General features: G+C 37.1%; 2 protein-coding genes across 2 annotated transcripts; both read left to right on the top strand.

The window, feature by feature from the left end:
• Positions 1-30439: 30439 nt before the first annotated feature.
• Positions 30440-36823, top strand: LOC116854170 (mucin-2-like). The gene is made up of 2 exons (XM_032839765.1): positions 30440-31247; positions 31395-36823. The coding sequence occupies exons 1-2, from the start codon at positions 30440-30442 to the stop codon at positions 36821-36823; spliced, it is 6237 nt and encodes a 2078-aa protein (XP_032695656.1).
• Positions 36824-52696: 15873 nt separating this feature from the next.
• On the top strand, positions 52697-60197 carry MUC7 (mucin 7, secreted). The gene is made up of 3 exons (XM_032863269.1): positions 52697-52802; positions 54172-54240; positions 58938-60197. The coding sequence occupies exons 2-3, from the start codon at positions 54187-54189 to the stop codon at positions 59658-59660; spliced, it is 777 nt and encodes a 258-aa protein (XP_032719160.1). The 5' UTR covers positions 52697-52802; positions 54172-54186; the 3' UTR covers positions 59661-60197.
• Positions 60198-72089: the final 11892 nt, after the last annotated feature.

Below are 72089 nucleotides of genomic sequence, written 5' to 3'. Positions count from 1 at the left end.
GTGAATCTACAAACCTAATTTACCATCTCTTGATTTCTCTCCATAACCTTCTCCTGGCAAACAGTTATAACATTAGGAACAATTATTATCTAACTACACATTACTTCTAATAGAATTCATTGTACATGGAGTTGGTTGTTACCTTCCAGAATATAATGGCTATATCTAGGTTATCTACAGTTGGCTAGAAGAACTCCAAATGGGGAGCAAAAAAGAACAGTAAAATCCTTGATCTCCATGGGGCAGAAAAAATTTGCCCCACACAACATCTTACAAATGGTAAAACCAAGAACATCAGAGAAAAACATTTTTATAACAGACTTTCTTCTTTGGATTGTGAAAACTTCTGAGCAAAAAACTTATTTTCCTGATTTACATTGATATTTAAATTAAACCATGAAATTTAGAGCTGGATAGTCCTGGATTCAAATACTAACTCATTCACTTCATAGACTTATGGCTTTGGGTAAGGCAGTTGAAGCTTTTCCTCTTTGCACTGTGAAGATCCTAACACCAGCCACATTTATAACTCATCATGATTAAGTGAAGTTATCTGCAGACAGAAGAGACTCACTGGGGAATAAGAGTCTGATAAATGGTGGCTTTTTTATAAAACAATTAGAGCAACTACAGGTGCTATTATGCTGGATAGAGAGGTAAGATCTTGCCTCCTAAATCCTTTCCAATTACAGCAATGTATATTTCTAAAGTTCTTTATTCAATGGCAAATCCTTTAATCATCCTAACTTTTTAAAATAATCTAAAGAGATATTTAGACCAGCCAACCTTCAGAAAATTCACACAAACCATTTACATTTCATTCTTAACCAAGTTTATAAGATTACTGTTAAATATAATGTGATTTAGCTATATATTCATTTTCCATTAATATAGCATTTTTATAAAATACAAAGTGTCAAATTTATAAAACAAAATTTTAAACTATAGCCAGTTTACCAAAAATTCAGTATTACTTCCACTAAAAAAACAGACACACTGTCATAATCTTATTTCCTGGCCCTTAAAAGGATTCAAATATTCTTTTGTATTTCATATACTTCAATGAGAAGTACATACTTCTACAATTCTAATAACCATGTCTCATAGGAATTACTTTTTAAATTACTCTTTTATAACAAAATTATTCTGGGACAAACAGGATCTTTTATGACATCTAAAATAGATGTTTAGGGGCATCTGTGTGGCTCAGTCAGTTAAGCATCTGCCTTTGGCTCAAATCACGATCTTGGTGTCCTGGGATTGAGCCCCATGTTGGGCCTCCTGCTCAGCAGGAAGTGTGCTTCTTCCTCTCCTTCTGCCCCTCTCTCTGCTCATATTCTCTCTCAAATAAATAAATAAAATCTTTGAAAAAATAAAAATAAAATAAAATAGATATTCCTTGTGCTTGCTTTCAAACAACTGGAAGCAATGAGAACCCCCTGCCTGATCTTGAGCCTACTGGCTCTTATGACCTGCTTCTCAGTAAATACTCACACGACTTTGCTTTTATACTTAATATGTAAATATAAATATACTTAATATATATATATTTATATATTTATAAATATTTACATATTTATAAATATACTTAACATGTAAATATAAAATAATGATTTCGGATATATATACACACATTAAATATGTACAGATGTTATGGATGTACATATAAGTATATATAAATATTCATATAAATATTGAGTATATTTGCCCATATCATATACATATTCATATGGTTGTACATGTACCATTTTGCGACTGAACAAGAGGCAAAAAAGCATGATATCTCTGAATTCAGCTTTCATATTCTTAGACTTAATATTAGCTGTCAAATAGGGTCAGGTGGAAGGAGAGGAGGGGAGGACCTAGTGACTATTTACATGACTAGATGATTAAAAACGAAAGATGGATGAGGATCTCAGCAAACACTTACATAAACAACTCAGAGGGTCAGAAGTCTTCCCCAGTCTTCATCAGAAAAGAGGCACAACGTCTGAGAAAAGTACAAGAGAAAAAGTTTTATTTGTGTTAAGTTTGTGCCACCACTCCTGTGGAACTGAATTATTTCAATAATATTATAAACTGAGTATTTGCATCCCGCCGCAAAATCCATTTGTTGAAATCCTAGCCCCAAAATGATGGTATTAGGAAGTAAGGCCTTTGGAGAGGTGATCAGGCCATGGGATTCATGAAAGAGACTCCTAAGAGTTCCTTCACCCATCCCACCTTGTGAGGACACAGCGAGAAAACAGCCATCTATGAACCAGGAAGTAGGCCCTTGCCAGTAACCAAATTGCCAGTGCCTTGATCTTGGACTCCCCAACCTCCAGAATTGTAAGAAATAAACTTCTTTTGTTTGTAAGTCACTCTGGCTATGGATTTTGTTAGAGTAACCCAAACAGACTAAGAGAAACAATAATAACTTATGTTGCTTGTAAACTAGGAATATAAAATGAAATTTATGCTCAATGCACAAATGAAACCTCTAAAATTTAATACCTAGGTCCTTCCTGAAAAAAATTACTTGAAGATTTTCTCCATCCAAAAGAAAAATAAATAGAAAGATACAGGATACCAGAAACATGAGTGAACAAGAGAAAGAGTTAAATACAACTTAATTCTAAATGATTAATAATTATTGATGTATAAGAATAACTCATAACAATCTAGGAATAAAACCTCAATTTCCATCAAAACAGAATTTTCCATTAAAAGAAAGATCAAGTGAGAATCCAAAAAGGAAATCTTGTGTATCCATATGGAAAATATACTTGGTGATAAACTCTAGTATTTAACAGAAAATGTAAGCTTAAACATGTTTATTAAAAATGTAAGGTTAGTCAGCTAAAACTATATATATATATACATATATATACGTATATATGTATATATATGTATATATGTATATATATATATATATATATATAAAACTTGTAATTTTAAAAGTTCATGGAGGAAAAAGAATAAACCAAGAGACTATAACCAATACAACCAAATTAATGAGTTTTTAAAAGTTAAGGTAAATATAAAACATAAAAAAGGTTAAGTGTAAGTCAGGTATAACTAATCACAACAAATATAAATGTATTCCATTTCCCTACTTAAAATAGATAATTTCAGATTTTTCAAAAATATTAATAAAAAGTTTATCCATGTATGTGTTCTTTCCAAGATTCACAATCCTAAACAAAGTAACACTGAAAGGATAAAAATTAGGGAATAGAAAATTCTATGTGAGGCTGTTAGAGTGACTAAAAGAATTCTGAGAACAGAGAAAGACAAATACTATATATCACTTATTGTGGAATAGAAGAAAACTGAAGAGGGATGCCTGGGTGGCTCAGCTGGTTAAGCAACTGCCTTTGCCTCGGGTCATGATCCCAGGGCCCTGGGATTGAGTCCTGCATTGGGCTCCTTGCTCGGTGGGGAGCCTGCTACTCTCTGACAAATAAATAAACAAAATCTTAAAAGAAAAAAAAGAAAAAAAGCTGAACACAGGAACAACAGAATAGTGATTACCACAAGCTGAGGGAAATGTGGATATGTTGGTCAGAGTACAAACTTCCAGTTAAAAGATAAATAACTTCTGGGGATCTAATGCACAGCGCTGTAATTATAGTTAACAATAATGTATTACATACTAAAAATTGCTAGAAGAGTAGATCTTAAATGTTCTCACCACGAAAAAGTAACTGTGTGACGTGATGGAGGTGATAGCTAACACTACACTAGTACACATACTGATACATCAATGTATCAAATCAACACATGGCACACCTTAACTATATACCATGGTTATATTATATCTCAATAAAGCTGGAAAAAAATAAAGTGTGTTTCCTTCACATAAAAAGAAATTTTTTTGAGAAAAGAGAACTCAAAGTTAAATTCATTCAATAGAACATAAAGGGTTATTTTATAATGACAAAACTCACAATCTATCTAAAGATATATTAGCATGAACTTCTAAACACCTAACATAAATATAAAAAATTATACAAATAAAGAAATTAACCAATCCAGAGTTATGGAGAGTATTTAAGACAACTTAGAAATTATCAGATCAAGTAGACAAAAAGAGGAAAGGAAACAGGTTGAATACACTTGCAAAAAGTTTTAAATTATGGAATTGTACTTTGCAGACTACACTGAAAAAGACTGAAAATCCCACTGAGCTATTTATTGCAAGATACAAATTATTTTTCTAACCCCCTGAGATCAACATTCTCACAGATACTGCAACTCTGACAATAACATTATGTACAATTAACTGTCTAAAAGTCCTGTTTAGAAAGATGAGTGCCCCAGTTACCCCACACAAAACATCTCACCAACTTCATAAGCCAATTATAGTACATGCTCTCTCATTTACTTCATTTGTGTTTTGGTTATCTAAGAAATATAACATATCTGAAACACTGAAAATACATACTCTTTTGCTAACTATATATACTGCTACAAGCAGGGGTTGCAGGTACCAGAATATAATGCCTTCAAAACATGGAGACTATTATGCCTAGGTTTCTGAACCCAGCAGGGCCCCCTTAAAAAAATATATCATACACAGACCCTGTGCCTAAGTTTAAAAATCTATAGAAAGAGAAAAAACACAGCAGGGAAACAAAAGAGCGGGAGAGAATATGACACCATGCAATCTTTAAGAGGTATATAAATAAGAAAGACCAATAAAAGGATATAATGGCCATGACTGTCCTCAGGGGGATATGTGATTCAAGAGGCTTGATCTCAGAGGATGAAGTCACATATCAGGAAGACTGACACTAAAGAGTAAATTATCTATAACAGTAAAACTATAAACGTAATTCAATTAGCATTTTATTCCAGTTTAGCTTTAGATTTTGAAATTAAAATTAGCTATGATGAAAGAATGTAATTATTTTCTAAGCCTGAAATTATACATGTCTAAACTGCAACTCTTGATCTCCTTCTCCATCATATACACTCTCTCCCCTCCCAATCTCTCTCTCCCTCTTCTTCTCCCTTCCTCCCTCCCTCTCTCTCTTTCTCTATCTCCTCTAAATTAAAAGTAATTTCATCCTTCTGATATATCAGATCAAAAGTCATGACTCTTCTCTCAAATGCTTTATCCAACCTATCAGCAAATTCTGTTGGATCTACCCTCAAATACCTCTAGAATTTAACCTCTCTCTAACCTCTCTTGTACTCCTGCATCCATCCTGTCCAAGTCAACAGCAGCTCTGCCCTGGTAATGCGTATTACTGGTCTTCCTGCCTCCATCCTTGCCTCTCTCCTGTGGTCCTCTCCTGTATTACAGCCACAGTTATCCTTTTAAAGCTGGAGTCAAATCATATCAATGTTCCACTCAAAATTTTTAATGGCTCCTGTCTCACCCAGTAGAATGTAAAGCTCTACAGGATCTGGGCCTGTCCCCTCTATGTCATCATCTCTTTTAACAGAAAAGATGATGATATAGAGGGAACAGGGCCCAGATCCTGTAGAGCCTTACATTCTACTATAAGTAAAAAGTCTTACTGGCCCTCTTGCTGCTCCTCAACTATGCCAGGCACATTTCCATCTCAGGGCTGCTACATTTGCAGTTCTCTCTGCCAGAAATATTCTTCCAGAAACCACAGAATTCATTAACTCACCTTCACATTTTGGTTAACTGGCATTTTTCTCAATGGGACAGTTAGAAGGTGGAGGAGGGAAGGTAAAGTGTCCTCCAGATTGAGAAGGCATTCTGAGACAGAAAAACAAAGCAAGCTCTCCATACTGCTCACACAAAGGTTTATTTAGGGTAACTTACTGTCAGGAGGGATCAGGTGGGTGACAATATAAGTGCTACACAACTATTCTCTACGAAGTCCAAACCTTAATCGACAGCTTTTGTAGAGTGAGGAGCACTGTAGTGAGGTCAAAAGGTAGTTATCTAAAATGGTCCTATCTGTGCACCAGAGGAAAGATGAGAACACATCTTCCTGAATTCCAGCCAGGGTGTGCAGCAACCTACAAGGGGTGTGGAACATGTAGCCCTGAATGAAGTCACTACATGGACATGAACAAGATGGAGGACCAAAGATGGAGTCCGTATTGCCAGCACTCTTACAGAGGATGGTCATCTACTTAAAATTCCAATGTCCCCTCCACCAGCACTTGTGACCCCCCTCAAAGAAGATGCACTATATGTATATACAATGTAATACTACCCAACTGTTTTTTTTTTCTACACAAGTTATCACCTTTAATATATTATGTATATTTAATGTCTGACACACAGAACCTTAAAAGAAATCTCTGTGACACAAGTTTTTTTTTCTTTTTTGTTAATTAAATTCAATTAGCCAACATATAGTTCATTATTAGTTTAAGATGTAGAGTTCAATAATTCATCAGTTGCATACAACATCCAGTGCTCACCACATGGCCTCCTTAATTTCCATCATCCAAGAACCTCATTCCTCCACCCACCTCCCCTCCAGCAACCCTCTTCTTTCCTATAGTTAAAAATCTCTCATGGTTTGTCTCCCTCTCTGATTTCTTCCCATTCCGTTTTCCCTCCCTTCCCCTATGATCCTCTGTGCTGTATCTTATATTCTACATATGTGTGAAACCATATGATAATTCTCTTTCTCTGGCTGGCTGACTTCACTCAGCATATGTAAATGTAAGTATTCATCCCTTCTAATGCCTGAGTAATATGCCATTGCATACATATACTACATCTTCTTTATCCATTCATCTGTCAATGGCCATCTCGGCTCTTTCCACAGTTTGGCTATTCTGGACATTGCTGCTATAAACCCAGGGGTGCAGGCGGATTGGTCCAAGATGGCAGAGAAGTAGAAGTAGGGGACCTTAATTTCATCTGGTCTCAGGAAATCAGCTAGATATCTATCAAATCATTCTAAACACCTGCTAACTCAACCAGAGATCTAAGAACTCTACAGATAGAAAAGCAACCACTTTCTGCAGGTAGGAGGTGCAGAGAAGTGAATCCAAGGTGATTATGGGAAGATAAACCACAGGGGGAGGGATCCTCTGTAAGCCAGCTACCGGCAAGTGATATAGCAGTGGAGCACAAAATCAGAACTTTTATTAGTCTGCTCCAGAGACAGATATCCTTTAGGTGGCGAAGGAGGGGCCAAAACCTAGCTGGGGCAGTGTGGTCTCAGAATCCTCAGGGTCACAGGAAGATTGTGGGGTGTCTGAGTACCATAGAGCTTGTAAGAATCAGAGCAGGGAAGTGGGCTGCAAAGAGTGAGCCCAGGAGTAGACTCTTCAGCTTGGGTTTGCCATAAACCATGATCAGCAGCCCAGTCGGGCCACTACTCTCCAAGCAGGGGCCCAGTGAGCAGGAGAACCAGTAAGATTCTCCTTCCTCTCCCAGGAGGAGCAGCAAGGGAGCACGCCTCAGGAACCCAAAGAGTTTGGAGACTCAAAACAGGCCGTGTGTCTGATATAGAAATGCTCAGTCACAGGCCAGGTGAGCATAGAGTGCTGATGGAGACAAGGGAGACAGGAGTGATTTATTGCTTTTCCCTGAGGGTGCACTGAGGAGTGGGGGCACAAGCTTTCGGCTCCAAGGCTGGACACTGGGAGACCACCATAGGGGGCTAGATCCCAGGACCCCAAGATCATGACCTAAGCCAAAGGTAGATATTTAACTGACTGAGTCACTCAGGTGCCCCTAAGTTTTTCTTTCTCTAAAATTTTGAGATGTAGTCTCTTCTGACAAACTGACCAAAATACACTCAGGAAATAGTGTACTGCTCTGTTCTGTTCAACTGTTTATATCCCTTCCTTTTTTTTTCTTGTTTTTTTTCTCTTTTGTTTTTTCCTGGCCTTAAATTTCTATTTTTACAGATGCATTGTATCCTTTCATTGTATTTACTTTTATTTCTGTACATATATAAGCTTTTTTTTTTTTTTTTTTTACAATTTTGGGATCTAGTTTTCTAAAAAAAAACAGATGAAAATACACTCAGAATCCAGTGTATTACTCTATTCTGCTCACCTAATTATATTCTTTTTTTTTTTTTTTATTTTTTTTCCAGTTTAAGGTGTCTTCTGATTTCTTTAATGTATATTCCTCTGGGATCATTGCTGCCATTTAGTATTTTGTTCTCTCACTCATCTGTTCTTCTCTGGACAGAATAACAAGATGGAAAAACTCACCTCAAGAAAGAGAACAAGAATCCGTGCTGACTCCCAGGAACCTAATCAGTATGGACAAAAAGAAGATGTCAGAAAGAGTTCAGAATAACAATTATAAAGATACTAGCTGGGCTTGAAGAAACCATAGAAGACACTAGAGAATCCCCTTCTGGAGAAATAAAAGAACTAAAATCTAACGAAGTCAAAATCAAAATGGCTATTAATGAGATGCAATAAAAAATGGTGGCTCTTGGGGAACCTTGTTGGCTCAGATGGTTAAGCATCTGCCTTCGGTTTGGGTCATGATTCCGGACATCCTGGGATTGAGCCCCGCATCTGGTTCCCTGCTCAGTGAGGAGACTATTTCGCCCTCTCCCTCTCCTGTCCCTCCTGCTTGTGCTCTCTCACTCTGTCAAATAAATAAAATCTAAAAAAAAAAAAAAAAAAAAAAGGAGGCTCTAACTGCTAGGATGAACAAGGCAGAAGAGAGAATTAGTGATATAGAGGACCAAATGATGGAGAATAAAGAAGGTGAGAAAAAGAGAGATAAACAACTACTGGATCATGAGGGGAGAATTCGAGAGAGAAGTGATATCATAAGGCAAAACAATATTTGAATAACTGGGATCCCAGAAAAAGACGAAAGAGAGATAGGGACACAAGGTATATTGCAGCAAATTATACTGGAGAACTTCCCTAATCTGGGGAAGGAAACAGGCATCAAAATCCGGGAGGTACAGAGAACACCCTCTCAAAATCAATAAAAATAGGACAACACCCTGAAATATAATACTAAAATTTACAAATCTCAGAGACAAAGAGAAAATCATGAAAGCAGCTCAGGATAAAAGGTCTATAACCTACAAGGACAGAAACATTAGATTGGCAGAAGACTTACCCACAGAGATCTGGTGGGCCAGAAAGGACTGGCATGAAATATTTAGGGTGCTAAATGAGAAAAGTATACAGCCAATGTCATTCAAAATAGAAGGAGTGATTAAAGAAAAAAAAAAAAAAACTTCCAAACAGAAACTAAAAGAATTTGTGATCACTAAACCAGCCCTATAATAAATAAAGGGATCCTCTAAACAAAGACAGAGTCCAAAAGTAACACAGACCAGAAAGGAACAGCGAAAATATACAATAACAGCCACTTTACAGGTAATACAATGTTAGTAATTCCTATCTTTCAACAGTTACTCTGAATGTAAATGGGCTAAACGTCCCAATCAAAAGACAGGGAGTATCAGAATGGATAAAAAATGGGTAGAAAAGAAAGACCCGTTTATATGTTGTCTGCAAGAGACTCATTTTAGACCCAAAGATACCTCCAGATTTAAAGTGAAGGGGTGGAAAACCATTTATCATGCTCATGAAAATCAAAAGAAAGCTGGGGTGGCAATCCTTTATCAGACAAATTAAATTTTAAACCAAAGACTGTAATAAGAGATGAGGAAGGATACTATATCATAATTGAACGGTCTCTCCAACAAGAAGATCTAACAGTTGTAAATATTTATGCCCGTAACATGGGAGCAGCAAATTATATAAGCCAATTAATAACAAAATTAAAGAAATACACTGATAATAGTACAATAATGGTACGGGACTTTAACACCCCTCTCACTGCAATGGACAGATTGTATAAGCAAAAGATCTACAAGGAAATAAGGACTTTGAATGACACTTTGGACCAGAAGGACTTCATATATATATTCTGAATGTTCCATCCTAAAGCAACAGATATACACACATTCTTCTCAAGTGCACATGGAACTTTCTCTAAAATAGATCACATCCTGGGTCACAAATCAGGTCTCAATCAGTACCAAAGGACTGGGATCTTTCCCTGCATATTTTCAGACCACAGTGCTTTGAAATTGGAACTCAAACACAAGAGGAAATCTGGAAAGAACTCAAATACGTGGCGGCTAAAGAGAATCCTACTAAAGAATGAATGGGTCAACCAGGAAATTAAAGAATAATTTAGGAGCATCTGGGTGATTCATTCAGTTAAGTGTCTGCCTTTGGCTCAGGTCACAATCCTGGGGTCCTGGGATTGAGCCTGTATCGGGCTCCCTGCTTAGTGGGGAGTCTGCTTCTCTCTCAGCCTCTCCCCCCACCTTGGCTCATGCTCACTCTCTTGCTCACTCACTCTCTCAAATAAATGAAATCTAAAAATAAAAAATTTTTTAAAAGGAAGAATTTTAAAAATTCATGGAAACAAATGAAAATGAAAACACAACTATTCAAAATCTTTGGGATGCAGCAAAGGTAGTCCTAAAAGAGAAGTATATAGTGATACAAACCTTTCTCAGGAAACAAGAAAGGTCTCAAATATACTTCCTAACCTCACACCTAAAGGAGTTGAAAAAGGAACAGCAAATAAAGCCTAAACCCACCAGAGAAGTGAAATGATAAAGATGAGAGCAGAAATCAATGAAATAGAAACCAAAAAGAACAGTAGAACAGATCCACAAAACTAGGAGTTGATTCTTTAAAAGAATTAATAAGATCAGTACCCCTGGCTGGACTAATCAAAAATAAAAGAGAAAGAACCCAAATAAATAAAATCATGAATGAAAGAGAAGAGATCACAGCCAACACCAAAGAATACAAGCAATTACAAGAACATATTATGAGCAACTATATGCCAATAAATTAGGCAATCTGGAAGAAATGGATACACTCCCACAGACCTATAAACTACCAAAACTGAACCGAGAAGAAATAGAAAACCAGAACAGACCCAAGGAAATTGAAGCACTAATTTAAAATCTCCCAACAAACAAGAGCCAGGCCAGATGGCTTCCGATGGGATGCTACCAAATATTTAAAGAAGAAATAATACCTATTCTTCTGAAGCTGTTCCAAACAACAGAAATGGAAGGAAAACTTCCAAACTCTTTCTGTGAGGCCAGCATTACCTTGATACCAAAACCAGACAAAGACTTCAACAAAGAAGAGAATTCAGACCACCTCATACCAGTCAGAATGGCTAAAATTAGTAAGTAGGGAATGACAGATGTAGGTGAGGATGCAGAGAAAGGGGAACCCTGTTACACTGTTGGTAGAAATGCAGGCTGGTGCAGCCACTCTGGAAAGCAGTATGGAGATTCCTCAAAAGTTGAAAACAGAGCTACCGTATGACCCAGCAATTGCACTACTGGATATTTATCCCAAAGATACAAATGTAGTGATCCAAAGGGGCACCAGCACCCCGGTGTTCATGGAAGCAATGTCCACAATAGCCAAACTATGGAAAAAGCCCAAATGTTGATCAACAGATGAAAAGAAAAAGAAAATGTGGTGTATATATATAATGGAATTCTACAAAGACACCCAAAAGATGAACTCTTGCCATTTGCAATTACATGGCTGGAACTACAGGGTATTATGCAAAGCGAATTAAGTCAATCAGAGAAAGAATTACCATATGATCTCACTGATATGTGGAATTTAAGAAACCAGACAGAGGATCATATGGGAAGAGAGGGAAAAATAAAACAAGATGAAACCAGAGAGGAAGGTAAACCTCAAAAGACTCTTAATCATAAGAAACAAACATGGCTGCTGGAGGGGAGAGAGGTGGAAGGAGGAGGTAATTGGGTGATGGACATTAAGGAAGGCATGTGACATAATGAACACTGGGTATTAAATAAGATTGGTGAATCACAGACCTGTACTTCTGAAACCAAATATACATCATATGTTTAAAACAAACAAACAAACCCACATATTCATTACTATATGTTTTGAAAATAAAAAGTCTTAAAAATTTTTAGAGAAAATAAACACTGGGGTGCACGTGCCCCTTCAGATCACTACATTGTATCTTTGAGGTAAATATTTAGTATTGCAGTTTCTGGGTTGTAGGGTAACTAAATTCTTGAGGAACCTCCATACTGTTTTCCAGAGTGGCTACAGCAGCTTGCATTCTCTCCAACAGTGTAAGAGGGTTCCTCTCTCCATATCCTCGCCAACATCTGTTGTCTTCTGACTTGTTAATTTTAGGCATTCTGACTGGTGTGAAGTGGTATCTCATTATGGTTTTGATTTGTATTTCCTTGATGCCCAGTGATGTTCAGCATTTTTTCATATGTCTGTGGTCAATTATTTTGTGGGATTTTTTTGTAAAGATTTTATTTATTTATTTGACAGAGATCACAAGTAGGCAGAGAGACAGACAGAGAGAGAGGAGGAAGCAGGCTCCCTGCTGAGCAGAAAGCCCGATGTGGGGCTCAATCCCAGAATCCTGGGATCAGGACCTGAGCCAAAGGCAGAGGCCACAAAGCCACCCAGGTGCCCAGGATTTTTTTTTATCTTATTTGACTGATATAAACCAATGCTTAGAGTATTGTCTGAAACACAGTGGACATTTCATAAATACAAGGAAATATTTTTCCATTACTTAAGTCTACACAGTTTTGGTCTCATAAAATAAATTTTAATTCAGCAAATAGAGAAGACATTGATAGCTCTCCATCAAACAATAACTATTTCCTCTTCTCCTTGGGCACACCTAGACATCTCCCATTGTCCCCTGCTATTAGTTGGTCATATGATTGAGTCCCACATCATGGAATGTGAGCAGAAGTGAGGTAGTCATTTCCAGGCAAAGGCTCATAGAGGTCAGTCTACTGTTTCCTCCACAATTCCTCTTTAATCACCTTCATAAAGGTGTTGATGGGTCTTTAGCAGATGATGGGACTACAAAATGAAAGGCGTCAGAGTTCCTGAATCACCACATGAAATAAATCTGCCCACTGACCCAGAACAGCAATATTAAATAAATGATTCTCCCTTGTGAGCCATTATTTATATTGAGTTCTATTTACAAAGTAACACCACTCCAACTAATATGCAGAACTTCTACACTGTACAATAAAGTTCTATCCAAAGTGCTACAGAACTACAGAGGATATAACAATTAGAAAGATACTAAATCCGCTACATAACTAAGTAGTAAACAAATGTAAATTACTAAAACCAAACTGGGAGGAGGAAGCAAGATGGCAGAGGAGTAGGAGACTGAAATATCATTAGGTCCCAGGAGTTCAGCTAGATAGTTATCAAACCAAACCGAACACTTACAAATTCAACAGGAGACAGAAGATAAGAAGAGCAGAAATTCTAGGAACAGAAAATTAACCACCTTCTGGAAGGAAAGACACACAGAAAAGTGAATCTGAAGTGACAGGAAGATAGACCACTGAGGGAGGGGCCAGCTCCCGGCAAGCAGTGAAAGCACAGAGCACAAAAACACAACTTTTAGAAGTCTGCTCCACAAAGGACATTGCTCCAGGGGCTAAGAGGAGGTGGAGCCCTCGTGGGGACAGTGTGATCTCAGGACCCACAGGGTCACAGAAAGACCAGGGATGCCTGAGTGCAGGAGAGTTGCCAGTATCGGAATGGGGAAGCCAGCTACAGACACAGAGCTGAGGAGTGAGCTCTCAGCTTGGGGTTACCTTCAACCGTGATCCAAGGCACAGTCACGCCACTGCTCTTCAAGCAGGGACCCCACAAGTGGCAGATCCAGAGAGATCGCTTCCTTCCTCCTCCAGGAGGAGAGGCACGGGAGCACCTGACAGGAATCTGCTGGGTTTGGAAACTTCAAACAGTGCTGTGTACCAGAGATAAAAACACTCAGTCAGTCACAAGCTGGGTGAGCTCGGAGTGCAGCTGGAGACCAGGGAAAGGGAGGGGATTGACTGCTTTCATCTGAAGGAGTACTGAGGAGTGGGGGCCCAAGCTCTCAGCTCCTACCGGCCAGAGACTGGAAGGCCTCTATTTTCATTCCTTTCCTCTAAAGCTCTACAGAAAGCGTTCAGGCAACAAAAGCTACCAAGAGTAAACGCTAGCAGATTACTTAGCCTGGCCAGTGGCAAGGATGCTGCAATTCTGCCTAGGGCAAAGACATTTGAGAATCACTGTAACAGGTCCCTCCCCCACAAGATTAGCAATAACATCCAACCAAGAACAAGTTCACCGATCAGCAAGAACTACAGAACTCCAGAGCTACAGGAAAGCAGCAACACATAAAATTCATGGCCTTTTTCCATGAACCTTTAGTCTTGCAATGTTAAATTTTTTTAATTTTGTTTTGTTCTTATTCTATATTTTTAACTTTTTCCTCTTTTAACATTTTTTACCTATTTAACTTATCAATACTTTTTTTAAAAAAATCTTTAAAAATTTTCATTGTTTATACCATATTTTATCCCTTTGTTGTATTTAACCCTACTTTTTGTATACATATAGGGTTTTTTTACTTAAAATTTTGGGATACAACTTTTTCTAATAGATCAAAATATACCCTAAATCTAGCACATGGCTTTGTTCTACTCTCCAGCTCAATCACATTCTCTCCTCTTTTTTTTTTCTTTTCCCAGCCAATTTATCTTATCAATTCCTTTTTTAGAATCTTTTTTAATTTTCATCATTATAGTCATATTTCGTGTTTACCCTTATTTTCATATATATGTAAGTTTTACTTTCTTTAAAATTTTGGGAGGTAGTTTCTTTTAAGAGACCAGAATACACCCAAAATCAAGTGGGTGGCTCTGTTCTATTCACCAGTCTAATTATTTTTTTAAACTTTTTTTATTTTTCCCCAATTCTTCTCTCTCCGCTTTTGGGTCTCTTCTGATTTGGTTAGCATATATTTTTCTGGGGTCTCTACCACTCTTTCAGTATTTTATTCTCTCATTCATATATTCTTATCTGGATAAAATGACAAGGCAGAAAAACTCACCACAAAAAAAGAACAAGAGGCAGAACCGATGGCTAGGGACCTATCAACATGGACATGGGTAATATGTCAGAACTAGAATTCAAAATGATGATAATCAAGGTGCTAGCTGGGCTCAAAAAAGGCATGGAAGATATTAGAGAATCCCTTTCTGGAGAAATAAAATCTCTTTCTGGAGAAATAAAAGAACTAAAATCTAACCAAGTTGAAATCAAAAAAGCTATTAATGAGGTGCAATCAAAAATGGAGGCTCTTACTGCTAGGATAAATGAAGCAGAAGAGAGAATTAGTAATATGGAAGACCAAATAGGGAGAATGAAGAAGCTCAGCAAAAGACAGACAAACAAGTATGGGACCACGAGGGGAGAATTTGAGAGATAAGTGATAATATAAGATGAAATAATATTAGAAAAATTGGGATTCCCGGGGGGTGGGGGAGCAAAAAGTATATTGGAGCAAATTATAGCAGAGAATTTCCCTAATATGGCAAAGGGATCACATATCAAAATCCAGAAGACAAAGACAGAAACCCCCCCCCTCAGAATCAATAAAAATAAGTCCACACCCCTTTATCTAACAGTAAAACTTGTAAGTCTTAGTAACAAAGAGAAAATCATGAAAGGAGCTCAGGACAATAGGTCTGTAACAAACAATAGTAGAAATATTAGATTGGTAGCAGACTTATCCACAGAAACCTGGCAGGCCAGAAAGGACTGGCAGGATATATTCAGAACCCTAAATAAGAAAAATATGGAGCCAAGAATACTATATCCAACTAGGCTGTCATTGAAAAAAGGAGGAGAGATAAAAAGCTTCCAGGACAAACAAAAATTAAAAGAATTTACAAACACCAAACCAGTCCTACAGGAAATATTGAAAGGGGTCTCTAGGGGCGCCTGGGTGGTTCAGTCGTTAAGTGTCTGCCTTCAGCTCAGGTCATGATCCCAGAGTCCTGGGATCAAGCCCCGCATCAGGCTCCCTGCTCAGTGGGGAGCCTGCTTCTCCCTCTCCCACTGCTGCTCTCCCCCTGCTTGTGCTCTCTCGCTTTCTCTGTCAAATGAATAAATAAAATCTTAAAAAAAGGGGGGGGTCTCTAAGCAAAGAGAGAGGAGCCTAAAAGTAATAGACCAGAAAGAAACAGACAATATACAGTAACAGTCACTTTATAGGCAATACAATGGCACTAAATTCATATCTTTCAATAGATACCCTGAATGTAAATGGGCTAAATGACCCAATCTAAAGATACAGGCTATCAGAATGGATAAAAAAACAAGACCCATCAATATGCTGTCTAAAAGAAACTCATTTTAGACCCAAAGACCTCTCCAAATTTAAAGTGAGGGGGTGGAAAACAATTTACCACGCTAATGGACATCAAAAGAAAGCTGGGATGGCAATCCTTATATCAGACAAATTAGACTATAAGCCAAAGACCACTATAAGAGATGAGGAAGGACACTGTATCATACTCAAAGGGTCTGTTCAACAAAAAGATCTAACAATTTTAAATATCTATGGCCCTAACATGGGAGCAGCCAACTATATAAACCAATTAATAACAAAATCAAAGAAACATATTGATAATAATACAATAATAGTAGGGACTTTAACACCCCCCCCACTGAAATGGACAGATCATCTAATCAAAAGATCAACAAGGAAATAAAGGCCTTAAATGACACACTGGACCAGATGGACATCACAGATATATTCAGAACATTCTATCCCAAAGCAAAAGAATACACATTCTTCTCTAGTGCACATGGAACTTTCTCCAGAATAAATCACATATTGGGTCACAAATCAGGTCTCAACCAGTACCAAAAGATTGGGATCATTCCCTGCATATTTTTAGACCATGATGCTCTGATACTAGAACTCAATCACAAGAGGAAAGTTGGAAAGAACTCAAATACATGGAGGCTAAAGAGCATCCTACTAAAGAATGAATTGGTCAACCAGGAAATTTAAGAATTGAAAAAATTTTTAGAAACAAATTATAGTGAAAACACAACTGTCCAAACTCTTTCAGACACAGCAAAGGTGGTCCTTTGAGGAAAGTATATAGCAAATAGAGCCTTTCTCAAGAAACAAGAAAGGTCTCAAGTACACTACCTACACTGCACCTAAAGTATCTGGATAAAGAACAGCAAAGAAAGCCTAAACCCAGCAGGAGAAGAGAAGTCATAAAGATCAGAGCAGAAATCAATGAAATAGAAACCAAAAGAACAGTACAACAAATCAACAAAACTAGCAGCTGGTTCTTTGAAAGAATTAGTAAGACTGATAAACCCCTGGCCAGACTTATCAAAAAGAAAAGAGAAAGGACCCAACTTAGTGATATCAGGAGTGAAAGAGATCACAACCAACACCAAAGAAATACAAACAATTATAAGAACATATTATGAGCAACTATACACCAGCAAATCTGACAATCGGGAAGTAATGGATGCATTCTTAGAGATGTATAAACTACCAAAACTGAACCAGGAAGAAACAGAAAACCTGAATATACCCATAACCAGTAAGGAGATTGAAGAAGTCATCAAAAATCTCCCAATAAACAAGAGCCCAGAGCCAGACAGCTTCCCAGGGGAAATGTACCGAACATTCAAAGAAGAATTAATACCTATTGTCCTGAAACTGTTCCAAAAAACAGAAATGGAAGGAAAATTTACAAACTCATTTTATGAGGCCAGCATTACCTTGACCCCAAAACCAGACAAGGACCCCATCAAAAAGGAGAATTACAGACCAATACCCTTGATGGGATATGGATATAAAAATTCTCACCAAAATACTAGCTAGTAGGATCCAACAGTACATTAAAAGGATTATCCATCACAACCAAGTGGGATTTATGCCTGGGTTACAATGTTGGTTCAACATCCGCAAATCAATCAATGTAATACAATACATTAATAATAGAAAGAACAAGAATCATATGATACTCTCAATAGATGCTGAAAACACACCTGACAAAGTACGGCATCCTTTCCTGATCAAAACTCTTCAAAGTGTAGGGATGGAGGATACATACCTCAATATCATCAAAGCCATCTATGAAAAACCCACAGTGAATAGAATTCTCAATGGGAAAAGGCTGAGAGCTTTTCCCCTAAGGTCAGGAACATGGCAGGGATGTCCACTATCAAAACTGCTATTCAACATAGTACTAAAGTCCTAGCTTCAACAATCAGACAACAAAAAGAAATAGAAGGCATCCGAATGATAAAGAAATCCAACTCTCACTCTCTGCAGATGATATGATAATTTATGTGGAAAACCCAAAAGACTCCACTCCAAAACTGCTAGAACTCATACAGGAATTCAGTCAAGTGTTAGGATATAAAATAAATGCACAGAAATCAGTTGCATTTCTATACACCAACAACGAGACATAAGAAAGAGAAATTAAGGAGTCAGTCCCATTTACAACTGCATCCTAAGATACCTAGGAATAAACCTAACCAAAGAGGCAAAGAACAGGTACTCAGAAAACTATAAAGTACTCATGAAAGAAACCGAGGAAGACACAAAGAAATGAAAAAACATTCCACGCTCATGGATTGGAAGAACAAATATTGCTACCTAAAGCAATCTACACATTTAATGCAATCCTTATCAAAATACCATCAATTTTTTCAAAGAAATGGAACAAATAATCCTAATATTTATACGGAACCAGAAAAAAACCCAAATAGCCAGAGGAATATTGGAAAAGAAAGCCAAAGTTGGTGGCATCACAATTTCAGACTTCAAGATCTATTACAAAGCTGTCACCATCAAGACAGTATCGTATTGGCACAAAAACAGACACATAGATCAATGGAACAGAATAGAGAGCCCAGAAATAGACCCTCAACTCTATGATCAACTAATCTTCAACAAAGCAGGAAAGAAGATCCAGTGGAAAAAAGACAGTCTCTTCAACAAATGGTGTTGGGAAAATTGGACAACCACATGCAGAAAAATGAAACTGGATCATTTCCTTACACCACACACAAAAATAGACTCAAAATGGACGAAAGACCTCAATGTAAGACAGGAATCCATCAAAATCCTAGAGGAGAACACAGGCAACAATCTCTTCGATCTCAGCCGCAGCAACTTCTTCCTAGAAACATCGCCAATGGCAAGGAAAGCAAGGGCAAAAATGAACCACTGGGACTTCATCAAGATCGAAAGCTTTTGCACAGCAAAGGAAACAGTCAACAAAACCAAAAGACAACTGACAGAATGGGAGAAGATATTTGTAAACGACACATCAGATAAAGGCTAGTATCCAAAATCTATAAAGAACTTACCAAACTCAGAACCCAAAGAACAAAAAATCCAATCAAGAAATGGGCAGAAGGGCATCTGGGTAGCTCAGTTGTTTAAGCAACTGCCTTCAGCTCTGGTCATGATCCCGGAGTCCCAGGATCAAGTCCCACATCAGGCTTCCAGCTCCACTGGGAGTCTGCTTCTCCCTCTGACCTTCTCCTTGCTCATGCTCGCTCTCACTGTCTCTCTCTCAAATAAATAAATAAAATCTTAAAAAAAAAAAAAAGAAGAAAGAAAAAAATGTGCAGAAGACAGGAACAGACATTTCTGTAAAGAAGACATCCAGATGGCCAACAGACACATGAAAAAGCACTCCACATCACTCGGCATCAGGGAATTACAAATCAAAACCACAATGAGATACCACCTCACACCAGTCAAAATGGCTAAAATTAACAAGTCAGGAAATGACACATGTTGGTGAGGATGCGGAGAAAGGTGAACCCTCCTACACTGTTGGTGGGAAAGCAAGCTGGTGCAGCCACACTGGAAAACAGCACAGAGGTTCCTCAAAAAGTTGAAAATAGAGCTACCCTATGACCCAGCAATCGAACTACTGGGTATTTACCCTGAAGATACAAATGCAGTGATCTGAAGGGGCACATGCACCTGAATGTTTATAGCAGCAATGTCCACAATAGTCAAACTATGGAAAGAAGCTAGATGTCCATCAACAGATAAAGAAGATGTGGTATATATATTTATAATGGAATACTATGCAGCCATCAAAAGAAATGAAATCTTGCAATTCACAATGACGTGGATGAAACCAGAAGGTAGTATGCTTAGCGAAATAAGTTAATCAGAGAAAGACAATTATCATATGATCTCTTTTATGTGAGGAATTTGAGAGGCAGGGTGGAGAGTTCCTGGGGGTAGGGAAGGAAAAAATGAAAAACATGGGATCGGGAGGGAGACACAGCATAGGAGACTCTTAATCTCACAAAACAAACTGAGAGTTGCTTGCGGGGGGTGGTGCATAGGGACAGGGTGGTTGGGTTATGGATACTGGGGAGGGTATGTGGTATGGTGAGTGCTGCAAAATGTGTAAGCCTGATGATTCACAGACCTGTGCCCCTGGGGCAAATAATACACTATATGTTAATAAAAATAATTTAAAAAATAAAGTAAAATAAATAAAAATAAAAAATAAAAGAAAACTGATGAGTGTCATCAGTGGGCAGGCATATTTTTAAACAAAGGACAGAATATTGTAAGAAGACAGATGAAGTTTAATTTTAAAAAGGGATTCTAGGAAAGTACTTAGAAGATTACATACAAATGTCTAAAAGAGATAGTATGCAAGATCCTTTAACTATAAACTTTAAATCACGAGAGAAAACAAACTGAAAGAAATGCTATCAAATAGTATGCTAAGAGAAAATGTGACATATACCAAAGGTTAATGACCTATGAAAATGTCAGTAAGTGCTTACTGCATGAATAAGTTTTGTCACTCCACAAACTGCTGAGGATATAATGAAGCCAGATTTTCTGATGTTAAATAATATCCTGGAGCAACTGGGCAATTCTGTAAGAAACTCTGGTTACAACACCAATGTCTCCATTTGAACAGAAGATAGGTTGAAACACCATCAAATATCTACAAGTATTTGCACAGAAAATAAAAGCCCGATGCAAAACATAACTTGCATACTCCAGCCAACCCAACTCATTTAGTCACAATATAGTTCTTCAGGAAGAAAAGATATACAAGAACAACTGCCAAGTTGCATCAGGAGAAACTATGTGGCCTTTGTCTGAGCAAAATATCTCATTCCAGACATGACCATCTCTCTGATATCCAAAATGAGAAAAGCCATAACAGCCACTAGAGTCTTCTCATGGCCCCTCCCTGTCTCATTTTTCTGTTTTTCCTGGTCTTGCAAATGCCTAAGCACAGGGACTGACAAGACTCTCGGACAGATCTGAGAGGAAAGATTCCACTTGGGTGGGTCCTTCAAAACCACAGAAAGTGGGCTTTGTATATAGATCCAGGTTCAAACCCTTAAACGTATTATTTCCAATGGCTAATAAATACAGCAATGTTGCTGAGGATTTTTTACACATACACGCACATTAGTGAAGAGAAAAGCATCAAAGAATTCATGGTGATATTATCTATTAAGAAATTCTATCTTCATTTGCATTAGTTTCCTAGGGCTGCCCTAAAAAAAGTATTACACTCTCTGTGGCTTCAAATACAAAAATGTATTGCCTCAGAGTTCTGGAGGTTAGAAGTCCAAAATTAAGGTGTCAGCAGAGTCCTGCCTACTGCCTCTGAAACCTGCCTCTTCTAGTTTCTGGTAGATCCAAATATTCTTTGGCTTGTGGCAGCATAATTCAATGTCTGCCTGTCCTTACATGGCATTCTCCCTGTGTCTTCACATGGACATCTTTCTATAAAGACACTAGTCATAATGGATTATAAGGGACTCATCCTATTCCAGTATGATCTCATCTTAACTGATTATATCTGCAATGACCCAATTTCCAAAGAAAATCTCACTCTGAGATACTAAGTGATAGGACTGAGTATATACTATGGGGGGCACAATTCAACATTTAACATCATTAGCAGACATCTCTTGTCATCTCTTCCCAAATATCTAATTCCAAATAACATTTAGTGTGGATTACATATATTTACTACCTGTCCTAATGTAAGAGTTTGCATTTTAACTAATAACTTTAGATTAATACATGTTGACATTAGTAAAACAAGGCAAATCTGTACTCTAACAAATTTCATTAGCGTAACATCAGAGTTCATAGACTTCAGAGCACAAGGATTCCCCAAATCAAAGCTATGGACCCATTTTTGGTAACTAGGAAACTCTCGTGAAAACAGAAGAGAAAATATCTCAAGATATCCTTCACTGACACTTCGACTACAAACCATGGACTACCAGATGCAAGAAAAAAATGTGAGAGAAGAGAGATACATAAGGAACTATGACAGGGGACTAAATTGTGGGGATACTAAACAATAATTAAAGCATGAAAAGATAAGAGCGAGAAGAGGTCTACACTGCTGGTAATCTCATCAAGGATGGCTCATAAAAACAATTTGAGAAGTCTCATTTTGATGGATAAGTAGTCAAATATTATGTGAGAAGCAGGAGAAAAAAGAAAAGTGACAGAGCCCCAAAAGTGAAGTAAACGATAGGCATAAAATCTATGAATAATTTCTATTTTAATTGTACATCTAATATTCCAAGTATTCCTCTACATATTTTTGAAATATAGGACAGCAGAATGTGACCCAATGAATCATGCCTGAAGTTATATTTTCCATTTCTAAAATAAATAGCGTCATCTGTAGGATATAATAAAATCAGATTCAGCAAACAGATATTAAGTGCCTGATTTGCACAATATTCCATGCTAGAAGCTATGGCCGATACAAAGGAGAGCAGGACATCAAGCATGTCCCTACCCAAGCCAGACAGATGTATACATTATTACAATAAAAGCCATACCAAGGTAGTTGCAAAATAAAACAATGTCCTGGGATTTACAGAACAAATAAAATAAGCTCCTATCATTAATATTTTATAACACCACTGTTATGCCTTCAATCCTTTTTATGTTCTTTTCCAGTTTGCATATTGTATCTTGGATAAAATGAGCATAAAAAGGCTTCTTTTTTTTTTTTTAACTAAAACCATGAGGTCTTCTTAAGAATCATGAATACCCGGGTGCTTTGCAACCCCCTCAGGCACATAGATTACCAAACCCTCCCAAAAACCTAATTTGCACACTTGGAAAACCCTGACAGGGTGAACCACAGCACAACTGTTCATTAGGAAGGAAGAAAAAATACAACTGTCAAACAAGTGAATGACAACCATCTATTCTTTTGTTTAAACAGAACCCTTCAATCCAGTTGTGACCTTCTCTTCCAGCAAAATATTTCCTATCATTAAAAAGAATGGGATAGGAAAAACAACAGGTTATAAAAACCACATTGCCTCACTGGTTCTTCTTATTTGATTCCTCAGTCTTCACTTATTCCTGGATCATGAAGATGCTCAGTCACTGACAAGAATCCATTACAAGTATTTTGACCACATCAGAAATTAAGGATATTGCAAGAGTAAGTACTAGTAATTCTGAATAGAGGCTTCCGAAAGACTCAGACTCAGTTCTTTTAACTTTGGATTTTTCAAGTTAAGAAAAAATTTTCAGACACTCTGATAGGATGAATTTCTGATATGCTTTTAATGAAAGTAATTAGTAATTAGTCAGTGATGCTGTTTTTATATATTTGGTATATGTGGTAGTTTTTGATAAAGAATTCATTAAGTCCTATTTAGAAGAGCCAGGCCTCCTCTAATGGGTATTTCTAGACTTTTCTTCCAAACTTTTGATGTCAAATAACATTCACTCACTTGACCATAGGTTTAAATTAATTGAATGTTTGTCTTAACATAATGGCTGAATACTATGGTTCATATTATTTCTACTCAGAAATTTAACTATATCTATTACAGTATGGAAAGAATAAATTTTTTAAAATATTAACTTTGTAATTCTCTTACTCCATTATTCTTGTTTCACAGTTTAATTAATTTCCCAGAGAAGCACACAGAACTAACAAAAAATAAGACTATATTAGAGAAGAGATGCTTTTCCCACAAAAAAGTTTTCTCTTCTTTCTTGTGGAGCTTTTGGAGAAAAATATATTATTTTTAGATTGTCTGCAATAATATAACAGATGCTTTGGAGTCAGAAAATCATGTTTTCAAATCCTAGCTTTGTCACTTACTGGCAAACAAGTTGCTTGAACTTTTTCTTAGTATCTCTATCTATAAATGAATATAATTTTGCCTACTTCCTAGAGTTGTTTTGAGAATTAAGTGACCAATGCAAATAAAACATGAGCCCATTTCTTGGAACACCTCAGTAAATGGTGGACCTGTTTTCAAGACTGGAGACTATGTTCTCAGGACATTCTGCACTAATGGATCAAAAATCATCATCAGCTCTTAAATCCTTTGACTCTCACATCCCACTTCATAAAGTCAATTCTTAATACAATGAAATATCTGCTTTGATCATACTAACTCTAATAGTATAAGAATTGACAGTAGCAGAGGTAGCAGTAACTCAGTAATACAAAATTAACCAAATCCATGAACCAAATCCAAATCCATATTCAATGCTGAAATGCAGTTTGATGCACCATTTGAATAATGACGATATTCTGAAAATTCAAGATGGTTCCATATTTCTATTTTCTGGAGCTTCTGACCTCCAAAACTTCTGGAAGTTTCTGGGCAAAGCTTTCTCCATCTAAGTTGATGACTACGTCCACCTTCTAGTTGTTTAGGTTAGAACATACCGTTCTAGACACTGGGAGATAGTAATAAGCAAAATAAACAATAAATGAATACATGATATGCTAGTGGTGATAAATGTTGAGAAAAAATTAAGTAAGGATGGGTGGTATACGTGGGTATTAGTCGAAGTTTTTTTATCAGATAGCCAAGGAACACCTCTGAAAAGATGACTGAAAACACGACTTTAAAGGATACAGCTGAGGGAACAAGTGAAAGTGTAATGTGCCTGGTGTTTTCAAAGAACAGGGAAGCCCATATGACTGGAGTTGAGCTAATGAGAGGAAATGTAGTGTGAGATGGTATCAGAAAAATAATGAAAGCTAGGTCACACAATACCTTAGAGATCATAGTAAAAAGTCCAACTTTTACTCAGTGAAATCAACAGACACTGGAGAATATTAAGTGAAGTTGTGATATGATTTGGTTTATCTTTTAAACATACTGGATGTTGTGTTGAGAATAACCTCTATTTTGTATTGATCTGACTTGTTTTAAGCAGACTAGTTATTATGTTAAGAATTAACTGTAGGAAGATATGACCAAAAGTGGGAAGACAAATTAGGCAGTTACTGCAGTGAAGGATGCTGATGGCTAAGGGCACAGTGGTAGCAGTAGAGATGATTAGAAGTCATCAAATCCTGGATATATTTTGAAGTAGAGCCAATAGGATGGATTGGATGGGAGACATGAGAGAAAAGCCAAGTTTGACTCCAAAGTCTTAACCTAAACAACTAGAAGGTGGACGTAGTCATCAACTTAGATGGAGAAAGCTTTGCCCAGAAACTTCCAGAAGTTTTGGAGGTCAGAAGCTCAGTTTTGAGGTAATAATTATGACACTGTTATGAAACAATTCAAGTAGAGGAGCCGCTGGGTGGTGCATGCAGTTGAGTGTCTGACTTGGTTTCTGCTCAGGTCATGATTTCAGGCTTGTAGGATCAAGGTTCAAGGTCTGAGTCAGGCTCTGAGCTCCTCAAGGCGTCTGCTGCAGTTTCTCTTTCCCTCTCATTCTATCCCTCCTCATGTTCACTTATGCATGCGCCGGAGTGAAAACACGAGGCATACTTTCACTTGTTCTCTCAGCTGTATCCCTTAAAGTCGTGTTTTCAGTCATTCTCTCTCAAATCTTTTTTAAAAAAATAAATAAATAATAAACATTTCAAGTAGAGATTTCAAGGAAACAGCTGGATAGATGATTCTGAGTTCAGGGGAAAAACCAGGAGGATGTTATAAATTTGCGTGGCATGAGGGGCGCCTGGGTGGCTCAGTGGGTTAAAGCCTCTGCCTTCGGCTCAGGTCCTGATCCCAGGGTCCTGGGATGGAGCCCCACGTCAGGCTTCTGGCTCAATGGGGAGCCTGCTTCCCCCCCCGTCTCTCTGCCTGCCTCTCTGCCAACTTGCAATCTCTGTCAAATAAATAAATAAAATTAACTTAAAAAAAATTGTGTGGCAGGAGAATAAATGAGATGACCAAGGGAGTATAAAGAGAGAAGACCAGAGCACCCAAGGATGAACCATAGGCCTTACAAAATTGAGACATCAGGGAGAAAGGAAGAACCATCCCTGAGGAAATTTAAGAGAGCTAGTATTCATAAAGGCAACTTTAAAAAAAAAAAAAAAAGTATTCCAAAAAGGAGTGACCAGCTATTTCAAATGTAATAACCGATCAATTAAAATTAAGACTATGAATTGATCCTGGATTTAGCTACATAGAAGTTACTAGTTATCTTGAAAACAATGACTTCTGTAAAGAGTAAGGATGAAAGATTGAAGGGAGTTTAAGAGAGAAGAGAAGTACATTTGGAGTAAGAATAATTAACTCTTTCCAGATGTTTTTCTGCAAAGGAATGTGTTATAGCTGGTGGGGAAAGTAAGTAAAAAAATATGTTTTTACTATAGGGGCAACTGGGTGGCTCAATCGTTTAAGCGTGTGCCTTCGGCTCAGGTCATGATCCCGGGGTCCTGGGATTAAGCCCCACATCGGGCTCCCTGCTCTGCAGGAGGCCTGCTTCTCCCTCTCCCATTCCCCCTGCTTGTATTCCCTCTCTCACTATTTCTCTCTCTCTCTCTCTCTCTATATATATATATATAGATCAAATAAATAAAATCTTTAAAAAAAAAGATACATTCATTAAAGAGTGTGTGTGTGTGTGTGTGTGTGTGTGTGTGTGTGTGTTTACTACAGAGAACAAATTGATGATTACCAAAAGGGAGGTGGGTAGGGGGATGGGTGAAACAGGTAATGGGGATTAAAGAGTACACTTGTCATGATAAGCACTGGGTGATGTATGGAAGTGTTGAAGCACTATACTGTACACCTGAAACTAATATAACCAGTATTTTAATATATTATAGGAATTAAATTTTTTTTTAAAAACCACAGGGGCACCTGGGTGGCTCAGTTGATCAAGCATCTGCCTTTGGCTCAGGTCCTGATCCCGGGGTCCTGGGATGTATCCCAGCAGGCACTGGGTTCCCTGCTCAGTGGGGAGTCTGCTTCTCCCTCTCATTCTGCCCTCCCTCTCCTACTCGTGTTCTCACTAACTCTCAAATAAATAAAATCTTTAAAAAGTAAGTAAATAAAATTAAAAATTTTAAAACACAATAAATAAATATTATTTTCCAAAAATAAAAGAAATATGTTTTATGCTGATAGAAACATTTTCGGAGGAGCAAAATACTGATGCAGAATAATTCCAAGAGCAACATCTTTGAGGATATAAGGAGTAGGATCTAGAGCACAAGTGGATTGGCTTTACATTGAGCAGATTTACCTCTATGGTGACAAATGGGAAGATGAGAGCAGATGGGTGCAAATGCTGGTAGGAGGGTAGATACTGTGGGAGTTAGAAGAAGTCTTCCTCTGATTGTTCAGTTTTCTCAGGAAAGGAGGAAGCAAGGTTACCTATCAGGTGAGAGTAAGAATGGAAGATGTTTGGTAGATTCTTAGAAAAAAAACAGGATAAGAATTAACTCTATAGAAAAGTAGAGGAGTGAGGGCATTAGTGATCCAGCAGAATAGAATACTCACCTAGGGAACGCATGTATATGGGAAAGAGGAGAGGTACAAGATCATGTACACAAAGGTCCACCATGCACACAGGGAATGTTTAACTAGATTTAACTAGATTTAGCACCACTTTCTTTGTCCAAAATAATCATAAGGCCCAGAATTTTAGGATGAAACTCTTCTGTTAGCAAAGCATTGATTTCTGTTGTTAATGGAAACAACAAAAGGAAAATTCACCTTCATTGTTAAGGGAATCTGTCCTTTCTTTTATCATTTTCAGGCTATTTTTATTATTTTCTGTTTGGTTTCTTCTACAGTCTCACTATAATGCACAGAGAGAGATTTCATTTTGTGTATTTATTTGGTATCAGGCTTCTTAAATCTATGAGTTGGTATCTTTTAGCAGTTCTAGAAAATTCCCAGCTATTATCTCTTAAAATAATAACTCTATCATATTCCAAGAAAATTATGTTAGCCTAGTCCTTGTCACTTCATCTTCCATTTTAATACTTTTTATATTGTCCATTTATTTGCTCTCTGTGTTGCATTCTGGATAACTTCTTCATAGTCTCATTTTCTCTTGAGTTGTATCTAATCTGTAGTTAAATATGGATTTTTTTTTTAAGATTTTATTTATTTGACAGACGGAGATCACAAGTAGGCAGAGAAGCAGGTAGAAAGAGAGGAGGAAGCAGGCTCCCTGCTGAGCAGAGAGCCCGATGTGGGGCTCGAGGCTCCCTGCTGAGGACCCAGGATCCTGGGATCATGACCTGAGCCGGAGGCAGAGGCTTTAACCCACTGAGCCACCCAGGCGCCCCAAATATGGATATATTTAAATGAGCTCTTTTGTTTAATTACTGGGCTTCTTTCTTCCTTTCTAGAAGAAAATTTGCTTCTTTTAAAATTTACCTTGTTGTTTTCATGGTATTTTGCTCCCTGTATTTTGTTCAAGATATATCTTTAAATTTTTGTCTGATAATTTCATTATCTGAAGTCCTTTAAAGGTGTAACTCTTCTGTTATTATTTCTGCTGGTTGTCATTGTTGTGCCTTGTTTCCACTTAACATCAGTTATTTTTGACGAAGGGCTTCTCATTCTTTGAGGCCTGGAGTTTAAGGTGAGTTCCTCCAGAAAGGAAATCTACATTTTTTGGAAAGCTACTAAACAAGAGAGGCTCTTTATAGAAATAGAAATATATACTATTTTATAAATATATAAAGCATATTTCTACTTATATATTCTCCAGTAAGAGTATACTGAGCACCTAAAACAGACAAGTCCCTTAACTTTAATGGCTCTGAATATAATTTGCCTTAGTCCCTCTAGGAACTGGAAGCATTGCAGTCTAATGGAAGACTCAAGAGTTTCACATTCTACTTCATAGCATCAGTCAGGGGTACAAGATGTGGTAGGTTCTGTGACTCCATGCTGGTAGCCACCATGTGATTTTTGGAGCATCCTCCTAATAAACCGAAGTTTTAATCCCAATACAGCAGTTATCTCAGAGAAAAAAAGTTTTCCCTATCATCCAATAATAACTGAATTTTAGCAATGCATAAAGAAAACTTTCTCATTCAAAATTTTGAATCCATAAAATTTTAAACAAGGATTATTTATGCTAAATGCTTTCCTTTTTTTTTTTTCCCTATAGACAAGTACAATACAAGAGAGACAAAACAGGCTGAAAAATAGACAAGTGCATCCATCTGCACAAACATCATTTTCACCCCAGCAAGTACTTTACTTGGGGAAAAGTGGTAGGATCCCCACTCAGCTAAATCCATCTGCACAACAAAGATCTGGAGGCTCCCAAGCCCATTTAAATCCCACTGGTCCAAAGAGATCTCCAAAGATAAAATCTAGTCAAAGCTCTGCTGTACAACAAAATAATCAACAACTCTCAAATAATCCAAATTTTCCAGTTAAACCAAGATCTAGAACTACGAAATCTGATGCAGGTAAACCTGCTCAAAAGTTAATTAAAAGTAATAAACCTCTCACGGATACTTACACTCATTCAAAAGCAGAGCAATCCAAATTTCCTTCATCCCAAAGAGATGTTAAGCCCAAAACTAAGCTAAACCTTTTAAGTAACCCAAGAATACCTAAACAACCAAAATTTCAGTCAAAACTATCTGAACAAAATCAAAATAAACACACAAAAGAACGGCATGTTACAAAGAGAAATTACCTAAATGGAATTAAAAACCATCAATTTAGCCAACGAAAAACTAGTCAGAAATCTACACATCAAAAAAGCCACCAACTCCAAAATAACATGGATATTACAGCTCACAATAGATGTACCAATACCAAATCTTATCTACTCGAAACTCCTAAAGTATTACCAAAGCAATCTAAATCTCCCTCCAGTGTAAATAACCAACAGAACTCAGATTTGATGAAGTTATCTGCAGCTTCAACTGGTAAAAAATATAGCCAACGTCAAACAAGGCAACACACATTAGGTCCACAGAAAACATATGGTAAATCAAAATTTCCAAAAAATAAAACCATGAAGCAACATGCCAGTACTCAAATAAGAACTACTTTACAAAAGCACACTAGCCAGAGACAATATAATTTCAATAATTCCCAAACAAAACACACCCCATTATCAAAACCTAAGCCCAAACCTGACAGACAAAACAAACCTAAAGAGACAAAACAACAAACCAGTAAGTTGAGACCTAAGAAATCTAGGCCTAGAAACCATCAACTTGGTCAGTCAAAACCTAATCAAATATCTCTTTCACAAAAAAGGAGCCACCAACCACAAAATAATACAAAATTAACAACTAACAAAAAATCTAGCAAATTTAAATCTCATACTGGCAAATTACCTAAAGAATTACCAAAGAAATCAAAATCTCCCATGAGGACTATTATTCAGCAGAACACAAGCCAAACCAAAGTATCTTCATTTTTACGTGATCATCAACAAGCAAAGCCACAGATATCAGGCCAGCAAAAAATACCCAGCCAACCAAATCATCAAAAGAATACAGTTATTAAACATCATCAGGTAAGAAATTCTACAAAAAAGCAAAATGACCAGAGGAAAGGCCATTTCAATACTACCGAAATAAGAAAGACTAGACATTCTAAGCCAAAAACAAAAGCAAATGGACAAAAAAGGCTAGTGAGAACGACACCTGGACCTCATTCTTCCGGTCAACCAAATTCTCATCAAAAATCTCCTATACCACAAAGTAGCCAACAAATGCAACAAAGCCCCAGGAATTCAACAGCTCACCAAAAATTTAAAAGAACCAAATCTGACCAAAGTAAAAAAACTTCTAAAAAATTAGCAAAGAGATTCCAATCTCATTCTATTACCAATGTTCGACAAAACTCAAAACAGTCTAAATCATCTACATCTTCAACTGGTAAGAGAACTGGTCGATGCCAACCTAAACTACAAAAAATAGTTGATCAATCAAAACTTCATAAAAATATAACTATCAAGCTCCAATCCAGTCAAACAAAAACTGCAGTACAAAAGCAAACCAACCAGAGAAAACATCATTTCATTATTTCTGAAATCAAACAAACTCCAATCTCAAAACCTAAGGCTAGAGAAAATAGAAACAACAGAAGTAAGAAGGTAAAGCAGAAAACTGGTCAACATAAACCTGACCTAACTGGACCCCAACATCACCAACCTGGTCAACCCAAACCCGGTAAAAGAAATTACATACAAAATGTCAACTCTCTCCCAAATCACATGAATTCAACAGCTCCCCCAAAAGTTAATAAAACCAAATCTCTGCAAAGAAAAACAGTTAAAAAATTTCCAAGAAAACCTAAACCTCACTTTATAACCAAAGTTCAGCAAAATCCAAAAAGATCTAATTCACCTGCAGTTTTAGTTGGTAAAGGAGATAGCCAGCACCAAACTAAACCACAAGCAGTAGGTTCACATAAAATATATACTCTATCAAAGCCTCATAATAATACAAACAAGGAACGACAAATTAGTCCAAAAAAGACTCCTATACAAAAGAAAATTAACCAAAGGAAATATCATCTAAGTGCTGCTGAACAATCTAGAAAGCTGAAACCTGTTGAAAACAGACCAAAAAGAACCAAAAAGGTAAAAAAGCAACCTGGCCAACAGAGACCTGTGTGTAGACACTGTCCATATGGCCAATCAAGACCTCTTCAAAAATCTCCTGTGCTACAAAATAGCTACCAACAACTCTCAAATCATAGGAACTCATCAGCTCTTAAAAAACCTAGAATTATCAAATATCAGCCAGGCAAAACTACTAAAAAGTTATCAAAGAAACCTAAACCTTCCTGTAGGAACAAATTTCAACAAAAGCCAAAAGTACCCAAACTACCTTCAATTCTGAATGGTCCAAGAAAAGGTCATAGTCAAACCAAACTACAACCATCAAGTCCCAAGAAAACATCCAGCCAAAAAAAACTTCATAAAAATCCAATCATAAAGCAACAAATAAGCCAAGTAAAAACTAGCCCAAATATTCCCAAACATCACCAGACTGGGCCCTCAAGGCATCATTTGAGTAAACCAATAAGAAAACAATCTGGCCAAAGAAAACCTAAGGCAAAAGCAACCAAGCAAAAGAAAAGCAGCAAGGCAAAGAATCCACCTTGTTATTTAAGACCTCCCCAACCAGGTCCTCAGCTTCATCTCCCTGGTCAACCAATACCTAGACCAAATGTGCCTTCACTCCAGCATCCTGCTATACAAAAACAACACCCTAACCCACTTTATCTTCATCTACATAAACCCATCCAACATCCTGACTCACACAAACACTGTGGAAAGCAACCAGGTAAAAAGCCCCAACTTCGCCCATGCAGATCTGGTCAAAAACCAGCACTGAAACCTAAACCTGGATTTCGGCAGCATCATCCAGGGGTACTTCACACCACACAACCTGGAAAGCTGCCAACAAACCTTAACCCAACAACCTCTAAAACTGTATCCTCAGGACTGTTTTTAGTGACCACCAAAGCTTCTGCAGCCATTTCACCTGCATCAACTAGCAGAAAGTCCACCATAAACTCACTGGCCTCTATCACCAAATCTTCCCCAACTTCTAATCCAACAGCTATAGCCACAAAATCTACTATTTCCACCAAACCTGTGACTAATACTCCCAAATCCTCCACAACTGCCAAGTCAGCAGCCCCTACCACCAAATCTTCCAGCACTCATAAACCTTCTACACCAATCACTACACCTATTATCACAACCAAAGTTATCTCCTCCACCAAATCCATCACCAGCTCTAAGCCTGCTGCCTTCATAACCAAATCCACAACTTTAAAACCTGTGATTTTTACTATAAAACCGACTACCTCTACTGAGCCCGAAGCACCCACCAGCAAACTTACTACCACTATTAATACTGTAGCTGACACCAGTTCATCTGCCACTATATCACTCAAACTGACTGAAATTCCAAGTTTCTCTTCCACCAACCCTTCTACTACAAAATGTGCCCAAATGACCAAATCCGTAGGGAAAACTACTAAATCCCTTCCTACTACCACGAAGGTCATCAAGCCTACCAGCTCAGTAACAACTCCTGCTTCTAATTTCTCAACAATTGTGACAAAAACTACACCCCCTCTCACAAAATCAGTTTCCCAGTCTATAGTAACCACCACTATACCTGCTAGTACCACTGCTTCAACTGCCAGCACAGCCACACTGTTTTCGTTCACCACTACCGCTCTGGCCGGAAGCACCTTAAGAGCTGCAGATCCTACACAGAGGCCAGCCACAAACACGGCTTCTCTCCCTACAGCATCACCAAGACACACATCTGCTGCCACTCCAGCTGCCCCTACCACATCTGCCCCCAAAGTCACTTCACCCCCTCTTCCCACAAAGGATGCTCCCAGCAAAGCAGGTCTCTCTGCCACATCTGCTGTTTTTAACACTCTTGCTCCTTCTACCTCCTCTTCAGCTGCTTCTACCTCCATTACCAAATCTTCTCTCTCCCCCACGTCTGCTGCCACCAATCCCACATCCACTGCTGAGGACACTGCAACTCCCATGGCCCCAGCACAGGTTTTCACCAGCATGCCTGCTGCTATTAGAACAATAACCACAGTGATCACCCCTGACACAACCATGGATCTTACTTCCACCACTATCACTATCCCTGATACACTGCATGTGACTACCAGAACAGATGCCACAGCTTCATTCACGGACACAACCCTCGTCACTGCACATGTTACATCAACATCTGACGCCAGCACACCTGATGACACTACGTTTGATTATCAACCTGACCCAAGTGACTTCACCTCTGCTACTTCCTATACCCCACCTGCCACCACACAGTCCTCCAGCTCCAAAGATGTGCCCCTGGCCACACCCACTGCCACTACAGCTGTTTCTACTGCTCTTCCTACAACCACCTCTACGACTATCACGGATCTGGTCACCATCCTGCCTGCTGCCTCAGATACTTCCACTCCTTTCAGCACCATTCAAGCTGCCACCTCCACAGCTGTGCTTCCAACTACAGCTGCTGCCTCCACTATCTCTGGTGTCACTAGTCAATCAGCTTCATCTACCTCACTTGGAGCAGCAGCATCCACAAGTATCACTTCTGCTGCCACTAATATGCTTGCCATGACCACAGAGGCCCCTACCACAGCTTCTTCCAGAGCCACTCCCTCCTCTGCTGCTTCTGTCACCACCCAAGCTGCCACAAATGTGTCTGCTCCTCTTAGCACCACACAGGTGACCACAGCTACAGCCCTCCTCCCCATCTTACCCACTGAAGCCACCAGCACTTCCCTCGCCAACACCACCACTGCTGTTTTTGACACTTCCCCTCAGGCTGCTGCAATCACTTCTCCAACCCCCATTCCTGCTCCTTCCACCCCAGGTGTCTCCACCCCTGCTGCCACCAGAACTTTATCAGCTTCTTCCACATCTTCTAGCACGCGGCCAGCTTCCATCACATTTCTTGCCCTCAGTGCATCAACATCCACTGCAACCACAGGTGAAACCGCTGTGAATGCTATTTCCACTACTTCATCTGACTCCTCTGCTCTTCGCTCTACTACCACAGAAGACACCACAACTTCTTATACTGACACTGTACCAAGGACCCTGCTCACCACAGATGATATGGCAACACTGAGCTCTGGCATATTCGATGACACTACTACCGACTATGACCTTGACACTACCACTGTTGCCTCTGTCACCACTCTTCCTGCCACAACCTCTTCAGTTCCTCCTACCGCCTCAAAGCCCAGCACCACCACTGATGATCACTCCAGCTCCCTTGCTGCCACAACCATTTCTTTTCCCTCTTCCACTACACAGTCTGCCACTATTAGTTCTGCCATCACCACAGCCGCCACAGCCATGTTTGCTCCTGCAACAACCACTGCATCTCTGACCACAACAGCAGCTGAGGCCACTAATATTTTGGTTTCTTCCACCACACTTGAAGCACCTCCAGCAACATCCACAAGCACCACATCCGTGGCCACCAACAATCCTGTCATGACTGCAAAGGATGCTGACACCACTGCTTCCACACTGATTTCTACCACAATCACATCTGTTGCCTTTACATCAGCCTCCACCTCTACTTACCTTGCCACCTCCAACAGCTCTCCTTCTAACACAAGCACTTCTGTCTCGTCTTCCACAGCCAGGATATTATCCTCTACTTCCGCCAGCACATCATTTACAACCACAACAGCTTCTGCTCCTTCTTCCACCACTCAGGCTGACACCACCGCTTCTGCCACCACCACACCTGCCCCTACCTCCCTCCCCATAGCCACCTCCAGCCTGACTACTATGGAGCCCATCACCTCCACGGCGGTCTCCTCCTCACCACCTGCTACCATCACCACAAGTACTCCTGGCCTCCCCAGCACCTCACAAAGTGCCGCTACCATGGCTCCTCCCGCCAGCTCATCCACTGCAGCCGCCAGCATGGCTCCAGCCAGCTCAGCGCCTTCTCCTTCTTCATCCACCACACGGTCTGTCTCTACCAGTTCTGCTCTCACATCTGCCCCTACCACACCTACCACCACAACCACCACTGTCACAAATGTTGCCACCTCCACAGCTGAAGGCAATTCCTCATCTGCTGCCACTGTCACACCTCTTACAACAAGCACACCTGCCCCTTCTACTTCCGCACAGTCAGCCATCAACACAGCTGCGCTCTCAATCCCCTGTGCTATGAGCTCCATCCCTGCCACTACAACCATTTCTCCCTCAACCACCACTCAGGCTGACACCACGACTTCTGCCACTGTAACACTTGCCTCTACCTCTCTCCCCATAGCCACCTCCAGGGTGACTACCATGGAGCCCATCATCTCCACTATGGTCTCTTCCTCATCACCTGCTACCATCACCAGAAGTATTTCTGCCCTTCCTCGCACCCTACAAAGTGCCACTAGCACAGTTCCTTCCACCAGCTTACCTGCTGCAGCCACCACCACAGCCATCCTCACTACTCTGACCAAATCTTCTTCCTCAACCACACAGAATGTCTCTACTACTTCTGGTGCCACATCTGTCCCTACCACATATGCTCCCACAACCACCACTGTCACCAGAGAGACAAGCACCACACCCAGTCTCTTTTCAACATCAGCTGCCACTATATTTTCTGAGACAACTTCTTCTACCACTGGGGAATCTACCCCAGCATCTACAAACACTATACACACTGCCACTCACAGCACCATGGTTACTTCAACTAATCCCACCACACCGGCTTCTACAACCACTCCTGTCACTTCTATAGGCAGACAGGTTGCCACTGCCACACCTGGTCTCACCACCAGGTCTGCTGTTATAAGCACCACAGCTACAGCCACAATGACTTCAGTTCTCCTAACCACCACCTCTGGTGCCTCAACCACTCCTTCCTTTAGTATCTCACCAGCCCCCACCATGCCTGTTGCCACTACAGCAGCAACCACAGCAGCACCCTACATCACTTCAGCTGAGGCATCCAACACACCTGTTTCCAACAAAGAGAACATTCCTGACACCCCCAAGACTCCTTTCCGTATTACTACAGCTACTTCCTCCACGCTTGATGACACTGACCCTCCTCATACACCAACTCCAACTATTATGACAACCAATACTATCATCACAGCTGATGACACTTCAACACTTATCCCCAGCACATTTTATGAAACCACACTTGATGGTAATGATGGTACCACTGAGAATAACACAAATGAACCCACCTCAGATGATTTTTACAGAAACTGAGACTCAAACTTAATCATCTTCTATAGCCCCCACTACTTAGACCATGATTTACATGGGTTAAATTTCTGAACCAAATTTAACCTCAGACAAAAATCTTAGACCTACTACTCTTTCAAACACACTAAATTTTCTTCTAGTTAAAAATATTTTCATTCTATTCCTAATATAAAGGAAACTTAAAGAGAATCGGTGTATTTCATTTCAGTACACAATCATTTCTATTACCTATGAAATTAAGACTTATCTTTAAATAGTACAAATTATGATGACTTTTTCCTAAAATCTATACCCAAAAGAAAGACTTAAAGAAATTACACCTAAACATTAATGGTGCTTGTTTTGGTGGATGAATTATAGATGCCTCAGGACTGGGACAGAATGCAATCATATTTGACCAAAGAAATCCCTTTAGACAAACATCTTATCCAACACCTCTTTCTAAACTTACCCAATTCTCCGTATCACCCAGTGAATTCTATAAATGTGCTCTGGACTTGATAAATACCCATACATCCACACATGTAAATCTTTAAGAAATATAAACAACCCTAAAGTAATCAAACTGCCAGCAAGATAATTTATGAAGAAAAGTTAATAAGTAACTACTTACCAGTTATTAGTACCACAAAGACATGCTAAATAAAAGAGTCTTTATCCATTAAAGGAGCAATAACAATGTGTAAACAAATCAAAAGGATCTAACATTGTTGTCTGAAAATCAATACTGACCACAGGAAATGCAGAATGCAAGCAATCTGAGGTCCCATTCACATGAGACTGGGCATAAACATGCACATGGCTACTGTTTACCCTGTGTTCATTTGAGTGATGAGATTAAAATGTTGTCCAGAAAGAATAAGCTAGAAGCAGTAAAAATTTAATGAAAATGAAAACTAATGTTAGAAAATTGAAAATATATTATTAATGAGATTTTAATTTTATTTCCAACAGTATTTGGACTCTGAGAAGATAATTTTTAAAATTAATTTGTAGTTTTGAGGAATACCAGGCACAGATTAGTCATTCATTCAAAATTATGAAATGGATAAAGGTAACCTTTTACAAGGTGATGATATAATGCTAAAATGAATTAAATGATTTATACATAAGAAAATTTGACATAGAGTATATTATTCTTTACCCTACAACTGTGTTTCTATGAAGTCTTATGAAAGTTAATTATTTTTAGTAAAAGCATATTAAAGGCACTAAAAATGCCTAGCATATAGTGTATTTTAAATTATAATAATTACTTAGTAATATGAAAAATCACGTTTTTTTTAATCTGCTGGGCAGCCTTGAATTTCTACTCATGGCATTTGCTTAAAGAGTTATCAAGGCAAGTATCAAATAAGTAATCATAAATTCACTCCCAAAGACTATGATTGTGTATCTTTCAGAGAGCAAACGTAACAGCAACAAGCACTAAAAATTTAATTCAAAGCCCTTTATTTAAGCATGAAGTACAATAAAGGTCTTTTTTAATAAACAATGTATATTAACACTACCAAAAAGAAGTAAATGCTTGCCAGTGATGGGAAAGACCTAACAAAAAAACCCTCTTTTTTCCTTTCTCTAACTAATAAATGTTTGAAATGATCATTTCTTTCTATTTATTGTACATAAAAGAATCAAAGAGCCCCTCCATTTCAATTAAAAGGATATGTATGATAAATGCATGATTAGATCTAGCCACACATAAAAGAAACAACTCAGATGCATTTCCAATACTTCCTTTTTATGCTTACAACTCCTCAGTCTGGACAGATAATTTGACTAGAATATATGCCTGCATATAGAAATTGGATGTAAGATACTTCCCACATTTTCCAGGTGAGAGGACACCCAAAAAGCTTCTGAAGTTATGAACTAAAATAAAAAACTTCTAAAGATGTAAATGAAATTATCATATCCTACTCATAATATTTATTTAGTTATATATGTTTAAAATCGTACATTATATGGAAAAAGATTAATTTTTAAATAATGCTCCTTTCTGTTCTCACGTTTCATATAATTTTCTTCAAACTCTTCAGCTTCATCTTTGATGCACCATGAAATACATCTTATATCATACACACACTATTTTTATTATTTAATGCTAGTCACTCACCACTAACGTGCCACAACACACAGTTTGGAAAAATACTGCCTTAAGAGTTACATTTGAGCTACACTAATGAATTATCCAATGAGCATGAGTCACAAGCTACAAGAGCCATTACCAAGACGTTGGGAATTTAGTTTTCTCAAAATGATTTTTCCCCTTTTAATCACCTCTCCCTTTCCATCTAGTTTCTAGTCTTCGAGTCTGAATTGGCAGAATTGTCCTCCTTTCCTTGCTATCTGGTCTCCAGATCTTGGCCAGGCAAACCTGACTCCATTTTTCTCTGGAACAGACTTGCACTATAATCATCAAACCTATTTTGACCCAGATTCCCATTTCAACATTTTCAGTGAAGAATTTTCAATTACTCTTCTGATCCTAACAGTTCTTTGTCTCACAATTAGTTGTCTTTGGTTGTAAATGGTGCCTGGACGCCAATAAACTCTGCAGAAGCCAAGAGCCTCTTCCCATGTCAAGCCAGGGTAAGTAAACCAATAGAGAAACAGAGTTCAGGGACAAAAATATGATCTATTAGAAATGAATAAATACTATTTTAAATAACCACTGGGGAAAAAATCTAAACAAAATTAATTACAAATTATCTAGAAAGTTAGAAAGAGTTGATTGTTCCAAAAACAAAGCTATTTATCAAAGAAAAATCTAGTCTTAAATGTTCTGTTATTAGCAAAAATGAGTAAGACTAGGTCAAACTAAAGAACTTCTACACAGCAAAAGAAACAATCACAAAATAAAAAGGCAACCTACAGATGGGAGAAAATGTTTGAAAATCATATATTTAATAAGACATTAATACCCAAAATATGCAAGGAATTCATACAACTCAATAGCAAAAAAAAAAAAAAAAAATCCAATTAAAAAATACGTAGAAGAACTGAACATTTTTCCAAAGAAGATATACAAATGGTCAACAGGTACATGAAAAGATGCTTGACATCACTAATCATCTAGGAAATGCAAATCAAAACCAAAATGAGGTATCACCTTATTCCTATTAGGTTGTCATCAAAAAGACAAGAGATAACAAGTGTTGGCAAAGGATATGGAGAAAAGGAAACCCTAGCGCACTGTTGGTGGGAATGTAAATTAGTGCAGCCCCTATGGAAAACAGTGTGGAGTTTACTCAAGATATTAAAAATACAACTACTATATGATCTAGCAATCACACTTCTGGGTACATACATAAAGGGATCAAAAACCATTATTGTACACTCCCATGTTTGCTGCAGCATTATTCACAATAGCTAAGTTATAGAAACAACCTAAATGCCTCCTGTTGTAAGAATGAATCAAGAAATGTAGGGTGTGTGGACGCCTGGGTGGCTCAGTGGGTTAAGCCGCTGCCTTCGGCTCAGGTCATGACCCCAGGGTCCTGGGATGAGTCCCACATCGGGCTCCTTGCTCAGCAGGGAGCCTGCTTCTCTCTCTCCGCCTCTGCCTGCCTCTCTGCCTGCTTGTGTGCTGTCTCTCTCTCTCTTCCTCTCTGACAAATAAATAAATAAATTAAATCTTAAAAAAAAGAAAGAAATGTAGGGGGTGTGTGTGTATAATAGAATATTAGCCAATAAAAAAAGGAAATCCTTTCACTTGTGACAACATAGATGAATTTGGAGAACATTATGCTAAGTGAAATAAGCCAGAGAAAGACAAATACATGTAGAATCTAAAAAAAAAAAAAAAATAGTGAAACTCAGAAACTGAGGGTAGAAAAGTACCTGCCAGGGCTCAGTGGGGGAAAGAGACGTGAATAAAAGAATACAAACTTTCAGTTACAAGAATAATAAAGTCTAAGGTCTAAAGATCTAAAGTATAATACAGTGATTCAGTTGATAACACTATATTGTGTAGTTAAAATTTGCTAAAAGAGTAGATCTTAAATGACTGTACCAAAAACAAAAAGATAAATATATGAGGAGATACATGTATTAATTAACTTCGTGAGGGAAATCCTTTCAATATGTATAGGTGTATCAAATCCCCATGATGTACATGTTAAATTTCTTACAATTATATATGTCAATTTTACCTCAATAGAGCTAAAATTAAAACAAACAAACAAACAAAAAACTCTAACTCTTCTCTAAGTGTAGGTTCCCAAGACTCAGCCTAGAGTGGGCAAGGCTAGAGCTTACAGTTTACTCACGAGATAATGGCTGCTCACCTGCTGCCTGCCAGAAGCTTTGCTAGGTGCTAAAGACACAGAGACTAATCAGAAAGATATGGCCCTGCCCCTTGGAGCTTGTGATCCAGTCAGGAAGCAAAGAATTATGCAAAGCTTTAATTACATTGTGACAGTCTATGAAAGCATGGCACAGTAGATTTAACCTAGTCTGGAGCTTTCAGAGAAGGCTTCACTAAAGAAGTGATATTTAGGCTAAACACTGAACTAGGTAGGAGGAGCTAGATAAAACTGAGGGGAAAACAGCCTTACATGTATATTGTCCACCTGTCCACCAATTTGAAGGCTTTCTACATGCAGATAAAATACCAGTGAAGCTCCCAGAGCCACCTGGGAAATCTCCCCATGTCACACTGGTATCAATAAAAAAAAATAAAAATAAATAAAATATGGAGGAGCCTCTTCTTCCCTCTGGGGTCACAGAACTATGAGACAATGAAGAATCCCAGAAACACTTACTCTTTCCAAAGTCTACTGTACAGGACAGAGAGCTTAACCAGCTTTTTTTCCATTGCAAACTTAGGCACGGGCAGCAGTATAAATGCAGTGCCAAAGTGCCAAACTCTATGACTGAAAGCTAAATTAAACAGTGGTTTTCAAACAAGGAAGGAACTCTGGACACAGAGGAAATTAAACATCAGCTTTGGGAGATTGCTCTAATTGATAGGATTACTTTAACAACTGTGGTTTTGAACACTATTTTCTACTAGTGGCTGTGGTTTTGAACATTAGCTAGTCTCCCGGCTAGAAATCATCCTTCTTGAAGTAAAGATAAATCATTAGTTCAAAATCAATCAATCAATAAATAAATAAAACTGGCCATTGTTCTTAAGAAAACATACTAAGCCTTGCTCATAGCTACTTAAAGCATTAAACTTGAATAGTATTATAAGTATTATAAGTACTAAACAGCAATTATCAGCCAATACTAGTTGTTGGTTTTATTCTTATCATAATGGTTAAATTTGAATTAATGAGAGAAACGGAAACAGAAGGAATAAAGTAAAATCTTCAGAGAATGCTTAAACTTAATTCTCTGATCAAACCTTTTAATCTGCTTGTTATTTTCCTTTTTTTCTTTTTATCATAGCAATTTAAAAGGTGGCAGGATGAGAGAGTAAATAACATAGTAAAATGAGAATCAGTGTATCAGGGTTCTAAACTAGTTTTGGCCACTTACTAAATTTATTCTGTGATTTTTGTATTTTAAATAATTTCTTCATAAGTAAAACTAGGTAATTAACTAGTTAATTTCTAAGTTTTTCTGCTGTTCAAGGGTTCTAAGCTAATCAAATAGAAATTCACTTTCTCTTCACATCAGCTCTAATCATTAATTAGCTTATGTAGGATTTCTATTCCCAAAAATATAGCTGATAAGATAGTCAAACAGAAGTGGCTTTTCTAACAGGAACTCAGAGAGGCAGAACAGTGAAGATGATTTGGCCCAAAGGGAATTCTGCAAACCTAGAAAACCTGAATGTCAATCTTCAAAGTCTTTTATATTTGAGGGAGTAAGGTTGTAGAAAAGAACATACTCTAGTAGCTTGTTATCCTACAACTCAAAATAAGATAAACCAGTGATACCCTATTTCATCCACCATCACTACCAGTGGACTGCAAGAAAGCAGACATTGGCTGAAGAAAGCAGAGGGAAGAAAAAAAATGACCCCAGAGTAACTATAAACCATCCTTGCCCAGATTAGCAACCTAAATTTGTACAGTTTATGCAATCAAAAAAATTCATCCTGACTACACTATAAATCAACTTGACCTAATGGACCTTTATAGAACACTTCATCAAACAACAGAACACATTCTTTTCAAAGGACTGTGGAGCAGTCACCAATGTAGACCACAACTGATTGACTGATTGATGTTAGAGAGAAAGAATAAGGCAGGTAGAGTCAGGGAGAGGGAGAATCCCAAGCAGGCTCTATGCCTAGTGTGAGAGACTGATGCAGGGCTTAATCTCACAACCCCAAAGCCTAATCTGAGCTGAAATCAAGAGTCAGACATTCGAACAACTGAGCCACCTAGGTGCCCCGACCATGAAAAAAATTTTGAAGTCTCTATCACTAAACTTATGAGATTTGACACCACAACCACAACAAAATTAAGCTAAAATTTAATAACCAGATAGATGAAAAAAAACTCTTAAGAATTAGAAATTAAATGACATTTTTAAAATTACCCACCAATTAAAGAATAAATCAAAGACAAATTTAAACATATCTTGAAGTAAATGAAAATAAAAACACAACGCATGTCATATTGGTGGGATGCAGCTAAAGCAATGCTTAGAGAAATTTTACATTATTAAATGCTTATATCAGAAAAGAAGAAAGGTCTCAAATCAAAGACATCAGCTTCATTTTAGGAAACCAGAAGACAGACATATTAAACCTAAGTAGTCTGAAGAAATAAAATAATACAAATGGGTGCAAAAAAACAGGGAAAAATAAAGAAAATCAATTAACCTAAAAGCCGCTTCTTTGAGAAGATGAATAAAATTATTGAACCATTAGCCAATCTGATCAGAGAAAAAAGAGAAGATACAAATTACCAAAATCAGGGATGAGAGGAGAAAAACACTACAAACTTTTCAAACATTAAATGATTAATAAAGAATATTATGATCAAGTTTATGTCAATAACTTTGATAAATTAGGTATAATACAACAATTTCCTCAAAAGACAGAAACTACCAAAGCTTACATAGGAAGAAGCAGATAAACTGAATAGTGCTGTATGTATTAAAGAAATTGAATTTGTTATTTAAGTATTCTCCCACAGACAAACCACAAGCACAGATGGCTTCACAGAGAATTTCTACAAGGTATTTAAGTAATAAATAATGCCAATTCTTTTTTTTTTTTTTTTAGAGAGAGAGAGAGAGCAGGGAGGATGGACAGAGGGAGAGAGAGAGATCTTAAGCAGACACCAAGACCAATGTGGAGCCTGACACAGGGCTTGATTTCACAACCTAAAGATCATAACGTGAGCTGAAATCAAGAGTTGGACACAACCGAGGTGGGGCCGCTCTGGCTAAATAGGCCCTTACAATATCATCCTCAATGGGAAAAACTGAGAGCTTTTCCTCTAAGGTCAGAAACAAGACAGGGATATCCACGTTCACCACTCCTACTTAACATAGTACTGGAAGTCCTACCCACAGCAATCAGACAACAAAAAGAAATACAGGCATCTAAATCAGCAAGGAAGAAGTAAAACTTTTACTATTTTCAGATGACATGGCACTCTATATACAACACGTGAAACACACCACCAAATGCTAGAACTGATACACAAAATCAGTAATGTATCAGGCTAAAATGTACAGAAATCTAACTCTGAATGCATTATTTCCATTCATTTAGCACAAATAAATCATTTGGTTTCAGTTGGGAAAAAAAATAAATCTAATGCATTTCTACACACCAACAGTGATGCAGCAGAAGGAGAAATCCAAGGTATTTTTCCCTTTTACAGCTGCACCAAAAACCACAAAATACTTAGGAATAAACCTAAACAAAGAGGTAAAAGAAACTCTGAAAACTGTAAATGACTTATGAAAGAAATTCAAAAGGACACAAAGAAATGGGAAGATGTTTCATTCTGATTAATTAGAAGAACAAATATTGTTAAAATGCCTATACTGTCCAGAGCAATCTACATGTATAATTCAATCCCTATCAAAATACCACCAGCATTTTCCACAAGGCTAGAACAAATAATCCTAAAAATTATAGAGAAAATACGAAAGACCCCAAATAGCCAACGCAATCTTGAAAAAGAAAAGCAGAACTGGAGACATCATAATTCTGGACTTCAAGTTATATTACAAAGCTGTAGTCACCAAGAGAGTATAGTACTAGCACAAAAACAGACATATAGATCAAGGGAACAGAACAGAAAACTCACAACAACTCTAAGGTTAACTAATCTTCAACAAATCAGAAAAGAATATTCAATGGAATAAAAGTAACTTCAACACATGGTGTTGGGAAAAACTGGAGAACATGCAAAAGAATGAATGAAACTGGACCACTTCCTTACACCATACAAAAAATAAATTCAAAATAGATGAAAGACCTGAATGTGAGACCTGAAAACATAAAAATCCTAGAAGAGAACATGGGCAGTAACTTCTCTGACACAGGCCGTAGCAACTACGTCTCTTGAGGAAAGGGAAACAAAAGCAAAAATAAACTACAGGGACTTCATCAAAATAACATGCTTCTGCACAGCAAAGGAAATAATCAACAACACTAGAAGGTAACCTTCAGAAAGGGACCAGATATTTGCAGATGACATATCTGATAAAGGATTAGTATCCAAAATATATAAAGAACTTATACAACTGAACACCCAAAAAACAAATAACCCAGTTAAAAAATGGACAGAAGATATGAATAAACATTTTTCCAAAGAAGACATATAGATGGCTAACAGACATAAAAAGCTGCTCAACATCACTCATCAGAAGCAAAATGTTAATCAATACTACAGTGAACTATCCCCCCACACCCATCAGAATGGCTAAAATCAACAACACATGTAACAAGTATTGGCAAGGATGTGGAGAAAGGGAAACCCTTTTGCACTGTTGGTGGGAATGAAAACTGGTGCAGCCACTGTGGAAAACAGTCTGGAGTTTTCTCAAAAAGTTAAAAATAGAACTACCCTATTATCCAGCAATCCCACTACTAGGTATTTACCCAAAGAATACAAAATTACTAATTCAAAGGATATGTGTGCCCTGATCTATATAGAAGCATTATCTACAACAGCCAATTATGGAACTAGTTCAAGTGTCCACCAACTGAAGAATGGATAAAGAAATGGTATGCATGCACATACACACACACACACACAATGGACTATTAGTCAGAAAAAAGAATGAAATCTTGCCATTTGCAAAACATAGATAGAACCAGAGAGTATCATGCTAAGTGAAGTAAGTCAGTCAGAGAAAGACAAATACCATATGATTTCACTCATATATAAAATTTAAGAAAACAAATGAGCAAAGGGAAAAAGAGAGACAGAGAAGAAAACCAAGAAACAGACTCTGAACTACAGAGAACAAACTGATGATTACCAGAATGGAAGTGGGTGAGGGGGATGGATGAAATAGGTGATGGAAATTAAAGAGTACACTTGTTATCATGAGCACTGGGTATTAGGTGGAAGTGTTGAATCACTATATTGTATACCCAAAACTAATACTGTATGTTCACTAGCTGAAATTTAAATAAAAACTTAAATAATAAATAAATAAATAAATAAATAAATCCAAGTAGACACAGATACTATGCTTAGGAATTGTTAAGACTTAATGTAGTTAAGAGTCAGTTCTCTCCAAACTGGTCTAGAGACCAAATGCAATCTCAATCAAACTCTCAATATAATTTTTTTGTAGAAATTGACAAGCTGATTCTAAAGTGTATATTAGAAGTCAAGGAATTAGAATAGTCATAACAAATATGTAAAGTAAGAAGAAGTTGAAGTTCTTATACTTCCTAATGTAAGACAATATAAACCCAATCAACGCGATGTGGTATTGCTGTTAAGATAGACATAAAGTTCAAGGAAATAGAAGAGACACTCTAGCAAGAAGCCACACATACACAGTCAACTCATCTTCTGTAAAGCACTTGCCCTGAAAACTCATGACTCCTAAATCTAGCCCTTTCGACTGGATACGAGTTAAGATCTAGTACTCTGTTGCTGCCTTCCTGTTGGCCTCCATTTCCAAATATTACCTCTTCTCTTCTAGATTTTGTATTGCTGTCCCTTAACTGTCAGGAGACTCCCCGCAGACTGTAACCCTGGTGCCAACTGCTTAACTATTTTCATTTATTGTCTTTTGTCTTTGAATGCCATTTTCTACCCGGTACACTGAGCTACTTCCGAGAAACCGCAGCTGGCTTCACCCCCAAAAAGCCTGTCTCAGTGAATGTATTAGATCCAAACTCCTGCTCCTCATGACCACCACTCCATCAAGCCATCTAAGTGAACCATGCCTAGACATGCCCAAAATATATTGCAACATACGTGATCTCTCAATCATATTCTCTGAAATTGGGTTCACCATACTGGTAAAGTCCATGAAAGATATTTAAGTTGCTATCATTTAGAAAGTTCTGCCTTTAAAACACTGGGCTAGTTATATTCTCCAATGACACAAGCCCTTATACATAATTCTCTTATTCTAACACCCCTAATATAATTTAGCCTGTCACATTTTGCATCTAATAAGCACACAGACAAGTTTCTCTTTGTAACCCTGTTATTCTTGTCTCAAGGCAATCCACGGTGAAATGTGGCTTTTCTTCATTTTCTACTTATACTGTAGTTCAAAATTCACTTTATTGGGTATAAGTGAAACAGTTAGTTTCTTTGGCAAGTTCTGTAAAATATCTGTAATTTTGTTTTATTCAACCTGAAAATAGCTTTTGTTTGTTTTGTAGGGCTTTTTGGTACTGTGTTTCTGCATATGTATCTCTAATTTCAACTTTGTGCCAAAGTCTCTAGTCAGCTGCAACTATTTTCTTCACACCTGTGACAATGTTCTAAGTTAATTTCACAAATTCAAGTGGGAAGAGAAATCTTGAATGGGTTCCAAACTGAATATAAATTTCCCCATTGGGCAGAAACAAGATGTCATGAAAACTCTACCTGTATAACACTGTAAGTCTCTTTCCTTGTTGCAGTAATTCTGGAACGCGGTTGCCTGCGTGGCTCAGTTGGTTAAGCAGCTGCCTTGGACTCAGGTCATGATCTCAGGGTCCTGGCATTCAGTCCCACATCCAGTGTCCTGCCACATCTGGTTCCCTGTCCCTTCCTCTTCCTCTGCCACTCGCTCTGCTTGTAGTCCCTCACTCTCTCTGTGTCAAATAAATGAATTAATTTTTAAAATAATAATAATTCTGGAATGCTTGCATCTAACAGTTTCACAGTAAATAGCAGCTAACATTTATTAGGCATTTCTTTCGAGCTGAATCCTGCTGAGTAAGTAATATGCATTATCCCATTTAATATCCACAAAAATCCCAGAAGCAAATCCCATAATCACATACTTACAACACTAATGAAGAAACTAAATCTCAAAAGAGCTGAATAACTTACATAAAGTCACGTAGTAGTAAGTCAGATGGCAGAGCCCAGACAATTGTATATATAGCCCAACAGTATATGGCTCTGCAGAAATACACCAACTTTTCCAGAAAATATTCCTGGTTCTTTTTCTTCAAAGGACTTTTAAAACTAGGCAAACCTAAACATCACATGGTGAAATAAATTTCCTTTTTAAAGTTCCTCTAGGTAAAGCAGAGATAAGCAAACTTTTTCTGTAAAAGAGCCAGATAGTAAATGTTTTAGGTTCTGTAAGTATTTTCTGCTGTTTGTTTTTACAGTCCTTTAAAAATGCAAAAATCTGTTTTCATTTGCTGGTACAAAACCAAGCCACGGGCCAAATAAGGCTTGAATGCTCTGGTTTACTAAATCCTGCTCTAATAGCAACCTGCTTATCATTTTCACTAAACCTAAATTATAATACACATTTCACTCTATAATTTTTTCATAGACTTATTTAGACCTCTGCTTATTATTCATTCTCTTAGAACATAATTCCTTCCTGGGACATCTTACGATTTACCTTATTATCCATCTTATCATGACTACAGGAAAACCTTCAAAATCACTACAAATTTGCCTTTGCAGTATCTTTCCTTTTTGAATGTGCTCAGCTAATCACAAAAAAGATTTCTGCACATTCAAAGCTCTTCTTTTGCTTCCTTTCCTATTGTTAAAAAATTAAAGAAATATTATGGTTTTCTAGTATTTCCATGCAATCTGCCCACTGACCATTACTTTAACGAGATGTCTCCATTTTGCTTTGTTTTTGTTTTCACTGGAAAGCAGTTCAGAGAGTCTCTCTTTCATAATGTTTACCTAATCTGTCTTTTATATCAGGCAGAATTTAAACACAATCTTTTTCTCAGCAACTGCTTAAACAAAGGATGATTCAAGAATGTATCAGAAAAGTCATTTCTTCCTCAACTATTGTTTTATTTATTACATATCTGCATTAGAATGATATGTTAATGAATATAAATGTTGCTAATCTACTTCACAACTGAATCTGAGAAATTTTCTTATGGGGAGGCCTAATCATGGAGAGATGCCAAGAATCACCAAAATGTCACCAAAAATCACCAAAAGAATCACCAAAATGCCAAAAATCTCCATTTTTGCTATAAAATGTCCACTGACCTGCTCTCCACTACAGAATGACATGTTTCCTTTCCTGCACTTTAAGTCCAAGACCTTCTTATCCTGTGCCTCTGTCTTCTATTCCAATACAAAATGCCATATTTCAAGCAGACTTAACATCTCAGAAGCAGGCAAGGCAATTAAAAAAAATAACTATAATTTCTCTCAAGGAGAAGAGTCTTAGTGGAATGATTTAGCTTAGGTTTTGCTGAATCCAAACAAGAAAGAAATAATCAAAATGAAATCTTGGAATCAATAAAGTACTGAAAAAAATATCTCCAGGGTCAGTTTTAGAAAACTGAATCCAGAAGTACATACCTGATACAAAAGGTATAGCCAAGACAAAGAAAGACTGACAAGCTAATTTAAGTGGGAGAAATGGAAAATACCAAATGAGGTTAACTGGAAAGTTACCTAACCTTCCTGTAACAGACATAGAGAAAGCAGTATTAAGAAGATTTAAATGTCACCATTATCCATTGTTGGTCCATTGGCTTTGTAACGTTAAGTAAAATGAGTGCCCCACGAATTTCCAGAATACTATACTTGCTTCTAATATTTCCAATAATTGTTCTAGAACACTGATAGTTATGAAGTATATGGAATTACTCTGAAAACAAAAAGGACACATTAAAGATATAGGAATCATAATATAGATAAAATAGATCATAGCAGGAAATCAAAAACTAAAGAGGATGTAAATAATGCTCTCTTTTTGTCTTGCATATATAGACATAGATTACAGAGTCCCTGCCAAGACTAGACCAAACTGAGACATTGCTCCCTACCACTTTTCCAGGCCAATCTTCCATGGTGTCATTAACAAGTTCACTTGCTTTCTATTTCAGATTATTTCTGTAAACTTGGAAGTGGATTCTACAGTCCCTTCCATCCTGCACAACTTTCTCAAAACTCTAAAAGGAAGTCAACTCTCAACTTGAGTAAAAACAGAAAATACATTTCAAACTACAAAAACAAATCCCAAGGTAACACTGATACAATAAAATTGTATTAATCCACTGATTGAAATAAGTGAAGTTCTCCATATCTTAATTATGTCTGCAAAGTGTTAGAAAGCATAAAATAACCTGAAAAAATCAATAGGGTTGGTGTAAGGGTAGAAAGAAGGTTGGTAAAACCCTTGTACTGTGAATTCTACTTTAATGGACTTTTCTATTAACTAACATCTGATCCTGAGACCCTTTTTTTTCCTGACTATGAAACATTTTAGTGCAGAGGTAAGAGTGTAATGAGGAGTAGAATTTCAGCTACAGTTTTGTACTCCAGAAGAGCAGAACTCAATGGCCAGTAGGCTGTAAGGTTACCAGTTGTGCCCCATGTCACAATACCCAGTGCTAATTTAAAATACGCCATAATGCTGATTTATAGCCTAGATGTTGGTAATTTCCATAAATTATTTCTAAGAATTATATCATTGATACATATAATTGCTATGGTATGATTATGAGTTCCTAAAATGCCAAGTGGCTCCCATACTGTAAGAACAATCAAAGAATAAATTATACCCATTCATTAAAAAAGAAAAGTAAACAGCACTGGATAATTATGCTTTTCCAATATTTAAAGAAAACTAAATTTTCAAGTGTGGATCAAGGCTGGAAATAAACATTTCTGGAAATCCATCAATTTTTCAGGTCACTACAAATCATCAATTAAATGAGTAAGAACTTAATTAAGGTAGTTTGAGAATTGTTCTAATGAAGCTATAGACTCAAAAAACCCTATTTCACATCAATAAAAATTCTATTCCACAGTCAATCTTGACTGCAACAAGCATAAGGTAAATACATTAACACTGGTTACTAGCAAGAAGGAGGGAAAGAAATTGATATTATAATCTATATCCACTACTCAATGTCATGTCAAAAGCTACTACTTCCCACCAATGGCAATTCAACAGCTGAGGGTTTATAATTTTAAAACACTATGTGAGAACTTTTAAATTATTTAATGTTTTCCTCATAACAATTTTGTAAGATAGATGCCACTCCTATTTTGTAGATAGGAAAATGAGGTTTAGAGAAATTAGATAGTTTGCAAAATACTATATTTTTATTATGCGGAAAAGCAAGGAATCAATTCAGGAAATTTACTTCTGAACCTGCCCTTACCCTGGGATCAGTTATGGGAAAAAAAAAACTAAACTGACTACCTAGAAGTGCAATCATAGCTTCAAAATTGTATTCTAGTTTGATGATTTTATATAGTAGAAGTATCTAATTCTGAAATCTTTATAAAAATGGTTCCTAAAGTTCTTTCTAAAAATATGTACTTAAAAGACAACTGGTCTAATCATTCAAGAGACCATACCATGGGAGAAAAGAGAGGAGAATGTTTTAGAATAAAAGAAATTAGAGATAAAAGAAGTAAATGTAATGCATGGTCTTTATCTGAGTACTGGTTAGAACAAAACAACTAAAAATACTTTCGGCAAAATTCAAGGAAATTCACATATGGACTGAGTCTTAGGTTATCTGTGAATTACCAAAGTTGTTAGATGTTACAGTTGCTGTGTTATAAGAGAAAGGTTTTTTTGGAGTTAACTATTTAAAGAAATATTATAATGAAATATTTAGAGATTAGCTCTCATGAGTTCTAGAATTTACCTGAAAATTATAGTAAATTACAGTAAAACAATCAATTTAGCATCTATAGCAAAAGGTTAAAAACTGAGAATTCTAAGGAAGAAGCGTATGGTTGTACATTTTACTACTGTCCTCACTTTCCTGTATATTTGAAGTTTTCTCAAAATAAAAAGTCAAAATTTCAAAACTGCTCACATGAAAGAAGTCAATGTTTATCTTTCAGCTCTGAGAGAATTGTTCTTTACCAGTATTTAGCACCTTGCTATTCTTTTTAATCTTCTGACCTTAGCTAAATCATACTTTTTGACAGAGGGAAAAGGGTGCTCCATTACATGAAACTGTCAGAGGGCACTCAGCTTACTTTGAGAAGCCAACAGGAAAATGTGTAAGAGCTGTTCCTGCTGGAAAGACCTGGGCCACAGCTGTCCAAGTCTTCTTAAGTGTCATCATTCAGTATCATAATTCTCATCAATCAAAAGTAAATTATTCACTGAGAAGCTCTTATTGTTACCATATTGATCAGGAAGAACTGATACACAAAGGACTGCTGTTAACCCCGCAAATTACAACTATCCTCTCTTTGTCTCTGAAATCAAATTCCTTGACAGAAGTGACCTTATCCCGAATCCAATAAATTTCCTATTTCCAAAAAAACTCAACTGAAGAGCTATAAAACCTGCAAATTCTCTTGTGCTTTCTCCTCCTTTGCTTCCAGTTACCATCCTAAAAGGATCAGCTGAAGGCCACCAGTTGGATCGAACATCCTAAGAAGAAAGACTCACACCAGGCCAGGTATATGAATATTTTAGATATATCGGGGACTAACCTATCAAGCAGCTTTCAGGTTATATACATATACTGACTAATGGCACCAGTTGCTGTAATAGTTATTCTCTTCTTGTGAACTGCTAAACTATGTGATAACAACTCAACTCACATGTTATCAGAAGAAAATATAATCAGTGGAGAATATTTTTTAATCTTGAAAAGAAACGGACAGGATATTAGGAATCTGTTAATGTAACATTAACATTCCTTTCTCTAACTGGGCCAGATGGTTTTCTTCTTGGTATACTCGTACTATAGTAATTACCACCGCTAAGCCTTTATCATGGACCATTGTGCCCAGGACAATCTGTAATATATATTATTCCAGTCAATCTTCAGTACGACCTTAAAATGCAGGTTTGCAACTCACTCAGAGTCACGTAGTAAGTGGCAGAGCTGCGATTTTAACGAAGTATGACTGACTGTGACACCAGTGTGATAAATGGTAGGGCTCTATTGTGAGATGTATCTGATCTGACAGCACACTACGTTGATGTGTGCACACAAATTTACTTGCCGTAACAGTACTCATTCTAAATAATGATTTTACCTTTGTTTTCTGAAATCAAACTGATATGTACATATGGTATACAGGATCAAAATAAGAAAAAGAGAAGGCCATGTCCTTCCCTTACTCTCCCCTCCTACAGCCTAAAGCCAAGGATACAATTATTTTTGGAAGCATTTTAATTGATTAAATCTGCACTCTGTATGGACTGTGATGATATAAAAACGAGTAAAACATAATTCCACCCTTTAGAATTTAGAAAAAGGGCATAAAATAGCAAAATCTTCAGTGGAAGGAAGTTTGGGAAAGAGTCCCTTTGGTATGGTCCTTCATTCCCAGTAACAGCCTTGTAACACAGAGATAAGGAACACTTTCCTTGCTTAAAAGAACATCATAGAACATTTACAAGATCATGAACATTTACTGCTCAGTAAATATCAGATAATCTGTAAAATGGTTCTTCAAACAGGGAAGTTTCTAGAATCAGAACTGAAATAGGAAGGAAAATACTTCTTTCTCCTAACTGTTAAACTTCCTAAGATCCTGCCCTTCCTAGGCAATCTTTAGTATCAGTGAAAAATGCCCATACTACAAACTAGTCATAACAGTAATTCTTGACTCTCCTCCATTGTTTTCTCTTAAAGAATGTGTTTTAGTTTGAAGTAATTTTGCCTTACCACTATGGAGTGAAAAATATACACATAATTATCAGAAACCACTGCCATCTTTTAAACTGTACTTTCTAACAAAGCTAAGTCATTAATCAAAATGCATCCCATCTCTCACAATATCATAATAGTGAGCAACTTTTCTGCTTTTCCCAAGAATCAAGAGAAAAAGATGAAGACTCTGACACTGCTGGTGTGCCTCTGTGCACTGAGTGCTTGCTTCTCAGTAAGTATCCACCCAAATAACTGTTATTCTTACATATCAATAACCTTTAGTATATATACTTATTTGAGACTTGAAAAGTATGTGCAATTCCTATTTCCAAGACACTTACTATATTCTGTTTTCTGTGAAACATAAGAAAAGAGCTAATTAAAGCACAAGGAAATGATTCATTTCATTCATTTTAATATTTCCACGGCACTAACTTTACCATGGGTGTGATGAGATAAGACAGAGATGCAAAAAATGAATCACATAAGGCCTCACTGGTGTAGAACATGGATTTCATTTTCAGGATATCCGGAAGCCTCAGGATGACTAGACCGTCCAGTGGGGAAGGACTTGACTCCGGGTCCTGGGGAGAAAACAAATTTCAGGTTACAAAAACTAAGAGAAACCAGGCAAGAAGCTAAGGCAGTGGTCCAGATAAAAGATGATGGTCTCTTGCACTAAATATCAGCAATTAAAACAAAATATTAGGGTGGATTTAAGATGTAGTTTGGTGATTAAATCTACCATAACTTATGCTGCTTAGGTGTATAGTGAAAAAAGGAATGAACTTTAGAGTTCTGTTTTAGACAAGTTAAATGTGAAATGGCTCTTAGACTTCTACAACAAGATGTCAAGAGACAAGTGGATATACACTGTCTGAAGTTAAGTTTAAGAGTGAAGTTTATATTTTAAAGCTACTGAAGCCATGGAACCTTATAAGATCACCTAGAGAAAAAATGTAGGTAGTTTGGATATGGATAGGGAAAATGAAGGAAGCACAAAAGGGGACAGGAAAGTACAATTTCCAAAACCAGGAAAAGAATACAAAAATGGACACTACCTTTAAAATACTTAGGGTCTGGGACACCTGGGTGGCTCAGTCGTTAAGCATCTGCCTTCAGCTCAGGTCATGATCCCAGGGTCCTGGGACTGAGACCAGCATTGCACTTCCTGCTCAGTGGGGAGTTTGTTCTCTCTCTGCCGCTTTCCCTCCCTCTGCCCCTCTCCCACTCATGTGCTCTCTCTGTCTCAAATAAATAAATAAGATTTAAAAAAAAAAAAAAACATTTAGGGTCTACTGGGGAGGTAAAATTGAAATTAGCAGTGACTCAAGAGGATACATGATGTAATAAAGAACCATATTTATATCTAAGGCTATATACCTGTATGTACTTGTTCACTTTTATTTTGACAAATTTGAAGAGAGGGTTAAGAAGTGACATGTAGATTTATTAAGTGAGACTGAATAGCCTCAGAATACTATGACTATAAAAAATAGAGAAGGCAGGAGAACTGCTAAAGTAGACAGAATTACTCTTGGGTAATCTCCTATTCCCCACTTACCACATAATATCCATACCCCCACCAATATATCTATATCTATATCTATATCTATAACTTGGGCTTTGTCCAGACCCTAGCACTGATTTCCATGATTATAGCAAAAAGTGCACTCTAATGGTGCTCAGAAAATGTCAGCTTATGCTCATCATCTGAACATCCAGATGAATCTTGAACTATAATTTATCTATAGGGCCCCAATAGGGAAATAGTAGTAATGGTAAAATGCCTCACAAAGCTGCTAAAGTATAATAAGAACCATGTGTATTTATAAACTATAAAACTGAGTACAGATGTAAAAATCATGACTATAAAATTGTTATATATTCTCCTAAATTGTTATAAATTTTATAATTGTTATAAATTGTTATAGTCATAAATATTCTCCTAAAATTGTTATAAATTCTCCTAAATTGTTATATATTCTCCTAAAATATATTCTCCTAAAATCTCCTGAAATTCCCCTAAAATTATTATATATTCTCCTAAAATTTAATCTCCTCGGGATTCAGTTCTTTCATTTTTATAATGAGGATAATAATAGTACTGACCTTCTGGTGTTGCTAGGGAATTAAGAAAATTTATATTTGTAAACCACTTAAAATAGGGCCTGACACAAAGTAAGTGCACAAAAAAGTATAAGGACTTTTTTACAAAGATAAATGACAGATGTGAACAAGCAAATGAGGATATATTAAATATGCTCTTCCTGGCTTACCTATATTTATTATAACTACTTCCATCCTTCAATCTAAGTTCAAACTCTCAGAGGCATTTCCAACCCCACCCCCTCTCAAATTTCCCTAATCCCATTTCTAATCAAAAAGTTCTGTCACAGCTATCCATAACTGCCAATCATAATTATTAGTCATTATATTTTAAGTAAACTAGTCAAACTGGTCATTTAATACATGTTGTCTGCTAAGCTAACATTAAAGCTAATAAGGTTTTAATTAATTTGTCTTCATCAAGAGATCACAGATATATTTTGGTCATCTAAATTAAAAGAGCTGACACTTTTTCACATAACAAACACTTATAAATGTTAAGATTTTATTTGATGAGAAATTTGGCTTTTTTATTATCAATTCTATGAATTTGTTCATTCAGTAAATATCTAGTGGGTGCCTATTATGAGCCAGACATAGTTTTAGGTATTGGGCATACAGAGATTAACAAAACAAAATCCCCACCCTCATGAAGCTAATCATCTGATTAAGGGAATGAACAGGAGTAACTATTGGAAATAGTTTGAAAGCAAAGAAGTCATAGAATTAGACTTCGGATCTGCAATTTAGTTTAATTTGAATCACTTCAGAAATGAGTACACTGAGATCTAGTGAAATTAGGTGATTTGCCGAAAGTCACTCAGTATTAATGCCAGATACAGGACAGACCCAAACCTCTCCTGATGGTCTGCGGCAGTGTGTTTCAAACATCCTCCTCTAAGATCTGGGAGTTCTTCACATCATCCTCAAATACCACACAAAAAAGTAGACACTGAGCCGGTGGAATTCAAGGCCCCCAATCCTACTTCAATCAAAGCAATTATGTGATTATCTGAATCACTCTTTGAATCTTGAGGAAAAATTTGATTAACAGGGTGACCTACTTATTTTATAATAAAAAAAATTGCCTTATAATAGATGCTTCTGATCAGAGGAACATCCTGGGTTCAGAGTTGTAGACTCTGGAATTCTATGCCCATTTATTAGACAGCTATGCAAAAATACCAGTTATGTGGATCATAAGCCAATATTTTAATATATGAACATTCACAGTTATGAACTGAAATGTCCTGGATAATTTAATTTTTTTAAAGGATTAATGCTTTCCAAAGTTATTTTTAAGGCTGTGTATATTAGTCTCTGAGGAAGTTATCTTAGCTGGACAACTGCCAATCTCTCAAAAGTTGTCACCTTTGCCTATGCCAAGTCTTATAGTGTGGGACTGGAATGATTTATCTATTAGGTGGTCTCAAAAGGGTCTATATGGAAGTTATCAGAAGGTAAAAAATAACCCATACTTGCTTGGAACTCCGAGTGTGCCCCCTTATCCTTATGTTATATTTCTTTTCTCTAATTTAAATTAATGTAACTGATCATTTAAAATTCAGTATGAGATGAAAAGCAGGAAAAAAGAATATAAATAAATTGCAGTATGTTTAGAGATAAGATACTGAAACAGTTATGGTACTCCAAGTCAAATAATGTCAGAAAGTAAAAATGCTAATGTTGCAGAATATAAGACCCAAATGACATGGTAAATATTTTCAAATTTTGAGTATCTCCAGGATCTTCTATGTGCTGCCAAAATACAAAATTTGGACCAAGAATGAATACCTAAAAAAACCAAATCTCAGTTCTGTTAAGAATGGACCCCCCCCCCGAAAAAAAAAAATCCATTTAGTATCAAGAAGAACTCTGAGGCAACCTGTGAGATAGGTAGAGAATACCTGATTAGTAGAAGTTGTCAAGCATAGGCCGGAAAGCCATTCAGGTATACTGGAAAAAAAAGATCAAGTATTTGTTGGGGAACTGGACTAAATCAGTGTTATTTTCAGATGTGAGTATCTTTGAGAAATCATGAAAGCTATAGGTCTTCTCCAGACAAAATGCATAAACATGCAATATTTACCTACAATATCATAGGATTAACTGATGTCTCAGTTTCTGTAATTATAATTTTTATAATGATATAATTAAAAGGTAGTGGCCAGGGTGCCCGGCTGGCTCAGTTGGTAAAGCTTATGACTCTTGAACTTGGGGTCGTGAGTTCAAGCCCCAAGTTGGGTATAGAGCCTACTTTAAATAAATAAACTAAATATGAATGACCAAAGTTCTTTTTCCAATTTAAAGAAAGCTAAGAACTAAGTTTTCTTCAATGTGGAGGATATAAAGGTGAAGTGGGGTATTTGTTAAGTTGGTTGTTTAGGATTTTGTTGTTTTCTTTTTTTTGATGATGGCAGATGTGAAAGGTATGATTCAGAAAAGACTCCTTGATCTCAGCTGAATGTCTTTGACAGAAGTTTCATGAGTCTAGAGTACAGCAAACAGGGTACCCTTTTGCTCAGTCCTCAGGCAGTAACCTGATCATTTTCTACAGTGAAAGAAGAGAGAAACTATAAACACAAAGGTTAGATCTAGTTAATCCTCCAAGCTTGAACCCACAGGAATATATCCATTGTAGCTAGCTCAGAAATAAATGCTCTTGAGATTTGGCAAAATTAGAATAATCACTCAACCCACTGCAATCCAATTTCCATTCCCAAAACTCCACAAATACTGCCCATCCAACATTCCACAATAATCTCCTAGTTGATAAATCAATGAATGTTTTCAGTTCTTGCATTCTCTTTCTTTCCACAGCTCAGTGAAGGTCGAAAAAAGCCTTCAACACATCACGAAAAGAAAAACGTCCAAAAACTTACAGAAGACCGCCAATTACTACTGTATCTAAAATCTCCAACTCACTGGCATATGTTAACTAAAAAGTATTTAATTTTTCATCCACACAAAAACTCAAAGCCTTCACATCTAAATAGGAGAAAGCCAAAGCCAAAGCGTCCCCCGCCATCTAAGTGTCCAGTGAAAAGTAGCAGTGCGGAGAGTAACTCCTCAGAGGCTACCACCTCAGCGGCTACCACCTCAGCGGCTACCACTCAAATCCCATCTTTCAGTCCCACATCTCCAGGTGTGACTCCACTTATTGATACAACCACATCTGCAGGGCAAGGTAACATGAGCTCCTCTGCAGCTACCCCATCATCACAACCTTCCCCAGCTTTGTCAGACACCACAGCTGCCCCCCCTACATCTTCCCTACCTACACCAGCACCAGAACCTTCCTCAATTCCACTGGGCACCACAACTGCCCAAAATACCACACCTAATCCTTCCCCAACCAGTTCTGCACCTGAAACTTCCCAAACTACAGCTGTACCCACAACTGAAACTACCACTCTGGCTACTACTCAAACTACTACTGTGGAACAAACAACCTCACCTTCCAGCCAAAGTCCAAATTCTCAATTCTGGCAATATATTTATGAGATACTAAAGTACATTTCTGGTGTTGCACCAAAGAAATAGTACATGATACATTATGAAGTGTTCTGCTGTCAGATATGATTTATGAGTGCAGAACTACCACCTTTACTTTACCACCAATCTCAAAGTGAAATTACAATATTCCTCAAATTTAAAGCACTATCACTAATCTTTGAATCTATTTACCTCACATGACTTATTAACGGGAAAAACAACCTCTATCCCACAAAACAGGTGCATAACCGTAATTTAAGATCATTTTGTGGAACCTACAGAGATAGCCCACTGAGGGGAGGGAAGATAATAGCTAAACAGCAAAAATTATATGGATTAGGAACTATTTATTTTTCCCTAAATGTTGCAAACCTTAAGGTCACTACTCTGTACCTGAAGTGAGAACCCACCTGAATTGTCTAATCCCACAAATATAAAGGGATAAAATTAGGTCTCTCAAGTAAACAAAAACATGTAAATCTAGATAGACCTATCATCGTGTTATTAGAGACAAAAGTCCTTTAAACAATCATCTTAAATCTTGAAATCCAATTCTATCCCACAAAATGTGAACCAAGGAGGAGGAAAGCTGATGTGAAGATCTGAAGTGAGCAAAAACAAAATCTGGCAGCCAAGCACAAATCAAGTCTCTGGCACTACATATCTGAGAGCATATAATTGTTTAGGCTTTGTGGTTGATATTTATCGTATTTGTAAGTTAATTTGGATCCAATGTACTTCATTCTAGCCTCTGTAAATCACAAGAAGACTTTTTGTGTATGTTCACATAGCTGTTGTCATATTTTAGTATGAATTCAATTAATCTTATCTTACTAATTCAATTAATTCACATTAATTCAATGTATTCAGCAGCAGAATATTTTCTAAAACTTTTAACCATCTATTTGTGTTTTAAAGCAAACCAAACTACTGCCCTGATGTCACATTTGCAAAACTGTCTCTGAAATTAAACCCTGATTCTAGTCAACAGAAGAATAAAAACTATCTACTAGGTATAGAGAGATAATGTTAATTTGGAATGTAGAGGTATTTTTACTTTGTGTTACTACTACTGAGAACTCTGATGATTTTATTCAGATTTTTGTCAACTAATAAAGACTTCAAATGGCAATCTATTTTCATTGTGTGTATCTGGAAGACCCTTACCACTGAAGATTCCAAGAAGGGTGAAAATAAACATCTGCATTCTTGTCAACCCTGCCACTAATTAGCCAATGACCTGGGTAGGATACTCAATATCTCTGAACACTGGGGTTTTTTTTAATCTTTTAAACAAAGTGGTTGATTTACTTAGATTAACTTAATCTTTACTTAAGTCTTAACTTAAAAATACATTCCAATCCAAATGCTGTTTGCCTGATGCTTCCCAGACTGACAATAAAAGACCCCCATTTTTCTCACTTAATTTGTTCCTTCAGTCTCATCTCAGACTAGCTCTACTAATCTACATCTCAGAACTACCAGAAAGAGAAATTAAGAAAGCAATTCAATTTACAATTGCATCAGAAATAATAAAGTACCTAGGAACAAATTTAACAAGGAAGTAAAATAATGATACACTGAAAATTCTAAGACACTGATAAAAGAAACTGAAGGAGACACAAATAATTGAAAAGATACGCCCTGCTCATGGATTGGGAAAATTTATATTGTTAAGATGTCTATCCTACCCAAAGCAATCTGTAGACTCAATGCAATCTTTGTCAAAATTCCAGTAGCATTTTTCATGGAAATAGAAAAAACAATCCTAAAATCTGTATGGAACCAAAAAAGACTGAAGATCCAACCAACCTTGAGAAAGAAAAAGCTAGAGGCATCACACTTTCTGATTTCAAACTGTATTACAAAGTTACAATAATCAACACAACACAGTAGTGGCACAAAAACAGACACAAAAATCAACAAAACAAAAGAGAGAAACCAGAAATAAACACACACATATATGGTCAATTAACTTAGGACAAAGGAGCCAAGAATATACAATAGGGAAAGGGTATTCTTTTCAATAAACAGCATTGGAAGAACTGGATATCTATACGCAAAAGAATGAAACTGGAGCACTATCTTACCACATACACAAAAATCAACTAGGAATGGATTAAAGACGAACATAAGACCTGAGACCATAAAGCTCCTGGAAGAAAACATGGGCAATAAGCTCTCTGCCACTGCTCTTGGCAAGAATTTTTTTGGATTTGATATCAAAAGCAAAACTAAACAAGTGATACTACATCAAATTAAAAAGCTTCAGAGGAAATGAAACCATCAACAAGTGAAAAGGTAACCTATGGCTGAGAGAAAATATTTACAAATCATATATCTGGTAAGGGGTTAATATCCAAAATACATAAAGAATTTATACAACTTAATAGAGAAAAAAACAATCTGATTTTAAAATGGGCAGAGGAACTGAAAAGACATTTTTCTGAAAAAGACATAAAAATGATCAATGGGGGCACCTGGGTGGCTCAGTGGGTTAAAGCCTCTGCCTTCGGCTCAGGTCATGATCCCGGAGTCCTGGGATCTAGTCCCACATCAGGCTCTCTGCAAAGCAGGGAGCCTGCTTCCCTTCCTCTCTCTCTGCCTGCCTCTCTGCCTACTTGTGATCTCTGTCTGTCAAATAAATAAAATATTTAAAAAAAAAAAAAATGATCAATGGGAACATAAAACTTGCTCAACACAACTGATCATGAGGAAATGCAAATCAAAACCACAAATGAGATACCACTTCACAACTGTTTGAATGGCTATTATCAAAAAGACAAAAAATAACAAGTGTTGGAGGGGGTATAAAGAAAAGGGAACTTTTGTGTACTGTTAGAAGGAATGTAAATTGGTGCAGCCACTAGGAAAACAGTATGGAGGCTTCTCAAAAAATTTAAAACAGAGGGATGCCTGGATGGCCCAGTGGTTAAGTGTCAAATTCTTGATCTCAGCTCAGGTCTTGATCTTGGGATCATAAATTCACGCCCACACTGGGCTCCACACCAAGCATAGAGACTGCTTTAAAAAAAATTAAGAACAAAAATACCATATGATCCAGTAATTCCACTGCTAGATACTTATCCAAGGTAAACAAAATCACTCCCTTGGAAAATATCTGGTTAAATCTTACAGTAGTATTGTTTCCCCCACTGATTTTAGTAACTCTAATGTTTAGAATTTTTAAAACTTTGATGTTTCTCTGAAGTGTCTGTGTTGGGAGTCAATTATTACCATAAAACTTCTCAACATAAATTTGATGCTTCTCCTCATCTTAAAAAAGATATGGTTTAGCCATTGATTAGAACAACAAAAAATTACCTAATGAGGCCCTTTGATTTGTGTCAGTATGGAAGAAATAAAATTTCCAAGGTCTGCATTCTTCCTGGGGAGAAGTTAGAGTATAAGTAGAGTTGGTTGTGTCTTAGGTGCCAGGGTGATATATATCCCATCCAAAGAAGCCCAGAGCCCAAAAAACTACAGGACTGAACACAAGCCACAGTCTTATATAGGAACACAAAGGTGTGAAGATGGGGAAACCAAGATCATTCAAAAGCACAAAGAACAGAAGCAAAGGGTCCAGACCTAGTAAAAAAAAAAAAAAAAAAAAAAAACAGAATGAAATAGATCTAGAGACAAGGAAAGAATGGAGCTGAGGTGCTCTGAAAACTAGACTGACTCTTGTTTTTTTATGACCTTTTAGCATAAATGCATGAGTTGGTGCTATGTAAAAAAATGGAAGAATTAAGACATATACACATGACCTATTTATTCCTATTCTATACAAACAGAATACTCTTCCCAGATGCTTTTAGTTTTACTAATAAAACAGATCCCAGAAACTTTTGCAGTCTGTTGTTGTCTTTCAAGAAAATGAAGATGAAATAAGGAAGTAGATATTTACTATCTCAAAACATTTTGTGAGTTTGAGACAGTACAGTGTGTAGTCCTTAGTACTGAGCATATCATCTCAGGTTCTAAACAGATTATAGCTCCCAAATTTTCATAAAATTTCCAAGAACTTAGCCTGTTTTCATATTCAACAATTTCATTCCTTCCCCTCAACCTGTGTCCTCCCTGAGAGAATTCCAGCCAATTCTACAAGTGGCAGCCAGAGAAATACTCTCCTGTAACTTCAACCAACAGGTGAAAAATTATATCAACTTCTTAAACAAAGGACCATCAGCAAAGAACAGTCCTTCTAAATGTATAAAATACATTCCCCAAATTAACCAGATCATATTATTGGTGAGAACAAGTGTCAAGCTCTTCTTAATCTTCTTAAGCTATTTATCCACAGTGTAAAAAATTGTACTTCCCCTTGAAGAAGATTATTTTTAAATTAATATATTTATTTGAGAGAGAGAGCACAAGAGAGTGAAAGAGAAAGCACAAGAGAGTGACATAGAGAGCATGAGTAGGGAGAGGAGCAGAGGGAGAGAGAGAAGCAAGCCCCGACGTGGGGCTTGATCGCAGGACCAGAGTCGAAGGCAGATGCATAACTGACTGAGCCACCCAGGTGCCCCTTGAGCAGACATTCTGCACCCTGTTTAAAAGCTGGTGTGACTAATGTTGTTGGAACTGCTGGCAGGAGAAGAGAGAAAAAGAAAGAATTATGCTTTGATAATAGGGAATTTTACTAGATACTTTTCAGAATACAATATGGCTGAAATGTGTATTACCTTATAGAAAATATTATTCCCAACGGGGGAATGGTCTCCACATCATGCTTCAAGATTATACTAGGTAAAAGACAAGGCTGGGCCTCAAACCCTGTACTATCAGTGCACACAGTCTGGCCAAGCCTCCTGCTCCCCCACCCCCCACCTCTGCCTGTCACTCCGTCCCAATAAGTACACTGTATGTTGTCATGATCAGTTAAATGAGGTACAAGTCCATCTGGATTTGTGCCCATGTTGAGAATGAGGAATATTTCAGATCACACATTAAAAGTACCATGCAGGACGCTTCGGTGGCTCAGTTGTTAAGTGTCTGCCTTTGGCTTAGGTCATGATCCCAGAGTCCTGGGATCAAGCCAGCATCAGGCTGCCTGCTCAGTGGGAAGCCTGCTTCTCCTTCTCCCACTCCTCTTGCTTGTGTTCTCTCTCTCTGTATCTCTGTCAAATAAATTAATAAAATCTTTCAAAAAAAAAAAGTACAATGCAAAACTACCCTGTCTTGAGCTGAAAAATTTAAGTGACTAAACAGCCTAGCTAGCTTACAAGTAAGAGTCAGTAATAGTCACATTAAGCTGTTTCTGGAAAAACAATTTTAAGTGACAGCCAGTGACTTTTTCCCCCAGCCTTCCATCCTAGAACAGATAGCTGCTAGTGTTCTAGTTCTTTTAAAACAAAGCCTTGAATTCAGAAATCTTTTGATTATTTGCATTACTTAGAGTGCTTTTATGGAGTGAATGCAAAGTTTAATGATAGCAAACTGTCTTCTCGGCTATAGCTAAAGTTGTAATGAGGAATGGCTACCTCTAGCCCATATTCACAGGGCCTTGCTGCTCCTCTAAAAGCTGTGACGCAAGAGGGGGGAAGAGTGACTCCCTGGCCCAGGGAAATAAGGAAAGTTTTTAAGCTTACACAACAATATTTTCCTCATGTCTAGCTTTAAACTCAGAGGCACTGATACACACATACATACATACATGGTAGAAACTGGCTACATATACATGCACCATTAAAGGACACTCCCCAGCTTACTGCTCGATTTGCTCAAAGACACAGCATAGTGTAACAGAAAGATCACCAGCTTTAAAACCAGACCAACTCAAATTTGAAACCCAGCACTAGTCCTTCCTCTTCTGTGTGACTTTGGGCAAATTATGTAACCTCTTGGAATCTCGGTTTTCCTATCTAAGTAGCAAGTGCAACATACATACATCAGAGGGCTACTGAAAAAAAGATGAAGCAACAAGAAGGCAACACGGTACAAGCACTTTGCAAGACAGTCTGGCAGTTTCTTAAAAAGCTAAAAATAGGCTTAGCACATGATGCCGAAGTCCCGCTCCTAAGTATTTACCCAAAGGAGCTGACAACTTATGTCTACATAAAAACCTGCACATGAAGCTTTAATCAAAATTGCCAAAATTTAGAAGCAGCTGAGGTATGTTTCAGTAACTGAATGGATAAACAAATTTTGGTACATCCATATGATGAGTACTAATTCAGTAATAAAAAGAAATCAATCACCAGTCATGAGAAGACACAGAGGAATCCTAAGTGCATATTGCTAAGTAAAGAAAACCCGTCTGGAAAGACTACGCACTGTATGATTCAGACTGTGTGACACACTGAGAAATACAAAACTCTGAAGACGGTAAAAAAGATCAATGGTTGCCAAGAGTGAGGCGTGGGAGGCTGTGGGTGACCGGAAAGGACAAGGGATTCTTAAGGCAGTGAAACTACTCTGTATGATTTTATAATGGAGGACACAAGGTATTTTTCATTTGCCAAAATCCACAGAACGTACAATACAAAGAGCAAACCCTAATGTAAACTATGAACTTTAATAAACAAATACATAAAATTCACTAAAAAGATTAAACAAGATGATGTACAAAAACTACCTAGCCTACTAACTAGCACATGCTAGGTGCTAATGAACGATAGGTTCCACTGGTTTTATTCTTTCTCTAAGTTTAATGTCATTTAGAACATAGTTTCTGTTTACATAGTGATCTTTGGATATAGTTTGTTTGGATGCATTTCTGTTTCTATTGGGTTTGTTATTTAAAAATTTAATTGGCGGGGCACCTGGGTGGTACAGTCCATTAAGTCCATTAAGCGTCTGACTCTTGATTTTGGCTCAGGGTCGTGAGCTCAGCAGCAGCCTCTGTGCTCAGCTTGAGAGTCTGGGGCGATTCTCTCTCCTTCTCCCTCTGCCCCTCCCACTCGGGCATGCGTGAGAGCTCTCTAAAATAAATAAATAAATCTTTTTAAAAAAATCTAATTGGTTACCAGAAGAGAATCAGCTATCCTTCATTACTATGGATTGGTTCACAGAAATGTACTATTTTCTTCTCTACTGCTTATCCAATGCGAAGTTAGCAGTTTGTTGTCAAAACAAGGGTTTTAAGGATTTAAGGAAAGGGGAACCCTCTTACACTGTTGGTGGGAATGCAAACCAGTGCAGCCACTCTGGAACACAGTATGGAGGTTCCTCAAAAAGTTAAAAACAGGGACATCTGGGTGGCTCTGTCAGTTAAGCATTAAGCATCTGCCTTCAGGTCAGGTCATGTTCCCAAGATCCTGGGATGAAGTCCCACATTGGGCTACTTGCTCAGCAAGGAGTCTGCTTCTCCCTCTGCCTGCTACTCCCCCTGCTTGTGCTCCCTCTTTCCCACAGATAAATAAAATCTTTTTTTTTTTAATTAAAAATGAAAAAATAAAAACAAAAAAAATTTTTAAGTTAAAAAGAGAACTACCCTGTGATCCAGCAATTGCACTACTAGGTATTTATCCAAAAGATAACAAAAATAGTGATTCAAAGGGGCACATGCACTCCAATGTTTATAGCAGCAATGTCCACAAAAGCCAAAATATGGAAAGAATCCAGATCTCCATCAACAGATGAATGAACAAAGATACAGTATAGATACAGAAACACACACACACATAAACATATACAGACATATATATACAAGATGAAATAAATATTATTCGGCTATCTAAACGAATAAAATCTTGCCATTTGCAAGGACGTGGATGGAACCTGAGGGTATTACCTAAGCAAAATAAGTCAGTGAGAGAAAGACAAATACCATAGGATTTCACTCATTATGATTTCACTCACATGTGGAATCTAAGGAACAAAAAAGATGAACACAGGGGAAGGGAAGGAAAAATTAAGATTAAAAACCATAAGAGACTCAACTAGAGGAAAGAGAGGGCTGCTGAAGGGGAGAGAGTCGGGGAAGGGGAGAGAGTGGGTGATGGGATTAAAGCAGGCACTTGATGACATTAGCACTGGGTTAAGTTATATGCAACTGATGAATCACTAAATTGTACCCCTGAAACTAGTAACAGACTATTATGTTAACTAAATTGAATTTAAATTAAAAAAAAAATTTAAGCCAAGGAAAGCAAACTCTGGCTCAAGCATGAGTTTTACAGAGTTTTATCTTAGCCCATAATTTACAGTTGGTGTAAAATTTCAATATGGACTTGGTTAATTATAATGCAGTTGCAACATACCACATTTTGAGTTGACTTCTGCCATATCCTGTATTGTTATGTAAAATGCTAACTTTAACCAAGAATTGCCCCAATACAATATTCTTATTTGTCCTGTATGAATTTTCTCTTTTGCGTAAGTTTTTTGTATGATGAAAATCAGTGTGAAAAGAAGAGGCAAAAAATATAAATTTAAGTGACATGTTAAATCGTAAAACAATTACAACACAAAACATTAAAATGGTACACAGAAAATTTTGCCAACATCTGAAAGAATAGAAAGGACTGCATAATTAAACAAGAGTAACACTTGTTCTATAATATGGAAATGGAGTATCAGAGTCCCTTTCTTTTTTTCACTAGACACTAAGAATCTATATATATAAAATCCATTTCCTTATCCTATACCTTTTTAGTGAGCAGCTTTTCTTGGCTCATTTCAGAAACATGGAAACACAAGCAATCAGAAAAAGCTGGGACAGAAACTTCCTCTTTCTTTTCTTTTTCCTTTACATGTCTACACCTACACATCTTCTCACAAATTCACATTATCCATGGTTGCTGAGGAAAGTTTAAATAAGCAGTTTAATTTATCTCTTTTGTCTCACCTCTGTAACTATTTTAAGTTGAGGTCTGTGGCTCACATACTGGGATCTGTACAATAAAAAAGAAAAGAATAGAAAGGAAACCCCCATATTCACTGTAGCATTATTTACAATAGCCAAGACAAGGAAACAACCTAAGTATCCATCAATGGATGAATGGATAAATAAAATGTGGTGTGTGTGTGTATATATATATATATATAATATTTTTGACATAGCTAAATCCAAACATGTCAATCATATCAATAAATATAAATGCACTTCACTTACCTACAAAAAGAAAAAGATTTTCAGATTGGCTAACAAAACAAAATCCAAAAGAGAACCATTAACAAAGAATAACTAAAACAAAGATATTCAGAAAGATTAAAAAATAAAAGGACAGCAAAGATGTAGCACATAAATACAAAATTAAAAAAAGAGAGACCATCACTGAACCCAAACCACCCTGAGATCACCACTCAATCTAAAGCCATCTCAATGACCACAACCAAACTTGAAACCACCCCAGAAAACAGCGCTGAACATGAAAAACATACCAGAAAACACAGGCATAGCCTGCATTCAACTACGGATCAATGGGGATGAGAGGATGGTACCAAATTCCAATCCCCTTGCCTCAATGTTAGACATTTTGAAGGTTTCCCCTCACTCCAGAATTCCTGTGGGATGAGCAAAACCCCTGCTGCAACAGCATCACAGTACACTCCGCCCCGTCCAACCCTGCTCCCCCTGCTTCCTTACGGGTATTGTTCCTGAGACCACACTCCAATATATTCCTACAAATAAATCTTCATCTCAGTCTGTTACCTAGGGTACCCAATCTAAAACAGTTTATGAAAAGTTAGAAGAAAACAGAAAGGAACTAAGTAACTTTGGGGAATTGCACCTTCCCCCCTCCAAGTCCCAGGGCCTGAATTACAATTTTAGATGTATTTTCTCCTAATGTTGCTTCTCTGTGTGATGCAGAGTGGCTCGCTCGCCTGAGAATTGATTTATGAACTAGGAGTGACAGACTCAAAAGGCCAGTGACCCCACCCCCAAGACACTGAGCAATTTGGGGCCATCAGAGACTGAGCACTGACTGGCAAAGAAGCTCATACTACCAGGGAAAACGGAGCTCATAAGAAAAATCAACAAAACATTTGAGGAGCACAATTACTTCAAAAGAAAAATACATGTTAGAATACTGCATCTATCAGAAGCAGAACTATTAGAACAATAGATAAATAGTGATCTTGATACAATTACTAAAAGAAATAAGGAAAGATGTTAGCAATATGAATAAATTCAAAAAAAAAAAACAGAAAAGCAAGTGAAATATTATGTGTGAAAATATAATAACTGAAATAAAGAGCCCAAACACTGGGATATAGAGAGTGGATACAGTACAGGAAGAGATTAGCAAACTGGAAGAATGAATGAAAGAAATCTCCCAGATGGAAAAAACAAGAACATGTAAATAGAAAGTATTAAAAATAAAGTATGAGATATGAAGGATAGAAGTAGTGTGCTAATATCCAACTAAAAGAATTCCCTGAAAAAAAGAAAAACAGGTAAAAAACAATATTTGAAGAGAAAATACAATTGTATTTTTCAGATTTAAAAAGACAAAAGAGGGACGCCTGGGTGGATCAGTCAATTAAGCATCTGCATTCAGCTCAAGTCATGATCCTAGGGTCCTGGCATAAAGCCCAGCCTTGGGCTCTCTGCTCAACAGGGAACCTGCTTCTCCCTCTCCCTCTGCCCTACCCCCCCACCCCACCCCCACCCCGGCCACTCATGTGAGCATTCTCTCTCTCTCTCAAATCTATAAATAAAATCTTTAAAAAAAAAAAAAAAAACCTTTAAAAAGATGAGAGATCTCAGAGTAAAAGGGAAATGATACGGGAAAAGCCCTAAACACATTCAGTACACTAAATTAAGTTAGTTAAGAATATTTAAAACCAAGAGAAAACTCTAAAAGTTTTCAAAAGAAAAAAAAAATCAGATTGACATAATTCATTACCAACACTGGATGTAAGATGACAATGGAGTGGTGTTTCCAAAGTATTAATGGACGAGAACCCAGAATTTTATATTTAACAGAATTGTCATCAGCATATGAGGCCATTAATTTCAGGCATTCAAAGACTCAAAGGCTTTGTTACACAGAGTTCCGCCACATAAAACACAGCCAAAAAAGAGTTTTTAATAAAAAATAAATAAATAAATAAGAATAGAGAAAAACCCAAGAGATATAAGATATAAGAAGTAAAGTGCCCAAATACTGTAGTAAAGTTTATACTCTTAAAATGAATTAAACACCCTTCTTAAGAAGTTATAAAATGAACAACAGTATAATCCCAAATAACATAAAAAAAGATAATAAATAGGAGTCAAAGTTAATTAAACAGAACATAAGAATAGAACAGAGAAGATTTAAAAGCCAAAGGCTAGTTCTTAGCAAAAACAAAACAAAAAATCATCTTTAGTAAGACAGATCAAGACTAGATGAGAAAAGGCACAAGTTAATAATAATACCTACCCATAAAGTGAGCATTATAAGTAAGGTAAGAAAATGGCATAAACAAATATATACTAACAATCTGTCAAACTTACTGAATGGACATATTCCTAAAAAATATATCTTACAGACTTGTTCAAAAAGAAAAAAAACTCAAATAGCCCTATAACTATTACATAAATTGAAGAGGTAACTAAAATCTTCGCTCAAGAAAAAAATAGCCCCAGAGGTTACACAGGGAAGAAAGCAGGTCTGCAAAATTGTCAGTATACAGATTAGTCCAATTTTATATAAACTCTGCCAGACATTAAGATAGAAAGAGGGAAATCTCAACTCAACCATGATACAAAATAGAGAAAGGAAAATTATAGGCTTATTTCACTCATAAACAGACGGGGGCAGGGGTAGGTGGGTGGGGAACAGTAGGTATTAGGGACCAAAATCCTATTAAAGAAACAACCAAAATGAGTTTCTCTCCAAAAAGAACACGGTTAAATGTGAAGAAAAAAAAATTCGTAAATATAATTCAATGCAACAGAGATGTTAAATAAAGGCCAAATGATCATTCCAACAGCTGTAGGGAGAAAAGCACTTAATAAGTTCAACATGGCTTATTTTTTTAATCTATATTAAATTAGACGTAGAAAGGAACTACCTTAAGCTGAAGAATATTTTTTTTAATTTAGAAAAAAAAAATCATTTTAAATGGAAAACATTAAACTTAATTTTTTTAAGGACAGTCCCACCAGCCAGCATGGAGCCCTGAACTCACCTGGGGCCTGAACTCACCACCCTAAGATCAAGACCTGAGTTAAGATCAAAAGTCAAGACACCTAAACCGTGAGCCACCCAGGCACCTCTAGATACACTTACTTTGTATTTCAGTCTTATGCAAATGTGCTACTGCACTGAAGGTCTGGCCAGTGCTGTAAGACAGAAAGGGAAATTAGACCTAAGTCTGAAAGGGAAAAATAAAATTATTATTTACACATGGCACAGTCACTTTTTTTAAAAGATTTTATAAATAAATAAAATCTTAAAAAAAGAGATTTTGTTCATTTATTTGACAGAGATCACAAGGAGGCAGAGAGGGAAGGGGGCGGGGGAGGGAAGCAGGCTCCCCGCTGAGCAGAGAGCCCAACGAGGATGCGGAGCCAGATCCCAGGAACCCGGGATCACGACC

Source organism: Lontra canadensis, unplaced genomic scaffold (genome assembly GCF_010015895.1).
Source record: "Lontra canadensis isolate GAN:19392208 unplaced genomic scaffold, GSC_riverotter_1.0 scaffold1, whole genome shotgun sequence".
NCBI classification, from domain to species: Eukaryota; Metazoa; Chordata; class Mammalia; order Carnivora; family Mustelidae; genus Lontra; species Lontra canadensis.
This window is presented reverse-complemented; position numbering and strand designations above follow the sequence as displayed.

Bases quoted from the DNA above. Each gene is read 5' to 3' on its own strand.
- LOC116854170 (XM_032839765.1), top strand. From the start codon at position 30,440: ATGAGGACTATTATTCAGCAGAACACAAGCCAAACCAAAGTATCTTCA. The intron at 31,248-31,394 runs GTAAAAGAAATT...TTATAACCAAAG, and splicing joins ACCTGGTCAACCCAAACCCG to TTCAGCAAAATCCAAAAAGA.
- MUC7 (XM_032863269.1), top strand. From the start codon at position 54,187: ATGAAGACTCTGACACTGCTGGTGTGCCTCTGTGCACTGAGTGCTTGC. The intron at 54,241-58,937 runs GTAAGTATCCAC...TTCTTTCCACAG, and splicing joins CACTGAGTGCTTGCTTCTCA to CTCAGTGAAGGTCGAAAAAA.